Raw genomic sequence first — 71,427 nt, 5'->3', positions numbered from 1 at the left:
GAGCCCTAAGGAGGAACAATAGAGAGATTTACATTTTTATATTGGTTTGACAGATAAGGAAATAACATTAGAAAATTTAAATAATTAAATAAATTGTTTAAGACTAATAAGTAATGGAGCAGAATTACACTGTGATATTACTAAGTGATAAGGAATGGAAGCAGAATTACATTGTGATACTTCCCAACTGCCATACTCAGAGGTCTACTCTTGGGAAAGAGTTACAAAGTTGCCTTGTTCTTTTGTTCTTAATAAAATCCTCCAGTAAAGCTATCAGAACAGATTCCATTATGAATAAGAGTTATGGGGCTGGGAAAGTGGCTCAGTGGTAGAGCACTTGCCTTGTATGTGTGAAGCCCTAGTTTCGATTCCTCAGCATCACATAAGCAGAAAAAAAACGGAAGTGGCACTGTGGCTCAAGTGGTAGAGCGCTAGCCTTGAGCTGAAGAGCTGAGGGACAGCACCCAGGACCAGAGTTCAGGCCCCACGACCAACAAAAAGAAAAAAAATAAAAATAAATTTTAAAAAATTAGAGTTATGTGTGCTCTTTGTTTTGGTCAGTTCAGGCTGCTCTGACAAAATACCATAGACTGGGCAAGCTTAAACAATAAAATTTATTTCTCATTGTTCTAAGGGTCAAGAATTCCAAGATCAAGGGAGAGGGTGTATGAGAGAGAGATAGAGAGAGACAGAGACAAAGACAGAGAGAGGGAGAAGGAGGAGGAGGAGGAGGAGGAGGAGGAGGAGGAGGAGGAGGAGGAGGAGGAGGAGGAGGAGGAGGAGGAGGAGGAGGAGGAGGAAGGGAGGGAGGAGGAGGAGGGGGAGGAAGAGGACAAGGAAAACATCTCTTACCTATCTTTTTACGAGGGCACTAATGCCACTAAGAGGGGGTCTTTACCTTCATAATCTAATTATCTTCCAAAGACCTATCCCCAAATCTCATCACATCCAAGATTAGTCTTTAACTCAGGAATTGGGAGAGCATATACCTTTTCATTACATAGACTGTTCTTTTTCAAAAGATGAATAACACTTTTAACAGAAGAAATCTATCCAATTGTATAATTGTATTTCTCCATTCAAATAAAAAAATCCCATTATTGCAATTATTGTTGTTTCTGAGGGGATAAAAGTACATTAGCAGATGATAGAATTTTACAGTTACTTAGAACTAAAGTACAAAGGAAATAAGTTGGAAAATGAGTGGCAACTCAAAGATGTCTCTATATTTAACTTTCTGTGAATAAGAACACTACACTTCATTGCAGTTCAAGTCCAGCCTGGGAGTGTTGGTGCTCAGATCACTTCTCAAACTTATACAAAGAGAAACATGAAGAAATGCCCTTCTTTTCCAGACATAGATTTGGTTCTCATAACGATGAGGCTAGCTCTTAGCTTTCTCCTAAGCAGGATACACACTGCACATCTCCATTACAGCACACTTACCAGATGTGCTCTCAGATGACAGAGAAGTGGGAGGTGATGCTCGCAATCAAGCTATGAGGCAAAGAAGTTTGAACACCCCTGAAAGCAATGATAAACTCAGGATAGAAGTGAGCACCACAGTTTCTATAGCCTTGAAGGAGAAAAGGTCTTCACAACAGGTCTGAAACCACACTCAGTAGCAGCATCTTTGAAACCTATAGCTTCTGCATGTGGATCGCCCATAGTCTCTGTTGGCCTTTGCAGGATTCTTTGCTTACTGCCTCTTGAACAATCAAATTCCTTTTTGAATTTCTGAAAGTGCAGTGCCACCCATTGCAATGAATTATCTAGGATACTTCTGCTTTTTCTGCTCCAAGTTGATCCTCCTTTGCAAGGCAGGCCCAAACATTTCTACTGGGCTAAATTGCTGTACAAACCAATACCTTCCCCCTGATTTGGAAGCTGGCAGACTTGACCCTTTCACAGGAGGCGAGTGAAGGCTCAGGAAATCCTTCACAGTAAGGAAACCTTTCCTAGAGCAGACAGACCAGAAGCCTTGCAAATAGATGGATCTCCATAATCTAAGACCCTATTTTCAAAATGTACCATTTTTAGTTTTCTCCCAGACGTAATATAAAATTACTAATAGCCCTAACCATGGTCTTAAATGTTAAACGGTAAAGAAAAAAAAATATCTAGATTCCTCATTAAATGCCTCTGGGCTTTTGATGCTTCTTCTTGTTTCCCAATTAGTCAGATAATAAACAGGTTTGGTGGGCAAAACAGTCTGGGAATTCTGCAGGCCTGGGGATCTTGGACAGTGCAGAATAAAAAAAAACAATTCTGCAGTAAAATAATCTATTTAACTTTTCCTTAACTCTCCCTTTTTCCTTTGTAGCACCAGTAATATTCCTTGGAGCTTTCTCCAGGAAATCTTTTTTCTGAGTCCAGTAATGGTCATGAATATAAATACTTAGTCAGGATGCTTGGTTTGATGGATTTCTTTCTTAAGACCAACTATTGTCAGATGATTAGTTCTTGCAAATTGCCCTTCCTGAGAGAAAGTTCACACACATCCTCTCACTACCCTCCATCCATTATCTGGAGCCTAAAACAGAAAATTCGATGTATTATGATGTAAATAGAAAGGTCAGTCTTGTCTATCATGACCAGAGCTTGTGAGAGAAGCAGAAACGTGCCCCTTTCCCAGTGTTCTGAGTCATCTCCCCCGGGGTCTATTATTTCCTAACTTATGGCAAAACAAAGGGACAGGTAACAACACCCATGCCAGCTGCTGAGAAAGTAATTGGCCAATGGCTGAAAGGAAGCCCTGCCCCACCCAAACCTAGACAGTGGCATGGCCACCAACATCCTTAGTCTTTGTTTCCTTGGGCCCTTCATTGTTTTTGGGTGATGCTCCTTCTGTAGGTATCTAATGGTAAGAACCAAAGACTCCAACTCATTTTCCTCATTCACTTCCACCTGCTTTCCCCACTGCAGTCAGAGGGGTCTCGTCAAAATACACTTCTTTTACTTCTTCTTTCTCTGTTCGGTATAAATCCTAGGTAATACAAAAAGGAGGGGAAGGATCATAGTAGATGGGAGGGCTTAACAAACTTCCAAAACAAGACGATCAAGAAAAACAACAAGGAAGTGGTGTGAAGCAAGGCAGAGGATACAGCTGGAAAAGATCCACACAGGGGAGGGCAGGAAGAGGACAGAGAAGATGGACTGGTCCCAGGAAAGCCAGATGAAGTGGCTGTAGAAGGCACACAAAATGAGAGGAGTTCGGGAAGGAGCCAATATAGAAGCCAGGAAGGGGCTTCAGGACTGGGAAACTCCAAGTATCATCAAGGGCAGGAATGGGGACAAGGGTGCAAAAATAGGGGGGATACCTGAAAGTCTATGCAGAAGCTTCAGATTTTCTTATCCTATATTAGAATTTAAATGTTTACCCATGAATAAATAAACAAATAAACATCTTCAAAATATATTATTATGGGTTGAATTGTGTTCTTAAATTCATCTGTTGAAGGCTTAGCCCTATCTCAGTATGGACAGGGCCTAAAATGGATTCTTAAGGTAAAATTAGGTCACGGAATAAGCCTTTGTTCAATATGACTGGTGTCCTTGTGAGAGAAGAAATATGGCCATGTACAGTGGAAAGACCATTCGAAGACTGAAGAACAGCACAGTCATTGACAAGCCAAGGAAAGAGGAGCATGAATGAAAAGCTGGCAGGACACTAATAATCTCGTTTCATAGCCTAGGAAGTTAAGAGATAATGTTTATATCTCAAAGATCATGAGACAATCCTGTTTGTATTACTTAAACCTTCAAGGTGCCAGGGTGAGATGTAGAAGAAGAATTAAAATTAAGTAATTAGGATGGTTATTAACAGTGAGAAATTTTGCACATTTCCTTGGGCCATCATGGAGCCAGAAAGAGACAAAAGAAAGAAGGGAAAGGGAAGGGAAGGGAAGGGAAGGGGAAGGGAAGGGAAGGGAAGGGAAGGGAAGGGAAGGGAAGGGGAGGGAAGGGGAGGGAAGGGGAGGGAAGGGGAGGGAAGGGGAGGGAAGGGGAGGGAAGGGGAGGGGAGGGGAGGGGAGGGGAGGGGAGGGGAGGGGAGGGGAAGGGAAGTGAAGGGAAGGGAAGGGAGGGGAAGGGAAGGGAGGGGAAGGGAGGGGAAGGGAGGGGAAGGCAAAGGAAGAAAGAAAAGGAGAAAGGAAAGGAAAAGGAAGAAGTTAGTTAGATACAAGATGATGTTTTAAGGATAAAATGTTATCTCTGTGGAGATGGAAGGCTTACGAATGAGGTTCTTTTCCTATGCTCCATTCTGTCAAGAGGCTCTTGCATATCTACTGTGTTTTAAACAGAACTTGATCTGAGGACTTGGAGAGACAGTCCAGAACTGCTATATCATTTACATTGTATATCAGTAACTATGACAAAATACAAGCTTTATGGTAGAAGACATGCATGATTTTTAGACAAACATAAAGCACAGATCCTAAACCTTTTCACTTAAACAATTAGTACAAATAATTATACAAAAATTGTATAATTTATAGAGGACACTATGTTTTGTTATATTTGATACCTTGTGAGATAGCTCAATCAAGGTCATTAACATACTTCATTATCTGTCACACACATTTGTTTTCCTGTGATGAGAACATTTAAAATCTACTCTCTTTTTACATGTAAGCTTTAAAATAAGTTTTTTATTTAAAAAAGAGATTCACAATTAACAGCGCTTTCTCAATTATTTAAAATATATTATGAGTTCAGGAAAAATACTCAGGGAAAACAAGAAAATATTAAACATGATGATCTTTAGATTCTGGGAGTCTAAGGAACTTTGTACTCTTCTCCTAACACCCTCGCCCATTTTTATTAGCAGACATTGTAGAATGGGGTTTTTTTGTGATATTTCCATATACGCATAAAATGTACCCTGATCAAATTCACCCCCGCTGTTTCTTCTCCTCACTTCTTAAAACAATTTCAGTAGGTTTCATTGTTCTATTTTCTTACATGAGCATTAAGTGCTTCAACCATATTCATCCCCCTTTCACTCTACAGCCCTCCCTCCCACTGGTATCCACCTCCAAACAGAACTTGTTCATCATTTTTAAGAATCACAATCTGCACAGGGAAGAGAATATAAGCTATTTGTCTTTTTCAGTCTGGCTTATTTTGTTTAACATTATGATCTCTAGTTCCATCCATTTTCCTGCAAGCAACATAATTTTATTCTTCTTTATGGCTGAATTATATTCTATTGGGTATATATACTACAAATCTTTTTCTACCCATTGGTTGGTGGGAACCTAGGCTAATTCCATATTCTGGTATTGTGAATAGAGCTTCTATAAACATGGGCATACAGGTTATCTTGACTGTATATTGACTTAACATTCCTCTGGATAGATGCCCAGGAGTAATACAGCAGGATCATATACAAGTTCTATCTTTAGGTTTGACAAAGAACCATCATACTGATTTCCATCTGTACCCTATATTATTTCATTATATTCTATATTACATTGCTATTGAAAAATGATTTTAAGCAGTAGATAATCCCTATTTTGTGCTATTGTTCTTGGACTATGTTTGTAGCTTTTAAAAGCATTTAAGCTGATTTATCAATGATGGAGTTATTCCTCTATTTGTGAGTGTGGTTTTTATGGGCTTGGATATTTAGTTCACCATCTATAGGAGATCTCTGCAGTGCTATTTCTGCATATGCATAATTTCAAGAACCTCTCTTTCCCTCTATAATTCATTAAAAAAACACATTTTGTGAAGGCCACTTGAGATGAAAACATCAGAAGAATGTTTTGTAAGTTGGAAATGAAATTAAAAACTTCATATGACAAGATCCACTGAAAAGTAAACTGCAGTGTGTACACACAAAGATATTAAAGCCAGTGCTGGGGCATCAGCACCGAGAATTTCTACATTCTTATGCCTTAGGGGGTTTACCACTAGAAGGAAAGTCTAGGAAAAGCTACCACATGGATTGGTGTGTGAATATATTTCTTGATCTAAGATCCTTTTCTCAACTTGTTCATGTGCCTCTACCAGAAAATGACGCCCAAAGATAATTTTTTTTTATATAGCGTAAATAACACAGGCTGGTAATAGAAACTGGGTTCCAATTCTGTAGCAGTAGATTGGCTGAAGGGCTTTAGGAAAGTCACTTGACTTCTCTATTACTCATTAAAGCAATCTAATGTGAGCACTGATTTAATGAGTCAAAATTGTGGAGCACTATAATTTTCCTCCAGGAAAACCCACAGCAGAGATTTGAGAGTGATGAGGCAGCTGTATTAAAATCCTATCTCCCAGAGAGCCCAAAGAAACACCGGAAACAGTGCGAGGGTTAGTCAGAGCTCAAACTTTGCTGTTGCTTTTCTTGAGCTCTCAGACCTCCCTGACAAACTCCTGGCTCCATCTTTTTCTTAGTTCCTCTTTGTAACCATTTACCTGCAACTGCACCTTCCAAGTACATTTTTTGTCTTCAGATTGATATTTGATCTGAAATCTGTGGATAAGAACAGAGAGAAGAAATCATAAAAGAAACTAAGCAGCCAGGTTGCTGGGAGCTCATGCCCATAATTCTAGCTACTTGTCGCTACCGCCTCGGCCGGTAATGACGACGCGACACCGGACTCTTCTCTCCGCAGTTTATTCAGGACCTTTTAGTAATCTTCTGACCCCAACCCCGGGGAGAATTCCCCACAGCCTTAAATACCCGCTGGGTAGCCAACCCTGATACGCCACGTGGGAACCGCCAATAGGTTCAGGTGCACAGAAGCAAGCCAGATTCTTTGCCTTAGCCATATCAGGAGTTGTTTACCACGAGAGCACTCGCCATCGGGAAGGCGGAGGGCGGAAGCCGGCGCCATCTTCCAGGTGCGGCCTCTCGCAGCTCTCTACAGTTCCCCCTTTTTTGTTTAAAGAACACAGATGAGAACAGAGGTCTGATCCCTGTTGTGCAATTGCAAGGACTGCATACAAGCCTTCTCCCAGAGGGTACCTTCTCTAGGGATGACTCAGCCTGTCCATTGATTCGTTTTTCACAAGGACGGGAAAAGGCGAATCGAACCCGTGTGCAATCAAACATGCTCTCCTCGAGGGCAAAACTCATGCCTCTCGACTGCAGTACTTTGGCTTTGCAATCTGTGCTCATTGTTTTAGGGTGGCAAGCCACGCTTAGGGGGACTGACCTGCTCCAATGACTGTAAAGGCTTGGATAATCATGGCTGCACTGCGACGCTGAGAACCTCTAATTTGGCAAATGCACCACAGACATACCAAGGAGGCTAACGCCAGGAGGCCTATCAGGGCTCCCAAACCCGCCCCCTCCTTGAGATGAATCATAGCAGCGGAGATCCATGAAGATAACCCCTCCGCCAATCCGGCATCCACTCGGGTCGAGTTCACCATGATGATGGCAACCCTGAGCTGTTCCATCAGGCTGTCGAACTCCCCAGTTCAATTACCTAAAAGATAACTAGACAACTGTTTAGACAAATTTGCAGCGTTTTTTAAATAGGTTTTTTCCTGGGCCTGAACTCTGGGCCTGGGCGCTGTCCCTTAGCTCTTCAGCCCAAGGCGAGCGCTCTTACCACTTGAGTCACAGCGTCACTTCCGGCTTTTTCTTTTTGCTTATGTGGTGCTGAGGAATTGAACCCAGGGCCTCAGGCATGCAAGGCAAGCACTCTACCACTGAGCCACTTTCCCAGCCCCCATTCTTCTGGGTTAATTGCACCACAGCAGCAGCTAATCCAGCATTAGTTAGTGGTCCGCCCAGCTCTCTGCAAACTTTCATCCATGCTTCTAGTCCCCTATTCTTATATGGGGTTATGGCGGCTCTGCATTCCTTAGTACACTGCTCGTAAACAAGCTGTTTAATTAATGGCATGGCTGCGTCTGGGTCACCAAAAATTCTGCCAGCGGCCTCGACCATGCGGGCAACAAAGTCCGAAAACGGCTCCATAGAGCCCTGCAGGATTTTGGTGAGATTGCCACTCACCTCGCCTTTATTTGGTAAGGCCTTCCATGCCTTTATGCCAATTTTATTGATTTGTTCATAAACTTGGACCGGGTAGCCTATCTGCTGATTGGCGAATCTCCCCTGTCCAAGCAGCATATCTCTGTCCCAAGCTGGGTTTCCCCCAGCCTGATTGGCCGCAGCCTCTTCACTAGCAAATTCAATCAAAAAGGCCTTCCAATCTAAATACTGACCTGGGCTCAAACAAGCTCGTGCGAGCCCACTCCAATCACCGGGTGTCATGCAGTGTCTGTTTAGGGCCTCCACCTGGGCTACAGTAAAGGAGGCTGTGATTCCATATGTCCGCACAGACTCAGCTAAAGATTTTATAACCTTAAAATCTAAGGGTTCATGATACCGCTGTCCCTGTGGATCCTGAAATATTGGACAGGCTAGATGTAACTCGGTTCTGACTGCTTTCCACACGCCTGGGCTGAAAGAACAGCCGGGGCTGCCACTTCCGGGGTCCTCCGCATAGAGCGGAGGGGCCGAAGGTGTGGCGCGGTGCACGGAGGGTGTGCATTCGTCTTTATCTGGGTCCTCTCTCTCCTTCCATTTCCTCCTCTTTCTTATCTTTGTTTTTTCTATTTGTTCTATGATTGATTGTAATTCCTCTGAGTCTGTAGACTCAGAGGTCTCTAGTTCGGCAAAATCAGGGCATGACCCCCCCCTGCTCTCCTCCTTTTCGCTGTCTGCCCTTTCTGATCTTTCTTCCTGCAGCATTTCTAAGGCGGCCTGACCATTCTCTACCGCCTCACTGCAACGCTGGTCCTCGAGACAGCCTCTTATCAGTTTCCATATTGGTCTCACTCCGCTCTTAAGCGTTCCTTGTTCAGAGGCAAAAATCTAGGTCCCTCCCTAGTTTCTCCCAAGAGGCCACCGTGAGGCTTCCAGAGACAGCGAACCATGGGGCAACGGTGTCACATTCATTCAAAAATCTCTCTAAAGTACTCTTTTTTATTTTTAACTTTTTTGAGTGCAGTAGCTCATTGAGAGCCAAAAAAATTGGGTGCGAAGAAGAAGCGCCCATGTTTTAAACATTTAAAGCTGGTAAACAAACTTTTACTTTCACTTTTGGCTACTCTACTGACTAGCCCCGGGTTCTCACTCTCTCTTTATCTACCGAGAAGAGCAAAAATCCCCCCGCTCTTGTGGCGGATTCCCCTTTTACTTGGGAACTTACTCCCCGCTCTTGTGGCGGATTCCCCTTTTACCTGGGGACTTATCCCCGCTCTTGTGGCGGATTCCCCTTTTACCTGGGGACTTATCCCCGCTCTTGTGGCGGATTCCCCTTTTACCTGGGAACTTACCTGTGCACCACCCTGACCACAGAGAGTTCTGAGTCCTCGTTGGGGTTATGGCTGAGTCCCCGTACGGGCCGCCACGTGTCGCTACCGCCTCGACCAGCAAGGAGACGCGACACCGGACTCTTCTCTCCGCAGTTTATTCAGGACCTTTTAGTAATCTTCTGACCCCAACCCCGGGGAGAATTCCCCACAGCCTTAAATACCCGCTGGGTAGCCAACCCTGATACGCCACGTGGGAACCGCCAATAGGTTCAGGTGCACAGAAGCAAGCCAGATTCTTTGCCTTAGCCATATCAGGAGTTGTTTACCACGAGAGCACTCGCCATCGGGAAGGCGGAGGGCGGAAGCCGGCGCCATCTTCCAGGTGCGGCCTCTCGCAGCTCTCTACAGCTACTCAGGAGGCTGAAATCTGAGGATCTTGGTTCAAAGCCAGCCCAATCAGGTTATCTCCAATTAATCACAGTAAAGACCAGAAGTGGCGCTGTGGCTCAAGTGGTAGAATGCTAGCCTTGAGCAAAAGGTGCTCAGGGACAGAGCCCAAGCCAACAGTTCAAGTCCCAGGACCAGAAAAACAAAACCAAAAGAAAAACAACAAAAAAAACTAAGCAAATCACTAAGATACATTTCAACTTAAGAAAAATTTCACAATGACAGAAACCAAAGTTCTGTCTCCTCTCACCCCACCACCTGCCTTTAACACCTGCCCACCAATATAAATTGCAGGCTTCCTTCAGAGGTGCATCCATTTTCCTAATCATAACCTATTATCAGTTCCATTTTCCCAGAACACACTTTGCTTTCTCTTATGTGCTCTCTTATGTGAGAAGTATATTCCATCAACACTGGTGTGGTGGTACATGTCTGTACTTCCAGCACTCAGGAGTCTGAGTCAGGAAGATAGAGAGTTTGAGCTCAGCCTGAGCTACATAGCAAAACCATAACAAATAAACAAGCCAACAACAACACCACATGCAGTCTATAGTACAACACTCTTACAATGAGCTGCAACTTCTCAGGAACTACCAGCAATTCTCTCCCTACAATTTTGCTTGTTTGTTTTGGGGGTTTTGTTGTTGTTGTTGTTTTGCTTTTTGTTTCTAAGAGCAGTTATGGATTAGTATAGACTCCAAATAGGAGTTGAAATATGTGTTGCATCATTTATCACTTAATCTACAAAGGAAGCAGCAGAAGTAACCAGCAACAAAGAAAAGGAAATTTCGGACAAACAATCCTGGTGGTTATCGGCAAGCTGAATTGAATCACAGATACCAGAGTTTGTAACTGCCTCTTCCATTGCAGAATTAACGGTAACTGCCTCCCACTTCTACGAGACTGACAACCCCAAATTTGAGAGTGGTTTATATGTTTAGCATTCCATTCTGTAGTAATGTCAGAGAGCACTTATTTATGATATTCATGTGTAATACATTCAAATTTGGAAGCAGAAAGAATAACCATCTCTCTTGTTCTCTCACTCTGTCTTGCTCTCTGACTGTCTGTCTTCTGTACATTTGGAAGTAGAATAGAGATCATCTTTTGTAGACTTGGTGTTTACCGAGGAACACATGCAACTGATGTGAGGCTCCTGAGATCAGGCAACTGGACCTTCTCCAGCAGAGAATGAGAAGTCAGAATTTAACAGGAAGTTCAAACCTTCTTGTTAGGTTTGCATGGAGGAAAGGTAAAAGAAAGGTTGTTTAACTCATGCACCTTGGACTGGCCCTCTTTCACTTGAATTTATGAATAGAGAAGTCCACAATAAATTTTAGATTCTGGGAGGAGAAACAGGAGCAGTGAGATTCTAGGAGAACGTTCATTGCAAGCCTCAGGGATGTGGTTGAAACGCAAAAATTGCCATGATTTACATTTTAAAAGGTAGGGAATCTTTTTTTTCTGCCACAGGCCCCTTGGACATTTATAACATCATTATAGGCCATACAAAACTACCAGTACAGGCAGATGGACAGCGGAGTATAGCTATTTGTCCCATCATGTAATATGATTTTGCTGGCCTTATATATCGCACCACCTAACAGGGATTTCTCACCCCTGAATTTTAAAAAGGCTGGAGCTATATGTCAAGAGACTTGCTGATTTCATCTCTGCAGGATCCTGCTGCTTTCATCTGCACTTGGGAGAAAAAGAAAAGGGATAAAAGCTTAAAACCCAATGTCCCACACATCTATCTTCGGGTTCTTTTGTCCCTCTCCAGGAAGAAAGACAGCAGGAGTCTTTCTTCTTCTTCTTTTTTTTTAGCCTAGCAAAGAGGTCATTTCAGGTACAGAGAGGATCCTGAGATAACTGGTCAGAGAAGTTAAGAAGGAAAAGACCTGGGGGTCCACATCCATCCCCTTTAACTGGTGGTCACTTGCCCAGCAGGACTGCTTTGGTAGACCTCCTTGTTTCCCATGTCTCCTCCTCTTCTCTCCTCTCCTCTGTCTCTTTTCTAACCCTCCATCTGGCCTTCAGTAGTAAGGTCAGTATATTCACACTTGGGAAATCTCATTCAAGAATTTTTGTCAATGGACAAGTCATAAGAAGCCCTTCCATTTTAGGGCTCGTTGACGTCACCCAGGAGGCGATAAATATCTGTTGATATAATTGGATGTGAGATTCAGTGTTGAAATAGCAAAACTCTGTCCCTCGCTCCTTGGCAGGGCCCTATGATTTATGCAGGAGCAGAGGCAGCACGCAATCGAGCTGTCAAGAGAGCGTCAGCTTATTAGGCAAATGCTGCGTGCTTTCTGAAGAGGGTCGACACTATAAAATCCCACTCCAGGCTCTGGTGTGGAGAAACTCAGACAATTGAGAGAGTGAGGAGAAAGAGACAAAAACAAGGGAGTGGAAACTGAGAGGAGAGGAGGAAGAAAGCCTTCAGAGAAAGCCTTGGAGACCACCCTCTGCAGAGAGGCAGCTGTGCCTGGCTCACCTGCAAAGCGCCTGGGAAGGTAAGGGAGCGGCTAGACGGAAGGCGCACCAGCTCTGCGCAGCCTGGTGTGCTGGTGTGTGCGTGTGTGTGTGTGCGTGCGTGCGTGTGTGTGTGTGTGTGTGTGTGTGTGTGTGTGTGTGTGTGTGTGAGAGAGAGAGAGAGAGAGAGAGAGAGAGAGAGAGAGAGAGAGAGAGAGAGAGAGAGAGGTCGCTGGCTGTGCCTTAAAATTCCAACTATAGCTAGGATGTGGCAAAATCAGACTTTAGACGGCTGCTTATCTTTACCTGAACTGCCCACTTGCCATTCACTGTCGTTATGAAGGACTCCCACTACCCTATATCCATCCCGACCCCCAGGGAAAGGAAGCAAGGAGAGGGATGGGGAGATACAGAGACAGACAGACAGACAGACAGACAGACAGACAGACAGACAGACAGACAGACAAGGAAGGAAGTAGTTCTCAATTTGGAAGAACGCTAAAATGGTCCGGAGGGGACGGATCGATCTGTGGCTCTTCTCTAAGCTCGGGGAGACGTTCTGGAGATGGGTTTTGGGAAGGGGAGTCAGGGCTGCGCTCCGGAGTCCTGCCTGGGAGGGGGTGGCTTCGGCGGGAGCCTGGCAGGCATCCTCTTCCTGCTCCCGAAGCCCTCCACCGGGAGCTTCAGGACCTCGGACAGCGCCCCGCGCGCCTGGGGCCGGCGCCCGCGCGCGCTCGGGCTGTGCGGCGGGACGACGCCCCGCGCACCCCGCCGCTGGGCCGAACTCTGACCAACTCTTCCTTTCTCTCTCCCCGGTCCGCTCCCGCCCGCCTCTGCGCACCCCGACCCGCAGCCAGCGCCCCATCATGCGGCTGCGCCTGCTGCTGTCCGCGGGCGTCCTGCTGGTGGCTCTGCTGCGCTGCCCGCCGTGCGGGGCTCTGCTCAGCCGGGGGTCCGCCCCGGGCGCCCCGCAGCCCCCGCGGGGCCCCCACACCCTGGATTTCTTCCAGCCCGAGCAGCCCCAGCAGCCGCAGCCTCGACCCGTTCTGCTCCGCATGGGAGAAGAATACTTCCTCCGCCTGGGGAACCTCCACAAGAGCCCCGCTCCTCGGATGTCGCCCGACTCGTCGGCCTTCGCCGGCGGCAGTGACAACCGCCCCGGGTCCCATCAGGCGGCGGCCGCCAACTTTTTCCGCGCGTTGCTGCAGCAGCTGCCTCCGCGCCCGCTCGACAGCCGCGCGGGTCCCGCGGAGCGCAGCGCCCCTGGCGGCCACCAGGAGGCGCTGGACCGAGAGAGGCGCTCGGAGGAGCCGCCCATCTCGCTGGATCTCACCTTCCACCTGCTCCGCGAAGTCTTAGAAATGGCCAGGGCCGAGCAGTTAGCGCAGCAAGCTCACAGCAACAGGAAACTGATGGAGATAATAGGGAAATGAAACGGTGCGTTTGCCCGCCCCCTCCCCCACAAAAAAGTTTCTGCATTTAAGAGCAAAAAAACAAAAATTACAAAAAAATATTTAACACACAGTATTCTGTACCATAGTGCTGCTCTGATACCATTTGTTTATTTTTATATAGCTCGAAGCATAGAGAATGTACAGGGAGAGCGCCCATACCCCTCCGTTCGCATGCACGAAGCGCACCACGACGTGCAGTCACAGAAAAACAATGTTATTTGTGTTGTCTGCTTTCAGTCCTCGTGTCCAGATGTCTTACTAGTGACGTTTGAGAGAAAAATATAGACCCGGAAGGAAGCTGATGGAAGTTATTCTAATGTTTTAGTCGCGATCAGAGCCAAAGAGAATACTCTTCTCTTGAGTGGGTGGGTAAGACGAAATGTGTATGCGCTTTGAACCAACTTCTTGTAAACGTTTCAGTAATAAAAACATCTTTCCGATCCTTGGTCGTGTAAAAGAATGTTGAATATTTATATTTTTAATAAAAGCTGCAAAGGTTATTGTGCTTTTATTTGTCCTTTCCAGAGCTCACACGAGGGACATGACCTCAGCACAGGCGGGGAAAATGATTAAATCCCATCAAACTTCCTACATTTTTGTTCTCCTCTGAAAACGCAAACATTTTTCAGTGGCTCACACAGACCAACTTTGCAATTGCCATGGGTTAATCTCTTACTTCAGCTTTCTCCCTTCCCTGTTTCCTTCCCCTGTGCCACAGCTAAGATTGGGTTTTGTAATTGGGGAAGTTTCTTCCAGCTCTACAACTTGGTAATTTCACAACCTGAAAAATCGATCATAATGGAAATAACACCTAAACCCGATTAATCTTGAGATGTGACATAATTAGGGCTAACAGGGGCGTTGGAGAGACAAGTGGAGATTTGAGGCTGACATTCTTGAAAATTAAAGGCCAAATGTTGCCGGTTTTCCATTTCATGAAGCTTTACTTTGGCACTATAAAACAAGCTATTTTTCAAAGACTACTTATAGGAGAAATTTGATAGAAATCAACTAGATATAAAATTTAGGGAACTTTAAAAAAAATAATTGTTAACTTTCCTAACTACACAGATACCATCTGTATTTATGTCTATGCCAACCCTAATCACTTTGAGTCTTAAGTCTATGAGCTACCTTTACTCCACTCTAAAACTCAATAGCACATCTTATTAATTTTATGACACATTTACCTTTAATCACTTAGTTGTAGTTTTAAAAATTTTAATCACATGATTTTGACTTCATAATTAATTTATATGAATGAAGATGCTTCTTTCCGAGAGACCCTTGAAGTACCCTTTTATTAATAGAGTAATAATATGAATAATATGAAACACTGAATACATTATATTTTTTAAAAACAGCATTTATTTAATAGTTCATACAGAATAAAATTACTCTTATGAAGAAGGCCTCACAGTGGAACAAAGAAAGCATGATTTGTGTGTGTATGTATATATAGGTGTATGTTATATGTAAATATGGTAACATATACATATATATGCATATATGTATATGAATACACTCAGCCACTCAGTTCAATGGATACAGGAGAAAGTAGGCAGTCCCTGCTAGAAAGTCTTTTCCAATTAAATACTTATAGAGGAATATCTAAAACTAAGATTAGAAAAAAGGTCACAAGAGCTGTCGTAGGCCTTTGAAAGTGTCATCAAATTCAGAGGACATTTCTGGATATCCACTGAATCTATTGTGGAAAAGAGAAAAACTGCAAAACATTTTCATAGCTTTGGTCAATGACTCATCTTTTGTCCATGTTCTGATAAATGGGCCACTTCTGATGACACTGAATTTGGTATTCACCTGCCTTGATATAGCGGAGAAGGGAGAAGAGGTGAAGAGCTTCTATTACACAAAAAGAAGCCAGTGACTATGAGGGACAAGTGTGCAGTGCCCACTTTTTTCAGCACTTGCCACTTGTAACTGACGAATGCACAACTACCACACCTACACACCTTTACATTTCCCACACAACAAAAGATTTACCTAAGCTCCAGTTTCCCTTTCTTCCCTTTCTGAAACCATTCTTTCCCTCCATGTGTTAAGTACGTTATCTGGAATTAAAGGTATCTTTTTTTTTTCTTTCAGAAATCCTACCCAGAGGTCCCACTCATCATTTGCATCATCTGAATATCCCCTAGGGTCTCGCCAGCCTTGTGCATCTCAGCCAGGTAGACAGAGGGACAGCAGCTGGAATGGGAATCATTCATTCAGGGAGTTCAACCAGGAGAAGGAAAAGACATGGCGAGCAGGCTCCACCTCGGGGCCACTCCCACTCCCTGAAGCTGCAGCCTGTCCCTGGGGAGAAGGGGCCTCAGATCCAATCTGCAACAGAAGAAAATGTGAATCAGAGGAAGCAGTTAGTCCTTAGGGGGCTGGCCCACTTACTTCTCCCCTAAGGAGAAAGAATACCACTACTACTACTAGTAGTAGTAGTAGTAATAGTAGTGGTAGTATCATTAGATGGAACATAATCATGAATAGGACAGGACATGGGAAGCAAGCTCTGGTTATCTTAGCTATGGTCAAAAGCCATGAAAGTAATTCACAGTCATGATCTCCAAAGGGACAATAGTAACCCATGCAGAGAAAGGAAGACCTTGAAAGAAAGAGTCCAGTTTATACTCCTTACATTCAAATGAACCTGTTCATGACTCACTGAGATGAGGTCTCATTAAAACATAGCAATAAGGGTTTAGAAAAATCTGCAGAATTTAAAGAAAAATTTCACCGGGGGTGCAACTAGTGCTTGGCTAGTATGTGTGAGGCATGGAAGGCAGGAACACCATCCATGCACTGTAAAAGGGAAAGGAAAGGAAGGAAGGATTGAAGGAAGGAAGGGAGGGAGGGAGGAATCAGTTTAAATGGCATTACTATATGTAATCAATTATTGTAATAAATATTAATAAGGTCTCTCCACTGCTAAAGTAATAAGTTTCTTATATATATGTATATTTATATACATATATGTATATATATATTCACATGTAACTTAATTACAGGAATGTGTTTCCAAAATACATATCATTAGGAATTTCCTTATTGTGTGACCACCATTGAGTGCTCACACAAACTAATAAGGTTGCAATTTCATTAGGAGTTACATCATATGAAAACCATCATAATGTAGTATCTATTACTGAGGGAAAACACACACACAGATAGATAGATAGATAGATAGATAGATAGATAGATAGATAGATAGATAGATAGATAGATAGATAGATCCCTTTTTTTTTTTTTGGCCCAACTCTTGAGGCTTGAACACAGACCCTGGATGCTGTCCTTGAGCTTTTGTACTCAAGGGACTTGAGCCACAGCTGGAATTCCAGATATTTGGAAGCTAATTGGAGATTCTGGTCTCAAAGAGTTTCCTACCCAAGCTGACTTTGCGTTGTGATCCTCAGATCTCAGCCTTCTTAGTAGCTAAGATTAGCAGTATAAGCCATCAGCACCCAGATTAAATTTGAGTAGATCATGAAAGGCTATTTTTCTCTAGGCTCTGAAATCTAGTCACAATATTTATATAAAACAAATCTAATATCAATATTTCTAAAGAGATGCTTTTTATAAACACCTGCCTTTTATAAATAACGAATTCATCTCATCTCATAAGTGAACTTCATTTGTGTTATTTTGAATTTTTTTAATCATAGCTTAATGAATGAGGATCAATCATAAAGGCCTTTTGAAATGCAACTTTATTTTATTAACTCAAACCTAACATTTAAAGATGCCATGACAAGCATAATTCTTCCCGGGGAAACTATGGGAAATGGATAAACATATTCTCATGCTTCACTAAGAAAACTAAGAAAACTAAGAATGCCCCAGATTTCAAAGCAATGAGACACACGCATGCATCACACAGCCCTGGGTGACTTGTAAAGCTGCCAGATGAAGGGAAGGTACATGGCCCAAGCAGAGCGGAACTTTGGTGACTACATTGCCTTATTTCCACTCAAAGTGGGTTTGAGAGGAAAGTGAATGTTTGCCCTATACCCACCAGATTTGCCCCTGAATTTATATATTTTGGGGTGGTATTGTAAAAATTAATAAAATTATCCCTAGTCCTTTTGGCATTGGGGTTGTCTTTACGCCATCAAACTGATTCCTGATGGGAAGTTAAGAAGGGGTATGGGGCTGGGAAGGTGGCTCAGTGGTAGAGCACTTGCCTTGCATGCATGAGGCCCTGGATTCGATTCCTCAGCACCACATAAGCAAAAAGAAAAAAGCCGGAAGTGGCGCTGTGGCTCAAGTGGTAGAGCGCTAGCCTTGAGCTGAAGAGCTGAGGGACAGCACCCAAGCCCAGAGTTCAGGCCCCATGACCGGACCCAAAAAAAAAAAAAACCAACAAAAAACAACAACAACAACAAAAAGAAGGGGTATGAAATCCTCATAGCCACAGACAAATAAAAACAGAAGCACACAGTTGTCAGTAAAGAAGTAGCTGAAATAAATAACTGAAAATGAACTGCTTTTTAAAAAGAAGAATATCACTAGATTCTGTGGGTAATGAGTTAGCTACTACAACATCCTTGAAATTGAGATGGAATCTGCATTGTCTTGACAGAATGCTGTGCCTGTTTATCCTCATCATTCTCTTCCTTATGCAAGTCACTTTGCCCTTACTAATCCTAAAAGAGAGCAAACCAAAACATCCCAAAGGATCTGTGCCTGTCATTGAGATGTGGACTATTGTTTTCCATCTGTTCCATTTGAGTGAATAGTAAATTCTGCTTGGCATTTACTTAGTATTAATATTCTCTTCTATAAAAATAGAAATGAAATCCTGCCTTATAAGGTTGTTGTAAGGAATGGATAAAGTAATGCACATGAGGTATTTTACAGTGCTTCATTTATATTAGGCCCTTCCTTCCTCCCTCCCTCCTTCCCTCTCTTCCTTCCTGCCCTCCTTCCTTCCTTCCTTCCCTCCTTTTTTCCTCCCTCCTTCCCTATTTATTTATTTAACTTTGTTAACTACACAGACACCATCCATATTTATGTCTATGTCAACGCTAATCATTTTGAATCTTAAGTCTATGAACTAGCGTTACTAAAGCATCTTATTAGTTTTAGGACACATTTGTCTTTGGTCATTTAGTTACAACTTTAAAAAACTTTAACTCCCTCCCTCCCCCTCTCCCTCCCTCTCTCTTTCCTTCCTTTCACTCTTTAGTCACTTCCTCTCTCTTCCTCCTCTCCTCTTCCTTCTCCTTTCTCTTCCTTCCTTTCTTTTTCTTTCCTTCTTTCTTTCTTTCTTTCTTTCTTTCTTTCTTTCTTTCTTTCTTTCTTTCTTTTTCTTTCTCGCTTTCTTTCTTTCTTTCTCGCTCTTCCTTTCTTTCTTTCTTTCTTTTTCTTTCTCGCTCTTCCTTCCTTCCTTCCTTCCTTTCTTTCTTTCTTTCTTTCTTTCTTTCTTTCTTTCTTTCTTTCTTTCTTTCTTTCTTTCTTTCGCTTTTTCATTTTTGCTATTACTATCAAATGTACTTTGAGAAGGGAAAAAAGAATGTCAGATCATGGTGGTAGAATATTGCTTCACTTCACTGCAGATCAAGGTGAGATGAAGTGCTTCTATCCTGAGCCCTGTGTCTGCAGGCTCTGTCCTCAACACATGAGGTCATCTGGAATCTTTGCTCACTGCTGTAATGAGAAGCATGCATCCTGCCAGAGGCCGGGGGACATTAGGCTGTGTCATGAGGATGGTTAAGTAATGGATGGCATTTGCCTGACCTGGCCTGTATGGCTGCAGAGTACTTCGAAAAGAACATGAATGAATATATAAGCATCAAAAACTCAGAAGTGAAGGCATGAAGAAAGAAGAATGAGTGCACATGACTGGTGCGAATGTAAAATAGCCTAGCCACTATGGAATATATAATAGGCAGGTTCATCAAAAAGTGACACTGAGAGAACCACGTGGCCCAAAAGTTCCACTTTGGAGTATATAATCAAAAGAACTGAAAGCAGGAATTTACATGGCTTTGTACTCGTATGTCCCTAGGAGCATTATTCATAATAGCCAGGAAGTAGAAGCAATGTAGTGCTCATCCATAGCTCAGTGGAAAAATAAAATGTGACATACACATACAATGGAATATTGGCCAACATTAAAAAAGGAAATTCTGATCAATTCAATTCTATTCTATTCTATTCTTACTCATTGTACAGATGAAGAAAGTGGGACACAAATTACATGTGGAACTAACCCTGAAGATACACAGGTAGGAGGTAATAGAGCTATCAGTCTCCTCTAGGTAGTATTTCACAAGTTTTATTCCATAAAAGACTATTTCTACACAGTTTCTCACCAAAAAATGGAAGCTAGTGATGAAAGTGAAAACATATCATGTTGGGTGACTGTATAATCCTAGCTACTCAGAAGGCTGAGATCAGAGGATCACAGTTCAAAGCCAGATCGAGCAGGAAAGTCTGTAAGACTCTTCTGTCCAATTAATCATAGAGAAAGCCAGAAGCTAGCCTTGAGCAAAAAGAAGTTCAGGGATAGCAACCAGGCCCAGAGTTCAAGCCCCAGGATGAGAGAGAGAGAGAGAGAGAGAGAGAGAGAGAGAGAGAGAGAGAGAGAGAGAGAGAGAGAGAGAGAGAGAGAGAGAGAGAGAGAGAGAGAGAGAGATTCTGACATGTGCTAGAACATGGGTGAATTTTGAGCATCTCAGGTAAAGTGAAATAAGCCAGACACACAAAGACAAATATTGTATCATTCCACTTAGGTGAATATCTAAAGGAATCAATTTCATAGAAGCAGAAAGTAGAGTAGTAATTGCCAGGGCCCGGAAGTGGGAGTGCGGTTGCAAGGAGAAATAGAAAGGTTTTGTTTAGTGGGTACAGTTTCAATTTTTTTCAAGATGAAAGAATTCTGGTGGTCTGTTCCATGGTGTGAATGTAATAACACTATTGGACTGTATGCTAAGAAATCATTAAGATGGTGAATTTTATATTCTGCCTTCCTTCCTTCCTTCCTTCCTTCCTTCCTTCCTTCCTTCCTTCCTTCCTTTCCTCCTTTCCTCCTTTCCTTCCTTCCTTCCTTCCTTCCTTCCTTCCTTCCTTCCTTCCTTCCTTCCTTCCTTCCTTCCTCCCTCCCTTCCCTTCCCTTCCCTTCCCTTTCCTTTCTCTTTTTAAATCAGGCAACTTCACATTAAACCCTGGAGTAACAAGTTCTTTAGTCCAAGTAGAAATGTGTAAGCCAGAGCTTGCCTGGGGAGCTGAGCTCTCCGTCCCGGGGCTTGGTTGCTAATGAAGTGTCCAGGACCGCCTCGCTCCTCCCAGGCTGCAAAGCTGGTTTCAGCAGCGATCACTGTGCTGGGACATGACACAAGCGCACTTATAGCCTCTGTAGCCTCAGTTAGGAGGGTAATTATTAAAGCAGCCTCCAAATAGAAACGTGAGCTCATGTTTCCTCCAGCTGCCTCCAGGCTTCCCATGGTTTCTGTGGAATGCTAGCATCTGCCCTTCCACAAATGGCTATTCTCAATACTACCCATGACCCTGACTCCTGAAAATGTACCTTCCCTGTGTTCTATTCACAGGCTTATCCAAGTGAGTAATCAATATGATAAAAGGCATTGCTGACGAAGACATTAATAGATGATGATGGCATAATATGCCATTCACCTCACCAAATAACATTTAACATAGAGATGTCCATGTCTTATCATGAGAGATGAATGATGCCAGGGCACTGAGGGATGCTAGGAGAAGTGAAGGAATTTGTGCCTAGTTACAGTGGATGCCAATGAGAAACTGGACCTGACAGAGTATCTGGTTACCACTGCACGTTAATTGTCAGTCTTTCTAGGCTACTTCAAGACTCCTTGCCCATCTCTGACAATATCTATTTGTCTTGAAGGAATATGGATAGGAAGGCTCAGACTAGACTTGAGGCTGCCAACTGGGCAACTGCCCAGTATCCACCCTGCACCTGCTAGGGTGTGTCAGAGAACCAAAGCCAGATGCTTGAAACAGGTGTGAGTAGACATGTTGAGATCATGTTTAGAATATTTATTCAGACAGAAAACCCAAACCATGGCCTGATTCCCTGCTTAGCATTCTGGAACCTCGGGGCCCTGGATAGCTTAAGCATTACAGATTCTTGGCAAGAAAGGAAAGTATGGCCAAGACCGTAGGATAATCACCAATGGGAAGAAGCATAGTCCATGGGGAGGCATAGTCCATGGCTCTTAGCCAAGGGCCTGAGCCTGGGAAACACAGCCAGGCAGCTCTACCAGCGTGAGCATTGCTTTCCCAGAAATACAGACATTTCTGCTTGGGATAGAACAAGCGGCGTAAAACACAGAGCTGAGAAAACACATGTGGTCTTCATGACTGCTAGAGGAAGACAGAAATGGGAATCCCCAAACAAACTCAAAAGGAAAAACACTAGCTGGGTGCCATGGCTCAGGTCTGTAATCCTAGCAAGTCAGGAGACTGAGATTTGAGGATAAGGTTTGGGCAGGAAGTCCAGGAGAGTCTTATCTCAAAAAACAAACAAAAACATTAACAAAAAGAAACTACAAACAATCTAGAAGTGGAGCTGTGACTCAAGTGCTAGCCTTCAGCAATAAAGTTCAGGGACAGTTCCTCAGCTCTGAGTTGAAGCCCCAGGACTGGCACAAAAAAAGAAAGAAAAAGAAAGAAAAACACTCACTAAAAACTATTTCCTGTCACTTGGTCTGATTTAGAGGCATACACAATGAATGGCGGAGGTGATGGATGAAGGAAGTTAATGTGGAGACTCTGTTGCTGCCTCCTTCTTATAGGGAAGCTTAGAAGCCAGATTAGAAGTCAGACTCTTCATACAAGAAAATGGTGAATTCACTCACTCGCATTTTCTGAATCTGGAGGAGGATGGTGGAATCTATTCCGTTTAGATCATTTCAAATGCTGTCTAGGAATTGACAGGGTAAGATGAATATCAGACTATAGCCATCACTAGCATAGCCTCAGCTGTACATCCAATGTATGTTCCATGCATAGAATTCATGAGTGATCTCAGTCTTTCAGAAGAAAATTGGATCCTCAATTCTTCACAGTTAGGGCTTCTTAACCTTGGGTTAAGCTAAACAGACCAAACAGGTTCAAATTAGGATCCCCTGTGCTAAATTCAATTTACTGCTAGGGCAATTCAGACTCAGGAAGTTTGAAGAACTTGCTAGAAGTATCTCTAAGGATAAAGTATCAAGAGTTGTTAATAGTGATCACAATAGATCACAATAGATCAAGGCAAGAGGGGGCAGCTGGTGCTTAGTGAACTTACGAGACAGGGCTGATGTACCACTGGAAGTCAGAGACTTAAGTGTGGAATGCAGCTGAAGGCTTAGATCCCTCTCATTTGCAATGGACATCCACATCTCAGGAAGCAATGCAGGCTTTCTGAGTAACCACCCACTTCTGCTTTGTGGGACTGTGCCAATCTGTCATAAGTGGTGAGTCAGAGCCGAAGAGGCCTTGGTCACATTGATTCTTGTCTCAGCCACATCAATCTCAGTGAAGCAGAGATAAACTCTTAGATGCTGGCTGGCTTCCAAATTACTGCACACTCTCCTCCATGGGGAAGGACCAGGCCCAGAAGGCAACAAGCTCACAGTTAGTCTGTGATCCTGAGCAACCAGGCCTCTTCTAAGATCTTCCTTTCTCTTCACTAAAAATGGGAAGCTTAACAGTCCCCACTGTACAGGGCTGATGTAAAGTTTAAAGGAGAAAATCTCCACATAAGACTCTGTACATGATGAAGCAACATTCATCCATTCATTACACACTCTACCTGCACCTCTGGATTGTGCATTAACACATTGGTGGATGAACTCTTCAGTTCATGGACTGCCATAGAGAAAGGGCACTTTATGGAAATCACTGACACACACAAATGAAGACAGGAGAAAAAAAACACACCACAAAATACATGACACTAATAAGGATCTGAGGTGAAATCAGAATAATAAACAATTATAAAGGATGGGAAACAAAAAAGAAAAAAAATGCAAAACCAACTAGCAATGTTATAACTGTTTCTCAAGACCTCTCCCCAGAGCCTGTTTTCACATAATTGTTGAGTTGTAGGCCTAAGTTACCAGGGGAAATGAATCCATCACATTGCTACACACAATTTATATGTTATTTCCCTTTTTAAATTGGATACATCCATTAGCTTCCTATTAAAGTGACATTTATTTAGAAGGCTATCGGATACTGAGAAAGGTAGTTTACTGCTTTCTTTGTTTTCACTTTTTTTTTCACCTTTTAGTAAAAACCGCCAACTTGGCCATTATTAAAATGGCACTTTCCCAGCAGAGAAAAAAACTCTAAAACAAAATAAAGTAGCAATAAAATGCAAAAGCATTAAACAATGTTAATAAAATGATTCCATTAAAACTAGCATGCTAAAGCAAACCTTATTCCCTCCTATAATTTTTTCTATATAACAATGCCTGTACTTCATTATCACAACTTCTTATAATTTCCAGGATCCTGACAACATTACAGAGTACATGTGGGCCAGTCAGAGCACAGCTTAGTCTTCTCTCTCATCAACTTGAAATTCCAGCACAACCAGGGTGCCTAGCAGAGCAGCAATCTGTATGCTTGAATCTCATTGTGAAGCAAGAAGCATTTAGCCTTAGAAATTTCTGTTTGAAAATAATTTGACAATCTGAATCCCTCAATTAAATTTAGAGAACATAGTTAAATTTTCAATCACTTCAGTTTGTTTTGGAAAATTAAATCAATCATTTCAAAGAACACAGGAACCTATAGTCATATTCATGGGAAATCGTGGGTCTCCTGTTGAGTCTTCCCAAGGGCAGTGTGATACCTTGTGAAATTAATCTCACACATAAAAGTTTCCCAGCCTTCTAGCCTCCAGCATCTCTCACTTCCCCATCTCTGGTACACATTGGCATGGATCATTGTGCTTGAAATCAGAATGTATGCTCTATTCTCAAAGGCTATTTGCATGAAAATGATTTGATCTTTTTGCTCTGAGCAGAGAGGCAGAGCTCCACAGTGACTGTTTCATTTTGGAACTTTGGAACTTTGTTCATTCTTGCTTAGGAAAATAAGAATATTTTCAAGGGGGCTGAATCTGGGTGATGAATGTTTGATAAGACTTCAGAGTACATGCTGAACACTGTTCATAGTGTAGAAAATAAACCCTAGGATTCAAAAAGAAAAAGAAACTTTTCTAGTATCACCTATCACCACTGCTAACCAACCTCTTTGATCAGTTAAGCCATTATTCTGTTTACCATTGCTTTGCCCTGCCTTGCCTTGCCTTGCCTTGCCCTTCCCTTCTCTTCCTTTCCTTTCCTTTCCCCTTTTCCTTTCCTTTCCTTCCCCCTTTTCCTTTCCTTTCCTTCCCCCTTTTCCTTTCCCTTTTCTTTCTCTGCCCTTTCCTTTGCTCCCCTTCCTGTTTCCATCTATTTATACAATACCTTTTACCCTTTTAGATCTTTACAATTTCACAGACAACATTTATAGAGCTTTAGCAAAGAACTAAGATGGTGTGATCTGGTTTTTCTTGGTGACACTTTCTCCTCTCTATAATAAGCCACTGGCCTTCACCTGCCCTTTGCTATTTTAGGGTAAAGCCCTAAGGATCTGTCTCTGAGCTAATGATATACTAGATAGAAAGGAATTGGGGTCTCTGGTAGGAAGAGAAAAGCTATTGACCTCTTCTTGTGGGCACTTGGGTCAGATCTGAGTCAAGAGGACAAGCCCAGTAATATAAGTCACTGGCCTATGACAAGGTATCCTCTGAGTTTCTTTACAAACTTTACATGGGACAAAGAATGAACTAGAACATAGGTGTGTCATGAAAACATACAGAGATATTAGCTCAAAAATCAACTAATGTCAAAATTAAAAATAGGGTCCTACCCAATGGTGACAACTGATCATCTGGTCATAAAGTTCAGCTTAATCACTTAGAAGTATCTCAACCATCCTGGCCCTTGCAATGCTTGACCCTGTGTGTGGCTGGGGGAAAAGGAAAGGCAGACTTGTTGGATTTGGGCCATGATTCCTACCCTACTGCCTGTCACGCCATTTGGAACAATGCCTTAAGGACTGTCAACACCATTCTCCTCTAGTCCTCTCCTCTCTACCCTCATCTTTTTAAAGCTATCTAGAAAGCATGAACCTGTATACATGAATGGAGACTTTTACAATACACCTTTTGAACATTCAGTCACAAGAAGAAAAGAGGTAGATAAGTTTTGTTTTAAGCAACACTTATCTCAGACTTAATCTCCAAGAAAATATAACAATTTTAAATATGAGTGTACCTATAGTTCCAAAATAAGTGAGGCTAAAACTGATAGAACTTAAAAGGAGAAATCAGAAAGTCCAGTTATACTATGAGATCTCAAAATTCCACTCAAGAATAGAACAGATTAACAGAAAATCAGAAGAAAAATAGTAGAACTGATCACCACCATTAATCAACTGTCTTAATTGACATTTAATGAAAACTTCACTCAACAACACAATAACATACTGTGTTTTCAAAAACCTTCCAAGGTAGATCATATTCAATGACATAAAACAAATATTAATAAACTTAAAGAATTGGGAATACATAAAGTATATTTTATATTTGATAAGCACAGTATATAAACTATATTTTCTCTCCATATTAGAATTAAATAGAAGTCATAATAGAATTAAACAGAAGTCAAACAAATGTCTAGATTTTAGCACCATTCATCTAACTAACCCATGTGTCAACAAAAAAAAACCCATAAAGTAAAGGAGAAAATATTTTGAATTAAATGAAAACACACAAGTCAAAACTTCTGGCATTTCAGCTAAACCAGTGATTAGAAGATGTATAGCATTGTTTATATTAAAAAATAAGGAAGATGTCAATCAGTAATTTAAGCTTTCATTCTAGAAAACTAGCACTATAAGAGACAAACCCAAAGAACACACAAGAAAGAAAATAATAAATATCAGAAAATAATGTGACAGAAAAATAAAATGGAGAATACCCACAAAATCAAAGGTTTGCTTTTTTTTTTAAGATTGGTAAAATTAGTAAGGAGTCAAAACAATTTCAAAACCAGAAAAAGCTAGAAAACTATTCCCCTGGCTTTCCATCATATATGAGACTATAATGATCAAGGCAGGAGAGTGTTTACAGAGAGACAAATACCCAAATCAAGGTACAAAGCAGGGCCCAGATATAGACTTAAATGTACATGGTCAATTCACTTACAAAGGAAAGTACAATCTTTTCAACAAAAACCAAAACTTGTTGCTGGAACAAGTGGATACTTTTTACTAAAAAAGAAAAAAATAGAAAGACTAAACTTTGATCCCATGTATATAAAATTTAATGAATAATATTTTAGAGTTTACTTATGAGCTAAAATGATACAAATTCCAGAAGGAAGCATGTTAGTAAATCTTCAAGAGAACAACAAAAAGCACAAACCAAAAGAAAAAGTGATCAATTAGGCTTAATCTAAACACATATACATATAGGTATATATATATATGTATATGCATAAATATATATGTATAGTTGAGAAAATGAAAAGAACAAGCCACCCACTAGAAGAAAATATTCACAAAGCATTTGTCTGAGAAGAGAGTACTCAACATACATATAGGACTTCTAAGAATACAAATAACCCAATAAAAGGTGTAGAAGAAAGTGAACAGGTACTTCACTGTAGAAAATATTATATATATATATATATATATATATATATATATATATATATATATATGAAAGTCCAAAATAAGCAAGATTGACACAATACTGTTCTGGATAGAATGTAGAGTAGCTGGAACTCTCCTACATTCCTGGTGGAAGCATAGAATTGAATTTGATAACATGGGAAGAAACCTGAAAAATTTTAATGAAGTTAACTGTACATTTACTAAATAATCCAGCAGTTCCAATAATAGGTATTTACTCAAGATAATTGAAAACAGGTCAGGCACCGTTGGTTCATGCCTGTAATCCTAGCTACTCAGGAGGCTAAGATCTGAGTATCACAGTTCAAAGCCAGCCCAGGCAAGAAAGTCCATGAGACTCTTATCTCCAATTAACCACCAGAAAACTGGAAGTGGCACTGTGGCTCAAGCAGAGTACTTTCCTTGAGCTGAAAAGCTCAGGGACAGTTCCCAGGCCCAGAGTTCAAGCCCCATGACTGCCCCCCCATAAAAGATAATTGAACAGATATAGTTAGACAAAGACCTAAAGGTAAATATTCATAGCAGCTTTACTGATAGTAGTCAAAGTGGCTAAGAATACAAGTATCCATCAAATGATGAGTGGGTAAATAAACTGCAGTTTATTATTCTGAGTGGAACACCACTCAGAAATAAGAAAAGTTGAAATACTGATACCTGCAGCAGAATGCATAAGTTTCAAAAGCATTTCTCTAAAGGGGAAAAGCCATCTACACAAACCTACATACTTCATGTTTTTTTTTTAATGACCTTCTAGAATTGACACAATTACAAGCTTTGGCAGTTATCTGGGTGTTGCAGAAGGTGTTAACTGTACAAGCATGTAAAGGGAATCTGGGTGGTAATGGAAATATTTGGAATCTCAATGTAGTGGTAGTTAAAATGCTACCAAGGTGTCAAAATGCACTGATCTTCAATGAATACATTTTAGAATATATGCATCTCAATAAAACCATCCTTAAAAATGATACGTTTTTATTTCTTCCTCTATTTGATATTCTGTGACTGCCTTTAATGTGTACACCTTGTCTTTGCTCTACTAGGCAATGAAGGCCTTGGGGTGGACCTCAGGTGCAGTCACCATGCACTTTATGACATCTAACAGAGGTTAGGGTGTCTTCCTAAGAGATCTGGAAATCAGCTTAATAAATAAGGGCTGATGTCCACACTTTAAGACTGGAAATGCATATTGAAAAAGGCAACTGGCTGTTTCACTGAAAAACTAATGTTATTTTTATCACTCAAAGTGACTGGTGTCAGGTGTGAGTCCATCACCTTCTTTAATAAAACATGCTGGAACAAATAATGAAATTCTTAGTAGGAGAGTCTTTTCTGTTCAGTGCTGTATGTATGAATAGATGAATCTATTCATGGGTTGTCTCTTCCTTTCCTGGAGAGAGCATTAACCAGAGTCAGATACAGACTACAACTGAAGTCTTTTTCTCCTAATTTCATTGATCTTCCTACTTCTCCATGCACTGGAAGAGTTTCACCCAACTTATCTATTTTCAGGCTTGAAGAATGAAATGGGAAAGGAAATATGTTTTTATTCCTGAAACAGCAAATAGCGATCATATAATAACGTGTCTATGTTCTCAACACTTACAACTGTGCTGGTAAAATAGCTGAAGTTTGACTGTTTTATAGAAGCACAAATTGGGGAGATTTCAAGCCAAAGTTTCCATCTCCAAAGTCCTCAGTCCTCATTGACACGTGTGTTAGGGGTGGGGTGGGGGACGGTAAGGCAATGGTGGGGGCATGTCTTCTGACCTTGAGGCAGCTGCTATGTGCAGCTCAAGTATCAGCCAGAGCAGCTGCGCAGTTAATCCACCCAAGAGAGACTTTGCTTTAGAAACTGCTAGTCTCTGAATAGCTCTCAATAAATGCTTTGGACAGATTTCTTCCAGAGGTGGACACTAAGCTGCACTGAATAAAGAGGAAGGGAAACTAGGGGGAAGCTTTAATTGCTGCTACAACTACCACTTTGAGCCACAGTTGTTCTTCCAGTTCTCTGGTGGTTTATTGGAGGTAAGAGTTTCATAGACTTTTTGCTCGGGCTCACTTTGAACTGTGATCCTCAGATCTCAGCCTCATGATTAGCTAGGATTACAAGCAGGAGCCACCAGCTCCAGCTATCTGTCAAAATTTACACATATTCCTAATAAAATGCACAATTGTCCATGGGGAGTGTGGGATGAGGAAAATTCCTATGTTAACACTCAGGTGTACTTTGTTAACTATTGTAGGAAGAAGAAAGACAGTGGATGGAAGGAAACTGGATCAGCCAATGGCCAAAACAAAGCATGTCCAAAGAAATGAGGCTTCATAGACATTTGCAAGGGCAGCTGCTTTGTTTTAAATGTGTCTCCAAAATTTCATATGTTGAAAACATTTTTTTGACAGTACTTGGGTTCAAACACAAAGCCTCCTGCTAGAAAAGTATTCTACACTTGAGCCAAGCCTCCAATTTGTCAAAACGTCTTCAACTTCATATACTAAGTATTTGGGGAGTTAGAGCCTATACGAGGTAACTGGGACTAGATGGAGTCATGTAGAATACACAAGTTGGCATGACTATTTATTAGAAGAGATAGAGAAAACTAAGCGAACATGCTTTCTTCCTCTGGCTATATAGTGCTGTCCACCTATCCACGAAGTCCCTCACTAGATTCTAGAACCCTGTTTTTAAATATCACAGCTTCTAGAGCTGTGAGATCAGTAAGTCTCTGTTCTTTATAACTCACCTGCTCTGTAGTAATTAGTTATGACAATAGAAAATGATCTAAAATAGCAGCTAGTCTATCTTCAGTATCTTTATTCTACCTTGTGATTGCCTTCTTTTTGGATTTTTACTAGGGCATCTTGTAACTTTTGCAAGATAAATTTAAAAATCAACATATAAAAATATCAATATTATTTTTTAACCACAGTGTTTGCATGAGCAGGCCACCCAAAAGAGTAGAAACAGGAACAATTCTGCCAGTTCACTTTATGGGATTTCTGCACAGTTTTCTGACAATCGGGTATGACAAGATTCAAAATCCACCATGAAGAAGGATAGCTGGGAACCAATGCTTCCTTCAAAATTCAGATTCACATGGTGCTGAATCCAAACCTTGTTCAAAGATTTTTTTCTTAGATCCAATATACAATAAAATGTATACACCTTAAAAAAAATAGAAGCTCTGCCACTGAAAGAGCCAGAAGATGTCTAGTTTTGTCATGATCAGTTTCTCACACATAGTCTGGTTATGAGCTTGGGTCAAGGACAGGTTTAATCTCTGTGAATATGAGAAAAGCATTTGTGGTAGAACATTTGCCTTTTTCTAAGGCTTGCAGTTCAGCGGATAGGAACTGAAGTGAGTTCACAGATAAGCAAGTGAGACTAAGATGCTTCTGAGTTTCTAGGGCAATACTACTTCTTGCCCTGGAGCCATCTAGTAAAGTGACCACAAACACCAATGAATCAAGAACTCTGTATCATTCCCCAGATGTTCACGCTAATATTAACAGTGCAGCAGGAAATTCCAACAAGCTAACCTCGCACAGGAAAATCATTTGGTAGACTGAGCTCAGAGATGGTAAAGGTAAACGAGGCCTGCGAACATTTTTCCTAGGGTTAGGAATTTGCTGCCCTGGTGACACCTCTACATCAGCCCCTATCACTTTCAGGGGTTAGTGTGATATCAAATAGGTTTGTTTCTTTATGTAAAAGGTCCTTCCTCAAAGGCACAACTACACAAGCAATAGTGAATGTTAATCAACTGCACCCAAATCCCCTCCTCCAGGCTCCCTCCCTCCAGTTTCACCCTCATCTCACCACACAGGCACACAGGATGTCAGCACATATGACATGGACTTGGTGGGTGGCAGCCATGAAGCATGACACTCCCCCTGCAGCCTCAGAGACTATTACAAGGGATACACGTATGGTGACAAAGCCCCCGAACCACATTCTCAGGATGTAAATAGAACTCTTCAGACAATTATTCAGATCCACAATTAGGCCCTGCTTCCAATATGGCATGTTGTTTTCTCTCTCCCCATGTTCAACCCCCTGAGTCCAAAGAAAACTTTCACTACTCTTTACCACAACTAATGTCAGGTGGAACAGGTGGGCAGCTGGGCAGACTATGTAGATGCTCAGAACACTGGAGTGTGCACAGATTCCTGAGTGGCTGTTAAACATTGGAGTTGATTTTACTTGCACAGCTACAGACAGGGCAGGATCCCATGGAGATTCCACACCATTGCCTAGCAAGCAGATAATAAGACAGAAAGGAAGTCATGGTGTGAGCTTCCACAAAAGTCAATGTTAACTCAGGGAAATGTCAAGGAGCCAGAAATAGCTAGTGCCTTTAGCACCTGGTCTACTTTTGAGCTCAGGATAAAGAGAGGCTGTGTTTAGGCCAATAGGGTCATTTATTCAAAAGTCTATGAGGTTTGGATCGTTAAGTATGACTAATTAAATTGGTAACCTTCAAAATACTACTCAGAGTAAGATGTCAGTCCCACAGCCAACCTCATAAGAATCATCAAGCAAAGGCATGAGATGTGCGACTTAAAATAAGAGCCAGGGACTATTGGCTGATGTTCTGGCTGTGAAGTGTGCATTGATCTTTGGCTGTTATTCCTTCAGATCTTCACTGCACTCCTCTTGCGGTGCTTGTGCCCAGAGCATCTTTTTCTCAGGGATTTTCTCTCTATAGGAAAATCCTGTGGATACTGAAGGTTCAGAGAGAACAGAGGAGTGACCTAGTCCATCAGTTCACTTACATGGGTATTGCTTAATATAGTGCTCCTGAGAAAAGTGATCCAGCCACCTCTTGGACATCACTGGGCAAGCAGAGGAAATACTGCTCCTTAATCCATGGTAACCTTGTCTGTTCCCAAGGGAGCCTCTTGCTGCTCCTCTCACCACTGTAAGGTCAGTGAGACCTCATGGCATTGTGCACACCTTGTGTAATTGGTCTTCTTTAACGGCCATCTGGAAGGTTTGCTCCTACTGGATTACTGAATAATTGCCCACAGAGTTACCACAGAGTTCTGAGCCCAGGGTCCCCTCCATGCAGGAACAGATAATGGAGTCAATCCCTTAGGGAAGATGCAGAGGCGAATGTGCTGTAGGGAGCTTGAGGCCTTGAATATTATCCGTGAACATGACTTAAGATGACTGAGCCTCAAGGTTTGGGGAGAAATTCATCCCTGGGCCTACAAAAGAGGAATATTATGGAAGAAGCTACATGAGATATTAGTCAAGGGGGAAAGAAAATAATTCCTACCCATGAAAGCAAAAATCAAGCATTGAATCTGACGCCAGATGTAGTGAAGTATAAGAAAAGCCAAGAGTGCTAGGCAGATTGCTAGCTCCTGTGAGAAAACAAGAAGAAAGCTTCAGGATATTATTGCAAATATATTTGTCAGTATCACTTAGATGGACTTGTTAATTTTGGGTTGGAGGCCTCGTATGTCTCTTCATAGGGTAATCACAGTCCTGTTTTCAGTACTCTTCCTCCTCAACGTCTACTAAGTATAAGGATTCCCATGAATTTTCTAGAAATAATCTAGCTACTCCATTTTTTAAGCCTAAAAACCACCTCAGAAAGCTGCCTTGCACCACAGTTACTTATGCCCATTTTGCATCTGTGAAAACAAATATCTGGTACAAAATGATGTTATTTTTAATTTGTAAAAAAATCATTTCCTATATATTACCTCATAAAATTGAGTCCCATTTAAACAGATACAGTGGGATAGCAAGTCATTTTTGATTTGTTGACAACATGCCATTTGCTGTTTATAAACACTTGACGACCCAGGCGCATAGAACTTTGGCTGCCAAGTTCTTGTCCAGACAACACCCCCCGCCCCACGCACACATCACTTAGGAATGCTCATGAGTCTGCAGTGATCATGAACATTCTTCCTCATGAAGAAACTGTACAAAGATTTCTTCTATGGACCCTTTGAGGCATGCCACCATCTGACTAGGTGTTAGGGAGAAGACGTGGGCTTCAAACCTTCATTTAAAAAAGGGAGAGAAAAGGCATCAAGAGTCTCTTTAAGAAGGGATGGAAACCTCTGCTGTCTTGCCCCCAGAACACAAGCTTAGGAAGCACAGATCTAATCAAGCCAAGACAGTGTAGCCAAACCTGTAAATATGATTATTTTCCAAAGCAGATTTAAAATGAATTAAATCTTTAGGGGTTGCTGGGAAAAACACTGAAGCAGGTGGTTAGCCTTAGGAAGCCCAAGCAGGAAACAAGAAAGGTTGAGAAGGGGGCAAATGATATTGCAAAGAAGAACCAGGGATCCCAGCCACCACTGCAGACAAAGCAGCTTTCAACAGCATGCCTCAGATCCAGGCTTGCTTGTACCCCACCCCCTAGGAAACCAGGTGTGAGATCATCACACATGGGCACAGTAAAGGCAGACTTTTTTTTTTTTCCTTTGATAGAACACTTTAAAAATAAGACAATGAGGAAGGAAGTTGTTTCTATATTTTCCCCCAGAGCCATGGTTTTTCTGTGCCCTTTTAAGAGCCCTTTCTCTTTTGTCATTGGCCTAATCCAGCAGAACCGTAGCAGGCATGGGAAAGCACTGAGACACAAGGGCATCAACACTAACCTGAGAAGTAGCTGCAGGTGAACTAGTTTCCTTACCACTCACTGCTGCCCTCTCATTGGCTGGGGCTTCTGCCACTTCTGCCGACTGCACATTCGAATCCTCAGAACCAGGAAACCCTATTTGCCCCAGACCTTCGCTCCCTGGGTTGCAAGGTGAATTGCTGGTGGCTTTCCGGGTTTGATTTTTATACCAACTAGGGTAAAACAGGGGATCCGTAGTTTCCGCTGCTGCAGGGGCTGGAGTTTCAGACTCTGTGGTCTGCTGTGAGCCAGTGGACACCACCTCCCCCTTAATCAGGACAGACAAAGTGAAAAGTAAAAGAGAAGAAGAAGAAGAAAAGCAGTTGATTTTGGAACAGATGTTAGAACTGTGAGTTTTCTGTGTGCAATGCCTGTTTCAATGATTGGCTTAGTTCACTCCACCTTCTAGAAGTGCTACCAGGCAGAGTGCTGACCACAGAGACTCTCAGGCTGGAATCTGGCTCCTTTCTGGGCTTATCTCTTGTTAGATATTAATTTCAGGAAGATGGAAAGCAGAAATCTCAAGTGAAAGTTGCTTATTATGGGAGAAGGGTCAAATTATTTGATCAGAATTAATTTGGGAATGTATGTATAGATTCTCTAAACTGCTTTTCCAATATAATAGAAGGGGGTGAAATTGATCAAGATACATTGTACTTATAATCTAACTCATGGAATTGTAACCTCTTTGTACAACTACTTAATAATAAGTTTTTCTTTAAAAAATCAATTGTCATCAACCCAGTCCTCATTTAGTTACTACCCTTCTTCTGATTTCAGAGCAACTAGCACACCCAAAAATTCAACATTCCAGGTGACATCAGTCATATTTAGCCTGAATTCCTGTGGAGACAGAGCATAGAATATAATTCTATCTCTGAGTCCTTCCTCTGGAGTTTCGTTTCTACTAATCTCAATGCATTCTGGAAGAAAGTGCAAAGCCAGAGCCCCTCTCTGGTAAGTCTGAATTGTCCCAAACTCAACAGGATAGATCCTGTCTGAAGTGTCACAAGGTCAGCACAGAAGCTTAGAAATTGAACCATGGCCTTCTGGAAATATAATAGTAGCTGGCACAATTTTGTACAATGTGTTTTAAATAAACCTGTTAATACACAATCTTATCAAATGATGTAGAAAACCAGGTTTCATCTGCTTTCCCACTGAGGGCAGGATAGAGTTGAATTGCAACACAAATGTAAATCAGTGTGGTTTCTCTACTTCTTCTATTACCTATAGAAAATTAGAAGTTATGAAAGTACTTTTATTTCTCATCTTACATTATTTCTTATACTATACCTTGTTGTCTGTATTGACTAAGCAATGAAAAACAGATCAAATTATGGTAGCAGCTAATATGTTACACACACACACACACACAACACACAAATTTCCTTAGCTCAGAGAGTTATTGGTGGAAAAATTATAAGTCTTGCCAACCAGTTATCACAACAATGAAGCTGTTGAATCATCTAGAGGACCTTTCACTCTGACACCGTGATGGTCCTGAAATCTTTTGTCTACCACATAAAAATACTGACATATAGCTTTTTTAAGGTAGAGGAAATTGTTTAGAGTGTTCAGGAAGGAGGCACAGCAGCAAGAGGGGCTTGGGAATGGTTACCTGTGTCTCTGAGACAGCTGAGGCAGGAGGCAGGATTGGAGGTGGCTCTGGAGAGGAAACCAAAATTGCGTCTGGAGCAGCCTGGAGCTCTGAGGCCAGTTGAGAGGGCTCTGGGGCTTTTTCTAGACTTTCCTCTTCTCCTGATGATTCTATTTGAACGTTTTCCACCTCTTCCACTTCTACTTCCTCTCCTTCTTCTTCATCATCTTCATTTTCATCTTCTGGTAAGGTAAGGGTTTTCTTTGTTTTGGTGGCAGTATTGGGGCTTGAGCTCAAGGCCTGGAAGCTATCCTTGAGCTGTTTTGCTCAAGGCTAGTGTTCTACCACTTGGACCACAGCTCCACTTCCAGCTTTTTAAGTAGTTAATTGAGATAAGAGTCTCATGGATGTTCCTGCTTGGGCTGCCTTCAATCTGTGATTTTCAGATCTCAGCCTGCTCAGTAGTGAGGATTATAGGCCACCAGGCAGTAGTGAGCCACTGGCTCCTGGCTAAGGTAAAGTATTTTTAAATGTATTGTAGCTACTGCTGCAGCCTTAAACATGGTTAATAGTGCTCTGCTCTCTCTCTGCTCTCTCTTTCTGCTCTTTTCTAGCTCTTCTCTTTTCTAGTTTTTTTACGATGAATAAACCTATCCCTTACCTGAATAAAAAAAAAAAAGGTTAATAGCCAGATCTTAGAACCAAGGCTAAGATTAGAGACAGGGAAGTCTGCTTTCACAGACACTTGAAAATGGCCCTAGTGGGCCATGCTGTGGCCTTGTGCTTCTAATTAAATGTGGAAGGGACATATGTGAAAGACCCACCCCATCTTCCTCATTACAAAGTTCCACCCCCACTGTGAAGCCTCCATCTCGCCCCAGAGCCTGCTCACATTTGTGTCATACTTTATGACTTGGAAGGTTGAGACTGTCACCTGTTTATCTCTGTCAAATTCAATGAAATATAACCCTGTCTTGGAAGACACATGCCTGTTTTAATTTCTTATCCCCTTTCTTCAGTGAATACAACTTTTCCCACAATTAGTATTACAGCTCTTCTTGATCTACTGATCTTAATATTTCCTTAGCCAACATTAAGGACAGACAGTATTAAGAGTGTTTTTAAAAATTCATTTTAAAGATCGGCTTCTAAAATGATATTCATGGTATATTTATTGGTCTGGCTGAGCAGTCCAGTTCAGCTAGTTTCATCCAAGTTTGGGTCAGCAATAAGGTGTTCAATCATTTGATCAGTATAAATTTCTAGGAGAGGGAATTTAGAGTTAGAGGTGAAGATACATTTATAATTCATGAAGCACATCTGGCTACATAGCCCCAGCCTTATTCCAGGTTGTTACTACTCTATGACCTGTTACTACTCTTGTGTGGTCAAATTAATATATGACCATAGCTGGCCTTCAGGTCTTCTATGCTTTATTCTTAAAATTTCATCCTTAAGTTTGTTCTTAAAAACACTATCATTGTGCTAACACTTTGTGTCAGGGTGAACTTATCTTTATCATTATCAATTATTAAGTATTGAGTACTCAGGGTCAAATTCCTGGTAATTATATTAAAGCAGGTATTATGAGAGTTCACACTTGTAAGCCTAGCTACTCAAGGAGCTGAGATCTGAGGATGAAAGTTCAGAGCCAGCGTGAGTAGACAAACTGAGGGACACTTATCTCCAATTAACAAGCAGAAAGCTGAGAGTGAAGGTGTTGCTCAAGTGGTGGAGCAACAACCATGAGTGGAAAAAGCAGAGCAGTGAGATCTTTAGGTCCTGAGTTCAAGCTCTAGTATCGGCATAAAACAACAGTGACAAAATAAACAGGCATTATGACATGAAGGCTATTTACATTCACACTACCAACAAGCTATGTGATCCTGTAATGAAACAGAAGTTCACACTGGATTATAATTCTTGTAAAGGTTCCATTCTGCAGGTGATTCTGAATCCCCCTTTCTACCCATCCAACTCTTCTACAAATGGTCAAAAGAATAACATACCTCTGTAAAAATCAATTTCACGTATTATTTTTTCTTCCCTATTGAGGTTGACTGTGAAGTGATTCATATTCTCATAGCCATGTTCTATCTTCTCCATCTGAAATGCCTTTGATGCTTCTGAGATTCTGAAACATACACAAACTGTCTTTTTTTGTCTCTGTTTTAAGTTTGATAGCCTTGGGTAAAATGAAAAAAAAATCTCCTTTTTCCATAAAATAAAAATGACTTACTTTTGCAACAGGGTTTTTGCATTCTGTGAAAGCAAACAGAAGATAGGCTTATTATATTCTTTTCATCAGAGATGGTAGTGAGTCTTAATTCTTTCCTTTGCTGAGAATCTCATAGCTTGGTTTGTAAACATCATAAATAAACTACTGCTTTGTCAGAACCCTCTTCTAAGCAATGCCAAACAGATGAAACTTTTAACCAGTAAGATAGATTTTTTAAAAAAGAAATACAAAATAATGAAAGGTAAAAACAATAAAATGTAAAATAATGAAAATGTGATAACAATGAATTTCCAGCATCCACTTTTTGGGCTGTTTTCTTGTAACTAAAAAGACTCACCTGCAGAAACACCGCCATTTCTGGCTCATCCATAAACTGGATTCCTGACTCGACCAACTTTGTGACATTCTCCAAATGATCAGAGTACTTTTTAATGAGAGCACGAACATGTTCCAGTTTCTCTTCTTGGGTTCGGGTGATGGCTTGGGTCATCTCATTCTTCCTCTCCTCCAGGATGCCGTACAGGTAATCAAACTTTTCACAGAGCTCCTGCTTTTGCTTTCTGCAGCATTCCTGTTAGTTGGGTTAGCTAATGTTAGAAAGTATTTGTGAGAAAGTCTATTTGGAGAAACAATTATATATGTAGGAATTCTTTTTCCTTTCCCATAAGTATAGAAACCTACTGTAGTGATACTTTGAAAGTTAGCAAAGTAAATCCCAAGTCTGATCACATTGTCTAAGTGGATTGATGACTTTTCAGTCTTTTATTCATGATAAATGGAGAATTTCATAGAAGTTACAAGAATATTTCATTTTGGGTATACTGACTACAGTTTATATTTTTCTTCATGTGTACATGGTGGGGGACAATGCTACTTCCTCATTTGCCTTTAGTCTTTCTTTTCTCCATTCACTTTTCTTCTTGCCTTAGTTTTAGTCTTGCCTGGTAGATTCTGAAGTTTTCCAAGGGCCTCTGCTTTGGGGATTCTATCCTCCAAGTAAGTGCACAGTCTTCAGCCAAATTGGCTTTCTCAGTACAATTCTAGTCATGTGATTTTTTTTTTTCAATCATGGGGCTTGAACTCTGGGCCTGGGCGCTGTCTAGCGCTTCAGCCCAAGGCTAGCGCTCTACCACTTGAGCTATAGTGCCACTTCCCATTTTCTGGTGGTCTGTTGGAGATAAGAGTGTCACAGACTTTCCTGCTTGGGCTGGCTTTGAACTACAATCCTCAGATCTCAGCCTCCTGAGTAGCTAGGATTACAGGCGTGAGCCCCCAGTGCCCAGCTAGTCATGTGATTTTTCATGGTACGGCTCTCTGTTACATAATCAATAACATTTAATCTTCATAAATGGCTTTCAGGACACGCTATGATCTACTCCCAGTTTTCTCCATAAGGTTCTACTATTATCTGTGTCAGACCTTCTCTTCCCTCAACCACTTACTTTCCTTCACATATGTCTACACTGTTTTTCCCTGTCATATTGCACACTTTAATCTTAGTGATGTGGTTGATTTATCACTTTTTCCATATAGATTCCCTGTCTGAATGTCATCTCTAAAGCTTCTGAAATCTCATTTATGGCATAAACTTGTACCTCTGCTTATCCAGTAGTGTCAAAGAGAAAGAGATACTACAGAAATACTGGAAAGAAAGGCTACATTGGACATTTGATTTGTGTTATTTGCTTGGATGGCTGATACATCTCCAGTGATATCTGGCTGCCTTGGAATACATATTTAATCATGATTAATTAATGTTCCCACTGACCTAGTAATGACCTTTGGTTTTCTGAGCTTTGGGGAACTTGGTTATGTTAATCTCCTCAGACTTGACCATTTCTGGATTCAGGATCTTTGCAGCTGAAAGCAGGTTGTGAGTCCCAATAATCCAACCTAGCTCTCTAGCTCAATTATATAGCATCTCTGACCCCTTATGTTACCCCATGTTCTTTCATTTTAGTAAGCACTGATCTCTTTAATGCCATGTGTTTCTTTCCTTGAGTTTCTTTCTTTCTTTATATTGTGAAAATACTGTACAGAGGGGTTACAATTACATGAGCAAGGTAATGAGTACATTTCTTATCAAGCATTGTGGCCTCCTCCTTTGTTTCCCCTTACCATCCCTTCCCATCTCCCCCCCCCACCCCCTCCTTGAGTTTCTTCGTTATCTGAACTATAGTCTACTTGAGGATAGATTCTGGGTCTGCCTAGCACACATCTGTTACACAGGAAATTCCTCCCTCATTCCTCTGCCTCTCTAAGCACATAGTCATAGTCAGTTCTCATCTGTTTCTAACCAAACCCTAATGCATGAAGATCCAATGGCTCATGCTTTTAATCCACACTATTTAGAAGGCAGAGATCTGAGAATTGAAGCTCAAGGTTGGAGGATCAAAAAGTTAGTGAAAACCTAAAGTTATATGCTAAAAGAGGGTAATATGCTGAAAGAGGTGGCTTTTTGAAAGAAAGATGACACTCTTTATATTGAAATGACTGAAAGAGGGCAAGTGAAATATTCGTTTCCAACTAATGCGGAAACTTTCAATGAAAAGGGGAACAAATCAAGCAGCATTTGGCTGTTTTTGTAGAAGCAAGTAGGTAACCTTTAATTCTGATCTGAAGCCATTGTTTACCTGTAGCCTTCACAGAAATTTCAAAAGTGACAGGCTCTGGTTTTAATCACCTTCCTATGTTAATAAATGGAAAACACATGCAATTGCAAAAAGAAGATTTTTGTGGGAGAACTAGATTATCTTGTACTAAAATAATAGCCTGCTGACCAGAGTGCTAACATGCCACCATTTTCATGGCTACATTTTTATTGCTTTTTCTCCCAGTCACACATGACACTATTTTATTATTCATTTGTTTTACTATCTAATTCCTCTACTAGAATAAAAACTGAGAACAGGTGTCATTTACATTTAGCATATCACTATTTCCCAGAGAATGGCATCTAGTACAGGGTTTGAATGATAAAATATGATTTGCAGCTGGAAATATTCTGCCCTATATCAAAAACTTCCATTTTGTTCTGTTTCAAAGACATAAACACTTAAGTGAATAACCCCAAGATTCTGATTCATCCAAGACCCAAAGAAAACACTGAGATGAAGTTATGCAACCTTAGGGAAGCCTCAGGACAGTTTTAAAAAGTGATCTGTACAATGAGATTAGAATGGATGATTGCTAATGTACCTTCCGACTCTGCAGTTTCAAGGCAAAAACTCCAAGTAATTGTGGAGATATTTCCAAAAGATCTCACAGGCTAGCATATGTCTCTATTCTTAGACAGTTTTGGAGTATCATACACAGCTCTAAAACATTCATGTTAGTCTCAGCTTGGGGCACAAGCCATGACAGGAAAAGCCTAAAGCAATTTTGACCAGTGCTTTTACCAAGTACGGGCCACAGATCTGTGACCGAAATAGAAATGAAGATAAACTCTCAGACACACTTTCTGTCACTGAGCAGCTATGCTTCCCCAGGCCCTTTCATATCTCTACCACATTCCTCCTGCATATGTTTAGACATAGTTATACAAAGCTGTGGCTTCATAGGAAATAGGCTATCTCAAAAAGTCCTACCCACACATTCCCCCAACAAAGAAGAATTAAGCAGAAACTGAAGAAAGAGCTATGCTAATGAAATTAATCCCAGTCTTTTATCTGTAAGGGTCTCATTAACAAGAACTTGGAAGTCCCATACGTGTAATCCCATATACAAATGGAGCTTGTCAGCACAAGCTGAAGGTCTGCCCTTTCCCATCAGCCCATGATCTTGTGCAGTGCTCAGCAGACTACTCTCTTCAGCACCTGTGGCTCCTGGGTCTACCAAACTCATGCTCTTTTCTACAACGATGTGTTGTCCTTCAGTATGAAGAATGATTTGTGTTGTAACTCATGGCCTTACTAATGCTTACTGTTGAGGGCCTTGAAATAGGAGCTTTTCTGGGCTAGATCATTCAGAATCTAAGTAAATTCTAGGAGGACTGAGGGTCAGAAGGCCCATGTATGTTCCATGGTTCAGGAAAGCCACAGAGTAAGCTAAGTAGAGGTTTAGATTGCTTTACCCCTCAGTGGGTAGTCAGCATGCTTTCAGGAAATGCAGTCTCCCTCAGTTGCTAGTATTCTTTGAATAATAATCAGATGAGTTAAGTGCCCGTGGTTCATGCCTGTAATCCTAGTTGCTTGAAAGATCTGGAGGTCAAGGTTCTAAATCAGCACAGGCAGAAAAGACTGAGAGTCTGTCTCCAAAAATAGTGAGTAAAAATGGGCTAAAGGGTGGGGCTTAATTGGTAGAGCACCAGAAGAGTGAGCAAGTGCTAAGCTCTGAGTTCAAACTCTGGTACTGGTGGGTGGAAGGTGGGGTTTGTGAATGTCATGGTATCTAGTTCTATTCAACTGCATCTTTTTTGGGGGGGCGGGAAGGGGGTCTGGTCGTGGTGCCTGAACTCTGGGCCTGAGCCACAGTGCCACTTCTGGCTTTTTTCTTTTTGCTTGTGTGGTGCTGAGGAATCGAACCCAGGCCTCATGCATGCAAGGCAAGCACTCTACCACTGAGCCACCTTCTCAGCCACCAACTGCATCTTTTCCTTCTGGAGGAAGCTGCTCAGCCCTGCTATTACAACTAACCAGACCTTGATAGGCTCCTGACACCATTTAAAGCATGAGACACTGGTTCAAATGATGCTTCATTTGCATAGTTAGGATAAGTGTGAGCCTTCTTGCCTGACTTTAAACCTGTGGCAGGTGTCTTTGACCCAGATTTGGTCATCAACAGAATATTATGTAGGTAGTATAATCATCCCTAGTATAAGGCTGAGGATACTGAGGTACAGGAAGCTGAATTCACACACCCCATCTCCCAAAGCAAATTGACAGAGCTGAAATGCAAACTCTGAAATCTGTTCTTTAAGACATATGCCCTAAACACATAGTCTAAAAAGTTCTGGCATGCTTAACGAAAAGGATTCTTGTATATTCCTACTGTACCATGTATCAGAGATGAGGAAAAGCAGGTTGGGATTTTTTTAATCATTCTTTTTTTTAATGCAGTGGATTTGTTCTTTCAAAATCATTGTCACATTTATTTAACTCATTGCTTTGAGATACTGAAAAACATTTTATTTCAAACATGCATCATTAATCTTGTAGTGGTATCCCTTAGTCAGGCATTTGTGCATAAATGAGATTCTTACTAGGTCTGCCTTTTCGAGGTCTATCCAGTGACAGAGGATTAATGCCATTGGTAAGGAGGACAGGAGAGGGGTTACATTTTCTAGGGATGAGGAATGAAAGTGAGGCAAATTTCCATTATTCCCAGAAAAAAATCCAGAGAGATCCCAAGCGAATTGAAGCAGTAACCTCTTCAGAATATCAGCCCTTCCCAGAACATCACCAGAAAGGTAAGGGAAGCTGTAGACCACCTCCAGTCCATTCAGAGCAGCCCAGGAGCCTTTGGCTAACCTGAAACGCAGACCTCAGGGAAAGTCTTGTGCTAGGCAAGGGAGATTAAAAAATACACTCAAGGCTTCTTCACCTATCAACCCACAATGTAGGGGCAAAACACCATTCCCCCTCTGAGACAACTCAGGCTGTCCTTTTGCTATAATCACTTCCCTTTAAACTGTCCTCATTGTCATGCTCAATACATGTCAACTTCACACATCAAGAGGATACCAAAAAGCCCACAGTATGAGTTACCATAAACTCAGCAATGCTCCCTATACAGTCCTTTGCCAGGTCTCCCCAGGCCAGCCCTGCAAGATGGAATATGCTTAGGGACAAAATTAGGTATGTGCAAAGAATGGGAATGACTATCATAGGGAAACTGTCAGGACCTTGGGATGAGAGATAATTATGGAAGGAGAGTGCCCACCCTGTCCCTAAGGAGTCTTTCACCAATCAGAAAAGAGAATTCTTTAATAACAGCTCCCTCATCCCCAGGAACCACTAATGTCTTCCCAGAAAATGTTTCCAGGCAGATGATAAGTGAAGCCAGAAAGAAGAAACAATAATCTGGAACAGGAGACACAGAGGCTCCGTGTCCTGAATCCTACTGAAGTCTCCTACTGTGCAGGGTGCAACCTTGTCATCCAAGCCAAAGATCTGCTTTGTTTCTCCTCGTTTTGTCTTGCCACCTTGCAAGGAGTTGTGCCTCTATAATTTTCCCACTGATAAGGGGCTGGATTTACAGGCAATCATCCAGGGATTTCGGGTGCATGGTATAACTACTTGTGACACTAAACCCTGTCCTCAGGGCCTCTTTAAACAGGCAGGGATCATAAAGTCAGAGACTTTTATGGGGCTTTGAAGTGACCCCTACATCTCCAGATGAGCCATCTAAACTGATTAGAAAGAACTGCTTATCTAGTTCATCACAGTTTACCTTATTGATTTCCTTTCTAAAAATGTGAAATATAAGAATATGTAAGGGAGGCATTGACAATCATTCCCAGCCCTCTATTTGAATGTCTTAACCTTTGATATTTTCTCTTCCTGATTGGTTTTTCTTCCATGAATATATAGGTTGGGTGAGAATATATATTTTCTATAGTGCTGTGTATGAATGTATGCATCCTATGCCATACATATAAGTCTGTATGTGCTATACTTTTTCTTCATTTAAGAAAAAGTCTCAAAACTAAAATAAAAAAATGAGAGCAGTTGAATACCATCATGTATGTAAGCGTGTGTATGTGTGTATGTGTGTGTGAGAGAGAGAGATTAAGGGGGGGGGGGAATTTAACCCAGGGTTTTTGTTTTTTCTTATGTATCCTCCAGTCTCTCCATCCCAGGCAGCAGACAGAAAGACAGACATCTTTGATAAAGGCCCCACTAGACCAGATATGCATAGGTAAATTACCTCACACACCCACAGTAATAGATTTCTATTAATACACCCAAGACTCAGTGTGGCCCACTGGAGTGCTGATTCATAGATAAGGTTTAACTGTATTAAATAATTACTATTGTATTAAATAATTATTTAATAATTTGTATCCTATAATGGTTTTCTGTAAACAAATACTAAGAAAAAAGTTTATATTGTCTGTTTTTGAATTGCTTTAGGTTCTTCTCCAAGATAAAACTTTGCTTCTAAAAATGGATCCTATGTAAGGCAGGCCCAAAGAAACATAGGTCCTATGGTTTTCCTTAGTTGCAATAACTAGTATATGTCTGAGTCAAGCAGAAAAGGTCAGATAAATTGATGTTAGGGAAATGAACCCTAAGATATGTATTCAAATGTTTTTTCTTTCATGTGATTGTTTCTAACATATTTATAAGATATTTCTTTGTTGCTTTGTATGTCCCTCCCCCACGGTATAACCCCTGCTTTCACTGTATTTGATATTGGTATAATTTGTGGAGGGGAAGGGAAAAAATAAATTGTTTAAATAGGGATACAGGTGGACCCATTGCAACAATGAGATGTACAAGTTGTTATGTTGAAAAAGGAACTTTACAACTTTGGTTGGGGGGGGGGAGGATTCAGTGGGGTGTGGGGGGAGGATGGGAAGGGATGGGAAGGGGAAAAAAAGGAGGAGTCTACAATGCTTGATAAGAAATGTACTCACTATCTTGCCCATGTAATTGTAACCCCTCTGTACAATATTTTCACAATAAAAAAATTATATGGCCATATATATTGAAAAAATAAAAATAATAATAAAAATGGATCCTAGGGATTTAATCACAGATATTTTTAGGAAAATGTGTGGAGAATAAAGGAGATTGATTTTCATGATATGTAACTCTGAAATGAGATAATTATAGCTAATGTCTTGAAATCGTCTTCCAGGATATGGCCTTTGGCTTTTAATAGAATTCGCCTTTGGAATGGTAAAATAATAAGAATAGCTAGTATCTATCAACTACTCCTTATTGGCTTGGCACTGTATCATGTTCCTTTAGTTCCTTACAGTAACCCTATAAGGTAAGCACTGTGATAATGCCCATAGAACAGAGGAAAAAACTGAGGTACTGGATGTGCTTGTAGTCATATGAATGTATCTGTAGGAAACAATGCTTAGTTCAAGTAGCAGAACGAGAAATATTGCACAATACCATTGATAAAATTAATAGGCATGCATGCACACATACAATGCAATTTAAATTTTATGAGAAAACAGACCAACAGAACATCAAAGGTCATCTATGAGGAGGCTAGCAGGAGGGGGAAGTGGCAATTGAAATAAACAGAGAAGAGGGGTCTTGCCCAGCAACGAGAGCAATGTCACAGGAATTGAGCAGTCAGTGCTGCCACCCTCTTCCCTCAGTCAGACAGATCCTTCTCCTGTAGTTCCCATAAAGCTGTTGTGAGGGCTCAGGTATGCAGCTCACACCTGTACCTAACTTCCTGGAGCAGTAACGAGCACTTCTTCAGACTAGATGTTCACAAAGAAAGTTCATTAGAATAGCAACAATAATCCTTCCTGCTTCCAGGAACTTATTTTTCTGTTGCTAACCTTTCAAAAGGAGTTGTCCAGAAAGAATAACACCTATAAGTATAACTGGAATAATTTGGTAAAAATCTGTCCCATCTATTCATGTGGTAAGTTCTTTGTACATGTCAGAAAGTGACTGTCTCACAGTTGTATCAGGAAGAAGGAATTCTATAAGGAAAGAATGAAATGTGGAGATGCTTGGTTTAGACTCTCTGGGAGTCTCCTGACTTACCTCAATAGTTTTACAGGTGTCCTCCAGCTGGCTGATAATGCCCTGGACTCGATCATTGCTTCCCACAAGGACAGCGATGCCATCACTGAGCTCTGACTAATGAAGAGAAAAGAGGACTTGAGATCGTCGGGCTTGTCTAATCACCACTAACTGTGGATTTGTCATTGCACAATCCTTGTGGGAACCTTAATTTAGAGCCTTGTGAGCCTGTGAGGACCCTGTGGGACTCCTAGCAAACTTTGGCATTAAATGCATTTCTGTGGGAAGAGCTTCCACAGCTTTCATCACATTCTTACTGGAGACTGTGACTGTTAGAAATGCAAAGAACCCTTACTGAACACTGAGACCAGTATATGTGAGCTCAAAAATTTTAAACATTGTTAAGTGGATAGAGTCTAATATGTGCCTTTAGGATCCCAAAATGAATTATTTCTCTAGTGTAGTGCAGGACCAGCTTTACTTATATATACACACAAACATATATGTGTATATAGTAAACATTCATTTTTTCCCACAAAGCCTTTTTATGGGACTACTGTGCTAATATGATGTGTCTGCAACAAGCACTCACTAGACTAAGTCACTGCAAACCTATGCTACTGGTTTTAGGAGAGAAATTTCAACTCAGAAATTCCTCTGTTCTTTTGGTCCATCAAGTGTCATAGTTACCCTCTCCCAAGGCTGGCTATGGGAGTGATGGGGGGCACAGAATGGGGACTTGGGAATCTGCATTCCTGCTTCAACTCTGCTCTTCTCTATGATATTTGTAATCAACTTGAACTTTTTCTCATATTTAAAGGGAGAGGTATGGACCAATACAGTGATAGTAAATCTTTTGATAGCTGCAGAGCCCTATTATATCAAAATGAAGCTGCTCTAGTTAAACTGGAAGAGTGAAGGCAGTGATTCCCACTTTGTGTCATTCTAGCCATGCTATGGGTTTCCAGGTTTCTGAGGGAAGCAGTATGAAATGGGTACCATCCAGCTTTAACATGCTAAGGCTTGGGAGTCAGGGGGATGAGGAGAAGGAAAGAATAAATAAAAACTAAATTGAAAATAAATAAATGTAGATATCTTGCAAGGAGTGATTATTATTATTACTACTACTATTATTAATGGTGTTACTAAGGAGGTTGATTTGATTTTGCCTCTGGTCTTCACAGTAAACTACTGATTAAATGTGGAATTGATTATTTTACCTGGATTAGAGGATCTGCTTAGATTGATTATTAGAATTGATTATTCTACATGGAATAGAAGATTTGCCAATATTCTCAGTGCTAGGAGCTGCTCATCTGTTGGCCCACCAATCATATTTTTCTCTGCACAAGAGTGTAAGTTTTGACATCAGGTTAGCAGATTGGTGATGAGTAGATGAGAAGGCTGTATGTTGTCAGAGTGGGTAGACTGTGGCTGTGGTTCTGGGATAAGAGATGTGTGTCATACCTTTTAGCAACTGGCCTAAGCAATATGAAAGTAGAGTCTTAAAGATGCTCCATAAATACTTGTCATTATTATAAGTCAGCCCTGCAAGGAGTGGGTGAGAAATGGTCTTGAAGAGGCCCATAGGGAACCTTTTTGGGTGAATGGCCCAAGTATTCAGTGATTGAAATTTTTTTTTAAAAAGTATTCAGTGACTTGGGCCTGCACTTAACACAGCTTGTTTTCAGAAACTTTCAAAGGGCACCGAAATTGGTGATTCTGCTGGGTGCTAGACCTGTAATACCAGCAATTTAGGAGGCAGAGATCTGGGGATTGTGGTTCAAAGCCAGCCCTTGTATCTCCAAATAACTCTTATCTCCAATTAACAAAAAGCTGAAGTAGAGCTATGGCTAGAGTGTTAGTCTTGAGTAAAAAAGGTTCAGGGACAGTGCCCAGGCCCAGAGTTCAAGTGCCAGGACTGGCAAAAATAAAATAAGAAGATAATTCTGTCCTAAACTTTTTCACGAACCTTGGCATCCTCACCTTTCCTAGACTTCCCTTTCTTCCTGCAGGGAATCTGATGTGGTCTCATGCATGCATACCAACTGCAGTGTCCCTTCTGACCCACTTTCCAGTGTCCTGTAGCCCTGCAGGACTCAAGCTCTTCCTTTCCACAGTAGAACGAGGATACACCAGCACTTAGAAGAGCTGAAAGAAGTGGCTAGAGTGGCTCCTACCTTCTGCCTCTGGAACACGTGAGTAAGTGGAGCCACCTGGCAGTCCTTATGGGCACCAAACACCTTGCAGAGGGAACAGGTGGGCACTTCACAATTGAGACAGTAGATGTTGATGCGTTCCTCTTCATGATCCTCGCACATGGGCTGATCGGACTTCTTTTCTGGCCTAGGAGGAGGTAGGCAGATAAAGGCCCATTCATTTCTACTGGGGCAGCACAGAGACAGGTAATTTGCTTTGCTAACCCCAGCTTGTCCCTTAACTTCACAATCCTTTGCAACAAGACTTCCAGGGTCCCTTTCATATGTTCACCTTCTAAGCTTAACTTCCATACAAGTTTAGTGGTGGGTGCTGACAAATCTCTAACATGTTGGTTGGTGTGGGGCTAAGGCAGAGACTGGAGTCCATTTAGTGACGGATGTCACAGGTGATTCTAGAGTAGCTAATTTTCCTTCAGCATTTCCTGAGGGCAGCTGAGACCATGTGTTGGTCAGATATAAGCAGCAATGACCAGAGACGTAAGAGTACAGGTGTTTTCTGGCTATGCAGATATTGAACACATGGAAGCCACCACAAGGCTCCATTTAATTTCTGTTTGCTAGTCAATGTCTTCCTTTCCATGTTATAATATCCACTGCGAGCTACTTCCTATATCCCTTAGTAGGTTTTTCTTGTTTTGGTGGCAACACAAGCCTAGAGGCAACACCCACTTATAAATAAGTACACAAAGAAAACATCTGGACAACTTTTGACAACAGATTTGGAACAAACATTGCTTACATTTTTTAATTATGATATGAAAGTGGCTGAGTTCACAGCTGAGGTTTGGGGCAGGCTGTACTACAGGAATCTACAGCCTGCTCTCTCCAGTCTCTGACACTGTTGCAAGTCACTTACTGAGGGATAGCACCTTGTCTTGGTGAAGCAATGCCTGCAGGTAGTGCCTTTATAGTTAAAATGATCTTAAAGCTTAATTCCAGCCCAGCTTCTCCATCTGGTATTTATGTGGTAGCCTTGGGTAAGTTATTTCACCTCTTTGGCCTTAACTTTTGCTAGACTCTAGAACTTGTTCTAAGTGTCTCCTATTTGGAAGAATAAACCAATATTTCACTATTTTTTTTCTGGCTGAAATCCCATTAATGTGAGAATAAGGAAATGAAAAGGTATAGAGCAATGACAAAAAGTGAGCAAGATGACAGCAAAATAAAGATATCTACAAAATGTTGTAAATTGGGAACATCTGGATGAAAAAAGTTGCTTACTTGATTTGTATCTTAGTCTTGCTAAGCATCCACAGTGGGGGGATCCTAACTTGAGCTGTGGAGCTGTGCAAAGATTCTATAGTCTGTGTCTTCAGGCAATCTCCTACAAGGTATCCTGAAGCTAGAAGTGTGAGCAAAAAAAAAGAAAAGTAGTGGACTTCGTGCACACATGAGAGATTGAGGATGTGCTCCAAACAACAATAGAGCAAGCCAGTAAAGAAGAAAACCTGGGATCCAGGAAGCCAGGTGTTTGGCCCAAGGAACAATGAAGGAAATTCCCAAGTAGAAGGTAGAATCCAGCCATGTGAGGACTCAGTCTTCTACAGTGGGGTGGAAAGCGAATAGACTATGTCTATGATTGGTATAAACAAGAAATAGAAGCATAATGATAATACACAGATGCCATTCTTGATAACCCACATCTAGAGGAATGAAAAGTGGTTGAGTTTGAGAACTAGCATTTGAGGGCATGAGAAAGTAGGGAGGAAACTAAATTTTCATTATAGGCTTTGTAGTACTGTTTGAATTTCACAAAATCCTTATGCTACTTACAATCACAAAAACATTACAGATCTTTAATAGGATGATACTGCTAATAATCACCACCTCAAAGGATTGTTGGAAAATTAAAGAATTATACATGATTCACATGTAAAGCATTCTGAATAATATCTAGCACAGGGCATATAATAGTTTTACTTACTATTGTTTGAAGTTAATGATTATTATGTTCATTATCAATATTAACATTAGCCTAATTAATGACTTTCTAACTCCATAAACTGTAGCTAGTTCAGGATTACAGGATTCTAGATTTGTCTCTAGGTCTTCTATATGAGGTTAGAGATAAGAGATAAGCAGTACCTCATAGTCCATTATTGATATTTCCTCCCCTTTCTGTTGACATCTTCAATCACCAGAGAGGGACTTATGGCACTTTATACAGCCAAGGTTATTCCAGGGTCATCTAATGTATCCTGAAGCCTCAGAGTTCTGGTTGCTAAGGCTGCCAGACTCTTTGGAGCAACTGGTTGTGCTCAGACATGTGACCAAACCCTCTGAGCAACCTGTGGTTTTGCTACCAAGTTAAAATGTCCCAAAAAGGCAAGTCTCAAGTTGATGAAACAGCACATGAAAAGCTTGATAATCATAAACACTGCCATTCTATGTACCTTATTGTTGAGAATTTGGTATATAACTTTTATGCAATTTGCTTACATTTTTGACACACTCTACTAAACTGACTTCTTAGTTGAGGTAAGGATGTCTTGTAGTTTTACTAATACTACAAGTTTCAACATCTCCTCTTCCCTAGATTTTAATTCAAATATTATTATTTTTCATGTCTCAAGTTCCCACTATGGTGAGCAATGAGACAGAAAATTATTGCAATAAATAGAACACTCACTGCTGAAAGAGCTGAAACTGTGCAATGACTATTCTGTGCCAGGCAATCTATTAGGTACTGAAACAATTGTCATGTAAATTCTTTCCAATAATTAGTTGGTTATTAATTGGCTAATTAAATTTTTAAGAGACAATGTGGGTATTTGCATTTTAAAATAAAAAGAGCTGATCTGTGCAGGGACAAATACTTACCTTCTTAAGAGATTTTTTGGAAGCCAAGAAACCAGTGGCTATGATCTCTGCAATATGCCATCAGCAATTCTTCCTCAATCCCATCTATATCCTGGAACTATGTAATTTAGCTTTGAACCTTAAGCAGAAACTAATACCCATAATAAGTAGAATAATTGCATGTTAGATTCACAGAACAGCTTTCCTTCTGAGAGTGCAAGGCTCTAAGCACTCTGCAGATGTTCCATAAACACATGACCCCTAATAAGAATCACAATGAGTCCATTTCTAGACAGTCTCCATATTCCTACCAGCACTGTACACTGGACTGATGTGTATACAGTGGTAAAAGTACCCTCACGCCATGCTTTCTAGGAATATATCCTTATAGTGTTGCCTCTAGGAAAGGAACTCTGCAGATAGTGTGGCACAGTGAATATGAAGTCTCAATTTTTCAATGAATGACTGCATATTTCATATAAACCAGTCAACAAATGAATGCAAGAATATTCAGTAAATATAATTTAGGGACCAGAGAAACAACCTGAACTATATCTCTTCCCCCCACATTTCTCTAAATTTCAATAGCCAATAGGATAATAAACTGTCACAGGATTTTTAATGTATTTTTAATCTAGACAATTTTACGGCAGCACTGTCTGAACTCGGAACTGGTCTATAAAGTTTTATACTAGAATTTTACTCCTATGTAGGATCTGGAGCTACAAAGGGCCTGTGATCTGCAAATCTGTCAAAAAAGACAAGGCCATAGTGAGAAGGCTTTTTCAACATCACCATCTTGGTTGATGTTGATGAGTTACTTTATTCTTAAGTAAAAGGAAAGTACAAGTACCAGCTCCTTTCTTTCCTCCCATAAGCAATTCTAGGGTCCCACTGGAAGGACTGACTTAGAAAAACCTTTTTCTATGACACAATTGATCTGTGATTGGTAAGCAAGCGTTAGTAACCCATTAAAACAAACAAACACAAGCATAAAATGATGTGGTATGAAAAGAGCCTTTACCTGGTGGACTCCTGCTTGTAGATGTCAATGATGTTTTCTACCAGTAGGTTCCTCTGAAGCCCATACACCCCATGTCTATCCAAAACCACTTCATGTCTACAGGAGGGGCAGCGAAATCGTCCCCCCGATGCCACGGTGGTGCCTCCTCTTGTGGGTAAGTAGGGGTTTGAGGCCTGTTCTTGCCAAGCAAGGAAAGAGGAATTGAGTCATGCCACTGGGAGCTTTCTCTGAAACTTGTTTTTATACTCTGTGTCTATAAACGACATGAACTACTACTTCAAGCTTGCCATGAGATCATCCCTCAGGACTTTATTGCAAGTAGATCCTGAAACACGGGCCTAGCCATGATCCATGGCCATCTGCAACACACCATTGTTAACACAAAGGACTTTTCCATTTGGTATTTTCATAACTATAAGTTTCAGTCAAAACTTTAACATGTTCATATCTTTAGCTGTAATTTTATTTTCAGTTTTGAAATATATTCAGTGGTGAGATTATTAAAGTAACAAACACCATCTTCAGAATTAAAACACACTTGAGAGGGAGGATAGGGTTGACAACTAAACTCAAAGAAAATCTTTCAAATTAGTTGAAAGGAAATGCAGCCTCATAAAGTTTTCTAAAGGAATCTGACTTCAACCTAAACTCTGGGTTTAGAAATGGAGAGAATCTTTCCACACCCTCCCTTCCAAATTCCAAACAAACTTACCTGGAAAATGTCACTGGCACACTTCCTGCACAGGTTATGCTGACAGGGGAGAATGACCACAGGTTTTGTGAACATCTCTAGGCAGATGGGGCAGATGAGTTGCTTTTCCAAGTTATCCATAGTCTGCTGCTCTTTGGAAAAAGACTTGTAATTCAGAGAAGTGCTCATCTCCTGGCCGTCCCTGAATGTGCCACAGGGGAAAGGAGTTCAGAATGGCTTCTGTAAGTGTTTCCTGGAAATAATTCCCAGGATTGTATGATCAAGTGTCCTTTACATTTCTCTCGGTGGAGGACATTGTTTCAGGCCCTGGTTCCCAGTGGGTGATGGAGCTGTTTTTAGCAGCCCAAGGTCATGTGACCATGGGCTGACTTGTCCATATAAGCCAGTGACAGGAGGATGGATTCTGACAGGTGACGAAGAACAGCAGTCAACATTCTTGCCCTCTGGAGTAAAGAGAGTGGGTGGGAAGGAGGATTACAAACCCCATTTAGATGGGGGCTTGCAGAGGGAAGGAGGTGGAAGCTGACAGTTGTCAACAACAAATGCAAACGTGTTTGCCTGGTGCCTGAGCCAGGCCCTCTGTGAGCAGTCAATAAGAACCTGGTGACAGGCTTCTACAGGAGGAGGGAGAATGCAGCCCAAGAGTCTAAGTATAATGAACTCCATTTCTGGCTTGAGAGTTTAGGAAGCGAATCACCAAAAGTAACATGATAGTGCATTCCTAGGTGGAAGCAAACAAAACACCATCAAGTTAATCATCTTGCCTCTATACAAGCACTATCTAAAAAGACTTATTTAATATTAAATATTTCATCATTATGAAAGTTGTGATCTGGGGGAAAAATCCAATTTAAAAGCTGAATTCAAATCCTTTCATCATAAAAGTGTATCCAAGCCAGACGCCTGTAATTCTAGCTACTCAGGAGGCTGAAATCTGAAGACCAAGGTTCAAAGCCAGCCTGGGCAGGAAAGTCTATGAGACCCTTATCTCCAATTAATTAGTTTAAAAAAAAAAAACAAACAAAAGCTGGAAGTAGAACTGTATATCAAGTGGTAGAGTGCTAGCCTTGAGCACAAAAACTCAGGGATAGCACTCAGGCTCCAGTTCTAGCCCCAGGGCTGGCACAATAAATAAATAAATAAATAAATAAATAAATAAATAAATAAATAAATAAATGTATTTATATACTCAAAATTTAAAGAAATTTACTAGTAAATAATGAATTTTTTCTAAGTTGTGTTTTAAAATCTTAGTACAGTTTTTCCTCTTCCACATTGCTTCTTCTCTAGCTTCTCTCTCTAACTTTTCCATCTAATACTTTCCACCACACATAAAGACAAAAAAATAAAAAACAAAAAAAGGATAATCTTTAAAAAAATTAGTTTGCAGCCATAATCTATAATGAGGTGGTCACTGATACAAAGATAAAAGACCAACATTTTCACTTGGCCATGCATTAGGTTACAACTATCAATGTTTTTGACAAATAATGCCCATGTTTGATCGATCCCCTTCTGAAATACCCATGCAGTTGACTCTTCTTCTAAGGCGATTTAAAAAATGATAGCTTCTCTAATCATTTCTGACATTGTTGGTCTATTCTTGAGTAAAAACATAGGATTCTATATTTGTCATGGTTTTGTAAAACATATTTACTCTATTTAAAATTTCTGAATCAAACAAGAAGAAAGAGGAAGAGGAGGGGAGGAGGAGGAGGAGGGGAGGAGGAGGAGGAAGAAGAGGAGAGGGAGGGGAGGAGGAGGAGGAAGAGGAGGAGGGGGGAGGAAGAAAAGAAGGAGGAGGAGGAGGAGGAGGAGGAGGAGGAGGAGGAGGAGGAGGAGGAGAGAATCCATGCTTGTTTTTAAGGTGATGAATTTGCATTCTGTTTCTCCATGATTTCAAAACCTTGACCAAGAATCCATTCTGCTAACTATGCCTAGTGTTTACTCACATTGCCAATAAAGGGTAAGTCAGTGTGACTGGGCATGTGTGTTCACAGTGCTGTGTGCACAGACCACTTATCGACAATCTAGTAAGCTCTATTACTAAATAATAAGTTATATGTATTCATAAACATTTCAGGGATCTTTGGAGGATTCTCTTAATGTGTCCAATATTTATTTAGCATCTATGGTGAGGAAGGGAATTGGTGAAATTTTCTCACTGAATTCATATAGTCACCTACCCTGGGCAGTTAATTTCTGTTTATCATGGAAGCCTGAGTACACTATAGGTGGTATTTTCTATGAAGGTTTCTACTATAAAAATAAAAGACTTTACAATCTTTACAATCTTGTATCTGTTAGGGGTCCCAGAGGAACATAAACTATAAAAACAGATACATAATTATAAGTGGAATTTATTTGATTGGTTTACATGATCAAAGTCAGGGTAGTCCCTAATGGTTGTCTACTAGTTTTTCTATTTTTATTTTAAAATATTTTATTTTATTTTATTTTATTTTATTTGTGAACATACTGTACAGAGGGGTTACAATTACATGGGCAGGATAATGCGTACATTTCTTACCAAGCATTGCAGCCTCCTCCTTTTGTTTACCCTTCACGTCCCTTCCCAGCCTCCCCCCTCCCCCCCATATTTTTATTTTAAAATATTTTTTATTAAGATACAAACAAGCACACAGTAGTCTAGATTTCTTTATACTATGAATGTGCATAATGCATTTCATGTGACATTATGATGGCTGAGACATCATTAGATAATATAATCTTATGGGAATACCATTGAATATGCACTCAGCTCTATCAGTGACTAAAATGTTGTGTAGCAAAATTGTAGACTATAGCAGAGCCTATTCTGATAGGAAGAATTCCTTCCTTCAAAAAGTATTTATTAGCCAGGCACCAGTGACTCATGCGTATAATCTTAGCTTCTCAGGAGGCTGAGATACGAGGATTGTGGTTCAATGCCAGCCCAGGCAGGAAAGTGAGACTCTTATCTCTCTTATCGCCAATTAATCATAGAAAAAAAAAAAAGCTGGAAGTGGCTCTGTGGCTCAAGTGGTAGAGTGCTAGCCCTGAGCAAAAGAGACCAGGGACAGTGCCCAGGCCCAGAGTTCAAGCCCCAGGACTCACTTTCCGTCCCGCCCCCCAAAAAAAGACTTTTATCAGGAGCCAGGGACTGTTGGCTTGTAATATAAGCTACTCAGAATGCTGAGATCTGAGGTTCACAGTTTTCAGCCAGCCTGCAAAGGAAAGGTTGTGAGACTCTTATCTCCAATTAACCACCAAAAAGCTAGAAGTAGAGCTGTGGTTCAAGTGGTAGAATGCTATCCTTGAGCTAAAAAAACTCAAAGACAGAGCCCTCAGTTCAACTCCTAGGACTGGCACCAAAAGAAAAAGCATTTAACATTTGTCCCCATTAAAAGGTAAACAAGATACAAGTCATTATCCCAAGGAGCTCAGTCTAAATAGAGATAACAGCCATAATACAAACCAAAATAGTAAAGGAGGATTTCAGAGTGGGAGATATGAGGAAGGCTTCATGGATGAGGGTTTTTTTTTTGTTTCTTTTTTAACCCATCTACTTAGGAACTAAGAGGGATGGATATGCAGTTTGGTAGGCTTTCCAGGGAAGGTAGAGAAATAGACATGGAGGTGCAGGCATGAGGGAGTCTCAGAGGATGTGGTGGTTTAGCTTGGTGTTCAGGGCACATTGCAGATGCATTAGCAGGCCATGAATACTGGACTCAAGTTTTTAACACGTAATAAATTAGACACCAGGAAGTTGTTTAAAGGTTCTCACAATGATGCTTCCATGAAAGCGTGTGTTGGTTGGGTTAATCTTGCAGTGGTTGGGGAGGGGGGGGATGACTGAGGTGACCTGGCTAATGGCCAGATTGGAGGCTGTTTCCCATAGTCAAGTGAGAGCTCACCAAGCCCTGGCATGGGTTATGGCACTGGGGAAGGAGAGGAAGAAATAAGACTCTGGGGTTGGTATGGAATCCACAGAGATGACTCAGCTGTGAGCCACCGGCGATGACACAGGGAGGGTTAGAGAATGAGTCAGGAGCTGCTCTTCTCTGGCTTCCTATCTACCTCACTGTGTGCTTTGGGGAAATGGCTTCACCAGGCTGGACTTCAGTGATGCTGGAGTGCATCACTAACTTAGTATTTGTAGATTGAAAAAGAAATGAGTCTCTGAAACTTTTGGCACTGTCATTCCCACATTGCATTATTTGCTGTAGATTTTCAGCCTTTTCTCTTTTTCCTCCCTTCTCATTTGCTTTCTGTCTTCCAACTTTTTCTTAGCACTGTGTGTGGTGGCTACAAAGGGATATAATAAGCCATGTCATGAATAATACATAGATCCCCCTCCTCATCCTTTGCTTTCTAACTATTCCTCCTTCTTAAATACCAACAAGCAATCTATGGAATGGGTGTAAGCACTGTGAGCAGAACACAGGGAGACTAGTGCTCTGCTTTAGGAAGGTACCAGAAAATGTAGGTCTACTTCATCAGAGTCTAGGACACAGGGACCACTCTAGAATTTACTCAGAAATTAAGTCATCTTCAGGGCTCTGCAATTTGAAGTGCACAGGACCTCTACAAAGTCACAAAAACCAGCACAATGACCTGGAAGTCACTACTCCCTCCTCTTTCCTTTCACAACTGTCAACATACCTTAAGACAGGGCTTGAAATTGGTGGAGTAGTTACACAGAGAGCTGATGGTGTTTGAAGCCCTCTTTGTTCTTCATTCCTGAATCCTCCAATCTGGGATAAGGGTCTGTTTAGAGACAGTGAGAAACGGAAGCAAAAACACCACTATTCTCTCCTCTTCAAACAGCTCTTGGTCTACCATATAAATCTGGGAAAATATTGTGAGTCCCTAAGAAGATGTATAGGCATCTAGGTACATTTGATATTAAGATATATCAATAAGATGGGTACTGGTGGTTCATGTCTGTTAATCCTAGCCTCCCAGGAAGCTGAAATCTGAGAATTATGGTTCAAAGCCAGCCCAAAGAGGAAGAAAGTCCATGAGACTCTTATAACCAATTAACTGCCCAAAAGCTAGAAGTAAAGTTGTGGCTGAGTGCCAGCCTTGAGTGAAAAATCTCTGAGACAATGCCAGATCCTGAGTTCAAGCCTAGTACTGATGTAAATAAATAAATAAAATGATAATTTATTATATAGTAATATACATGTATGTTAATAGATATTTTTATATATTAAGACATATGTGTGTATGTAAATAAAAAGAGAAAGAGTCTGACCTTTTAAAAACTCTAGCTATCAGACTAAATGGAAGAAGGTTTCATGAATATTAGGAGGGTCAGGTTATATGAAAGACATGGAGCCTTACAGAGCCATTCTGACACTAAACTACCAGCAGGTAGGCCAAACTGCACAAGTGACCAGCACAGCCTTCCACAGCACAGCCTTCCACAGGATTGCCCTTGCTTTAGACTTTATCAGCAAACTTGGCTCCTAGCTCCCCTATACTTCTGACCAACTGGCTGCAAATTTGGGCATTCATTCCCATTATTTCCTCAGTTTAATAATTTTCTAAAGTGACACAGGACTCAAGAATGCATTCTAGTTATGATCTTATGAGATTAAATAAAACAAAAAGAGAGATACAAATTAAGACCAGACAAAAGTAGAAGCACACACGAAACCAAGTCTGGGTTCCCAAGTGTGAACCTCCTTGTTCTCTCCCAGGAGAGTCAAAATACACCAACTTCCCTGCACTGGGAATGTCACTTCTGCTCCTATGTTTGGAATTTTTAATCTGTGTTTATTGATTAAATCATTGACCATGTGACTGAGCTCAATCTTCAGCCTTCCTGGCCTCCACAGAGGCTGGTTAATGTGACATGGTTCAAAGCTCCAACGTTGTAATCATATGGTTTGCTCTCTTTGTCCTGGTCAGCCACATCCTGAGTCATCTTATTAACATGAATTATCAGGGCTCACAATGAATAACAAAGACATATCCATCATTGAGGAAATTCTAAGCACCCTTGTAGGAACTTGGAGCAAAGGCCAGCAATTTTTTTTATTATTATCCAATCAAACCTCAATGTGTTCTTCATCTTGAGAAGGGAAAGAAGGGAATTCTGAAATTATTTTTATTTCTATATAGGCACAACAAATATAATAAACATGTACTAAGTACTAATCGCCTAGTAAAATAGCTCTAATAGGTATTATTATCACCATGGAGACAGCTGGGCCTCAGCAAAGTGGTTGTCCACAGTCATATGGTTGCTAAATTGTGATGCAGACTCAGAGACAATCTTTTGACTAAGAGCCTGTGATTTCTACCCCAAAGCTAGGCCACACCTACACAACGAGACTGACGCTCTACAACAGAATTTTTGGTGATGATAAAAACGTTCTCTGTTGGACACTAATAGCTACTGAGTAATTGCAATGGATAGTACAACTATGGGATTGACTTTTATGCTTTGGTTAATATGAATTTATATTTAAAGTGAGTAGTGAGCCTGCCTAGCAAGTACAAGATCCTGAGTTCAAACCCCAGAAAACCCCGCCCCCAAAATACTTAAATGGAAACATATGGCTAATGGCCAGTATACTAGATGGCCAGTCCTAGAGCCTAAGATATGGAAAAAAATCTTGAAGAAAATAAAAATGGAGTTGAAGGATTCTCTTAACAGAAGCTTGAGGACTCCTGGTGGATTCTGTACTCTCTAACTAGGATGACATCAAGCCGCATTAGCATCAGATAATTAGAAAAGCAATACCAATTCTTTGCCCTGACTTTCAAAATAGGTCAGAGTATTGTGGATACAGAAGGTATTAGAAAAGGCCCAAGGAGACATTGACCAAAATGAACTAAGCAACTCAATGGCAGCGATGGGAGGGAGGGAACAAGTGGGAAAGAGGGAACAGCTGATGCTATGCAAAACAAAAGGAATGTACATATCACCCAATGTGGAAGAAATAACTCTATTGCAAAGCTCACAGAACTCATAAATGTTATAGACCATGATAGACAATTTGCCCCATGAAAGTTAGAATGTGTTTGTGACTTTAACTAAGCTTCACTATCCCACAAGACTGTGGAATTGGGGAAATTATGTAACCACTTAATCACAATAAAAATTTTGAAAAAAATCCTTAAAAATCCAAAGCCAAATGAATAAATGGACTAAACTAAAAAAAAAGAAGAAGAAAGAAAAGAAAAGAAAAGAAAAGGCCCAAGGAATCAGAGGATCCCACTATCTCCTTTGCATCTCTTTACTCATGTTCTCTTTTCATTTACTCATGTCCAGGCTTTGAAAATACTAGAGGTTTAGTTTAACAAATAGGCACATAATCAAGCAAAACAGGACTTATGCTTAGATACAGGGTGCAATTTATAGCAAAGCAGTGAGGTAAACAGAATACAGATCTGATATGAGAGAAAACAGCAGGGCATGGAAGTCTTGCTCAACCCAGCAGAAGTAAGAAAGCTGGTGGTGGATTAAATCATTAAAAAAAGGGAAAGAATCCCAGATCATGAGAATGTAGAGGCACAGTATTGGAAACTACTAACGGAGGCTTAGAAAGGCTAGAACACTAACATATCAGTGACATCTTCTGGGGCAACTCCAGTTAAAGGTCCTGAAGTTATTTTAATTTCATGCAAAGCAAAGAGCAACACTCAATCTTATGTAAACTTAAACTAAGACAACAAGGTTACTAGTTCTCTGCAATACTCATTTACCTCTCCACCTACCCACTCACTTATCTATCTATCTCTCCACTCATCCATTCACCCACCCACCTGTCCATCCATCCAACCATCTATTCTCCACCTATCTATCCATCTGTCTCCATCAGTAAGAGTATTGTGTTGATCTGTGGAGAAGGTGAACTTCACTTGAAGTTTGAATGAGTTGACATTCCTAGCACTTTGCTTTGATTATCAGTGCTGCCAGATATTAAATCTGATAATAGAAGACACTTGTTGGGGACATAATGTCATTTCCTTTGGTATCCTAGATCTCAGAGTTTATTTCAGGAAAAAAACAACACTATTTAATCATTATTTGTGTTAAGAATTTACTTCCATGTTAACAACCTTAAAAGTTACTAAAACAGGGCTGGAAAGGTGGCTCAGTGGTAGAATGCTTGCCTCGCATACATAAGGCCCTGGGTTCAATTTCTTAGCACCACATAAACAGAAAAACCTAAAAGTGACTCTGTGGCTCAAGTGAGAGCACTTGCCTTGAACTAAAGAGCTGAGGGACAGCCCCCAGGTCCACAGCTCAAGCCCCATGACTGACCAAAAAATAAGTTACTGAGACAAACCACCAACTCTCTAGTAAGAAGATTCATGACATCTCCTTATGTCAAAGATCTGATTCATGACAGCTACAAAAATACTTAACAAGGTAGATCAATCTTTTCAATTTAACTGTTTGGCAAGAGGCAGCTTGAATATATGGTTTAACTTTCTTAATGAAAATAAAACCTTATTGAAAATTGAAATGAGTGAACTAACTTGAAAAGCATTTAGCAGAAGCTAACACTGGCATTGCTTTCATTAGTTTGCAAACTTCTGATTGAAAATTTTTTTAAAAAATCTTAGTTATTGCTCCCTCAGAGCTTATTTATAAATTTTACTTCATCATAAAGATCACAGAGGAAATATTTGAAAACTAACATATTGTATTTTTCTCTGAACATATCTTGGCATAATTCATTTGTAAAAAGTAAAATGACAGCCAGATGCTGGTGGCTCACGCCTGTAATCCTAGCTTCTCAGGAGGTTGAGATCTGAGGATTGCGGTTAAAAGCCAGCCTGAACAGAAAAGTCCATGAGCCTCTTTCTCTCTCTCTCTCTCTCTCTCTCTCTCTCTCTCTCTCTCTCTCTCTCTCTCTCTCTCTCTCTCTCTCTCTCTCTCTCTCTGGCTCTCTCTCTCTCTGTGTCTCTCTCTCTCCTGTCCAGAGGGATTACAGTTACATGAGTAAGGTAATGAGTACTTTTCTATGGAGCATTGTTACCTCCTCCTTTGTTTTTTCCCTCCCCTCCCTCATTGTTACAATAGGTCAACCTGTATCCTTGTTTCAGCATTTTATTATTTCCTTTCCCCTCCCCAAATTAGAAAAATGTATGTACAACATGCAGGGCACCGGAATCAAATACAGTGAAATCAGAGGTTATACCATGGGGGATACAAAAGAAACAAAGAAATCACAGAGTATATTAAAAACAACAGCGTCAAAGATAAAACCTCTTCTGTCCCTATCTTGGGATTCATTTTGCTGAGCATCATCTTATATGGTCATATGTACATAGCTTTTGACCTTTTCTGTTTGTAGTGGCTTGTGGCTTAAGTGGTAGAGCGCTTGCCTTGAGCTAAAGAGCTGAGGGACAGCATAGCGCCCAGGCCCAGAGTTCAGCCCCATGACAGACTAAATAGATACATACATACATACATGCATGTATACATAAATAAAATGGCAAACCCCCAATGTAGTAATTACATTAATCCAGGATTATTCCACTGGTGTATGTCTGAAGTCCTTACTTCAGCTCTAGGCCCATATACCCGTAAAGTCCCCTATACCTCAAATGCTTCAGATTGGCTTCCCTGAATTCACTCTTGCAAGCCATTTTGACATGTCCCTCCTTACATTTTAAATCTCAAGGGAGAAGTTGAAAAAAGAGAATGATGTTGGGGGTGGTTATGGGGGTGGCTATGATATATGCATGTATGAAAATAAAACAATGAAACACATTAAAATTGTATAAAATAAAATAAACACCCCAGTACTACTAAAAATAAAATAAGAGAATCCCACAAATTGTCATATTATCCTTAGGCAACATTAATCACTGTGAACACTAAGTAGGGTCTGATACGGTCTGTCCCCTGCTTCTCTCTCCAACCTGCATTCTTCAAAGAAATAACATGTGAATGAAAAATATGAACGATATAGATGTTTTCAATTCTCTAATTGCTACATTAAAAAATCCAAAAAGAACTGCGTGCCAGTGGCTCATGCCTGTATGTAATCCTAGCTACTCAGAAGGCTGATATCTGAGGATTGTGGTTTGAAGCCAAGCCCAGGCAGAAAAAGTCTATGACTCTTATCTCCACTAAATTACCAAAAAAAGGCCAGGAGTAGAGCTATGCATTAAGTGGTAGAATGCTAGTCTTGTATAAAAGAAGCTCAAGGACAGTGCCCAGGCCCTGAGTTCAAGCTGCAGAAACAACCCCCCTCCACCCCCCCCAAAAGAAGTCCAAAAGGAATTAAATGAAAATTGTATTTAATTCCTAAATATCTAAAATATTACTGTCCAACATGTATTAGTATTTTTAAAAATGAGATACTTTGAATCTGGAGATCCTTTAGTTGGTTTTGCTTGCCTTATTGCATCTATTCTTGCTGAAAACCCAGAATGGCTGCCCTTGCTAGATCTAAACAGGAAACCATTGGTCTTGTACCATTATATTATCAGCTTTATGTTTTCATTGATGCCTTTTCCAGGTTGATGAAATTCTCCTCTTCCAATTTTTTTTTCTTTTCAAAATTTTACCAAGGATTTATTTTTAGTATCCCAAGTTTAAAACAGGGAGAAAGAGAAAGACACAATTGCTGCTCACCATACAGGAAATGGGAGTTAAAGTCTCTCCCATTTTCAAGTTTGATGAGTTTTTAAAATTAGGAATGGATAGTGAATTTAGTCAAATATTCCATTAGTCTGTTTAATATAGTAAATTCAATTGCTTTTTTTCTCTATTTTTTACGTCACTCCTTATATTTTAACTCTCAAGAGAGAAGTTGAAAAAAGAGAATGATATAGCCCAAACTGTTCTTGACTTCATCCTGGGAATCACCCAATTATGTTGATTTTTTAGAGATGAACCAGTCTTATGTTCCTGGAATAAATCCTATTTGGTAATATTTTTCCTTTTCATATATTGTTAGATTTAATTGGGTATATATTTTCTTGATAAATTTTACATATCTGTTCATGTGTGATATTGATTTATGATTTTTTTGTGTTTTTTTCTTTTTTCTTACTGGCATTGCTTGGTTTTGGTATCAGAGTAACAGTGACCTCATAGAATGTTGGGAAGAACTTTATAGTTCTGGAAGAAATTGTTTGTAGTTGCTTTTATTTTTTCCTCAGATGTTCAATAGAATTCACCACTGATGCCAACTGTGCCTGGTGTTTTCTTCATGAAAAACATACATAAAAATACAAAGTATTGAATAATTATGAACTTAATTGTTTAATTCATCTAGATTTCCAATTTAAAACAGTATTGATTTCAGAAAATACTTTAACATTTCGAGGAAGAAAAAGTTCACTAGTCACTATTATCAACATTCTAATTTATTTCTAGTAAGCTTTATTACAAATAATTTATAATTGTTTATATAATTAATCATTTATATTGCTCAATGCTTACTTTACTTTCTTGGCATTCAATTACTAACATTTCCCATGCCTATACAAGTTCTTAGTAAATATGACTGCAATGGTTATACATATTCTATGTTTATACCATAATATATTTAAGCCATTGGTACACACACACACTATGTGCGTGTCTCTATAGACCAATGGCTATCTATCTATATTTTAGTATATATCCATAATTTTTAGTATTATTATTTTCCTTCCATAAAATACTCAATCTTCTCTTTCCTGCATTGTTATCAACAAACATAAACTTCAGAGTAATTCTTCTAGGTCTTCACTATAAGTATGGTACATTTGCAGGTTTCCAGCTGCTGAAATGTACCCAAATCTCAGCAATTTGCCAGGAAAGTGAAGTTTCATGCCTATGCTCTCCCTTCCCTTCCTTTCCCTTTCTGTCCCTTTTTCTTCTTCTTTTCCTTCCTGTCCTTCCTCACTGATAAAAGTTAATGCTTATAGGATGTTTACTATAAGCCAGGCACCATACAGGAGCATTATAAGATCCATTAAAACTACCATTATTATGCTCTCTGTTCCAAAAATAAAAAACAAAAAACAAAAAAACTGAGCCAATTAAGATGTCAGACAACTTCTAAAATCATGCCTCAGGGAGTAGCAATGCCCAGAAAGGCCACCAGTTGTCATTACTCATATAATTAAACCATTATGTAATACTGCCTCCTGATTTCGATTTATACCTTTGAACTTTTTCTGTTTGTTTTTTTTTGGTCGTTGGCCGGCCGTGGGGCCTGAACTCTGGGCCTGGGCGCTGTCCCTCAGCTCTTCAGCTCAAGGCGAGCGCTCTACCACTTGAGCTACAGCGCCACTTCCACCTTTTAACTTTTTGTTATTTCCATTTCCACCTGAAATGCTGACCTTGAGATGTTATTTGAGTTCTGGTCCATGTCATCTGTCCCAAATGCATGTCCTCTACTGAAGATCTTGTGCAGTCTTTTCCTTGGACCTTGGACTTACTACCTGTTTCTTACTCTTTTCATCACTTAAAGTTAAAATGACTTTTTCTTACTTTGCAAATGTATATTTAAGAACATGATTCAGGATACAGTTAATTACAAAACTTCTGTGCAATTGTAATGTCTTAAGATAGTGTGTGTGTGTGTGTGTGTGTGTGTGTGTGTGTGTGTGTGGTTAAGAATGGCGGGAGGGCTTCAACAGCTTTTTTTATAACGCTATTCTAGAAAATTACGATCCTAATCCAAAAATTAGAATTTTTTCTTCTTCTAGTAATATGACCCAGAAAGATCTTTGCATGTGTTCTGTTTAATCTGAAATCAGTGGGCATAGTATTTTTGCCTTTACCCCCCTTTTTTTTAATTGCACAGTATTAGAAAGAACTTTTCTCCAGTTAGTCCTTCTGCACAGCTGGTCTCTGGAACCATCTTCCAGATGCAAAACACCCTGCACTGGGACCCCTCTGCACGGTTACCCTGGCCTGGGCCTCTGCACGGAGCCCGCGCAGGAGGGCACCGTGCTGCGGGTAAGCAGGGCTGGCGCAGGACCATGCGGGCCCTCCGCTCGGCCGGCGTTTCAGGTAGCTTGGGCGTACAGATTGTTCTTTGTTTCGACTTTCCAACAGTGGGATCCCCCTAACTACGGGCTGCTCTGCCTTAGACCACCCTGGAAGTTGCAGGTATCAGAAACGAATCACAAAGGAGTCCTTGCGGGAACAGATCGGACACCAAACCATCTGTTGCCATGTCATTAAGAAGAACGGATACTTTCTTCCCTAATTTCTAAAAAGTAAACCGAATGTAATTTTCTGTAACTAAAAACATCAAGTCTTTGCACCCACCACCCACCCTGTGTGAAGCTGTCTTTTGTGATCGTTTTGAATCCGAGCCCTAAGTTCCCTCGACTTACTTGTGGAGCTAATTTTCCACACCGAACCGAAAGGAAAACTCCCAGGGCGGGGAAGGAAGAAGGAAAACTGGAGGATGCGGGCATCGATCCCGCTACCTCTCGCATGCTAAGCGAGCGCTCTACCATTTGAGCTAATCCCCCACCGCTGGGCACGGCTGGTTACCGGAGCCTCTAGAGCAGGGTCAGAGCGCTGCAAACCAAGACGGCGCCGCCGCAAGCGCTCTCCGTGCCTCCGCCTGCCCCGAAGCAGCAAAAAGACTGCCCTCTCCTTCGAGCCGGAATCGAACCAGCGACCTAAGGATGGCTCCCGGCGCCGCGCCTACAGTCCTCCGCTCTACCAGCTGAGCTATCGAAGGGAGCGGACGGCGGGCGGCCACGCAGTCTCCATGGCTCTGCCGCACGGCGGCGGCGGCGCTCGGGAGGCCGCTTCCCACCGCCCGTGCGCCTGCTCCGCGGGGGCCCAGGCCCGGCCCGGCCGGCCGAGAGCCTCGGGGGCGCGGAGCGGCTCGCGGAGGACCCGGCCGGGCACATCCCGCGGCGCGGGGACGGGGAGAGAGTCGCAAAAGGAAACACAGGGCTGCAGCCGAGGGAGGCCCGGCCCGAAGGGGAGCCGGGGGGCCGGGGGCTGGGGGGAAACAACCCACAACAAGAAAAGAACGCGTCTCCTTCGAGCCGGAATCGAACCAGCGACCTAAGGATGTCTCTCACGAGGAAGTCAGCTACAGTCCTCCGCTCTACCAGCTGAGCTATCGAAGGGACGGGAACCGGTGCTGCGTCCCAGGAGACTTAACCCAAAGAAACCCGAAACCTGGCTGTGGCCTGGGACACACTGGGCATGCGCAACATGTTCCGCCAGTGGGCGACGAAATGCGCGAATGCGTCATCGCGCCTGCGCAGAGAGAGACAACCCCGGCTGGGTTCGCGGGCCCGAGCTGTCTCAGAACGCCCAGAAGCGCTCCGGGCGTCCGCCGCGGGTGCGAGGGAGACGGTGCGACTCCCCGCCTCCCTCCGCTGCCCGTCGCGCCGTTCCTTCACCGGCTGGCGTCGTCCCCGCGCGTGAGTGCGCGTGCGTCGTCCTCACACTGCCATCCCAAACACTCTGCCGACGTGCTTATGTGACGGGCCAGTGGCGCAATGGATAACGCGTCTGACTACGGATCAGAAGATTGTAGGTTCGACTCCTGCCTGGCTCGCACTTTTGTCATCTCAGTCCTTGAAATCAAGGATCGTTACTACTTCCAAAGTCCACAGTAATTTCGATTTATGTAGTTTAGAACCGCGCGTGGATCCTTCACTGCCATTTCAACAGTCAGAGTGCCCCCCACCTTGGGTTTGGGGGCGCTGTGGGGCCACCTAAGCAGACCAGGCCCTCCAGAACCTAAGTCACTGGAGTAAGTCTCCACCGCCTCCCTCATCTTGACAAGGCAGGGAGAGAGAAAAATCCTATGTTTAATTTGCACAAAGATAAATCCTGTCTTCTTGGCCTTGTTTTGAAAAATCCGAGTCAAGGTTTGCAAACTGCCAGCAACTTGTTGCAGTTTTGCTGTGATCTTGCTTCCCATAGTTACCCTGCATTAAAAACAAACAAAGACTAAAAATACAAGCAAAAAAACAAAACAACAAAAAAAAAAAAACCCACCTTTTCATCAAGAGGACAGAATGTTAGCTTGGACGAAGTGAGATTCTCCGTTAAAGCTGTCATTCCTACGTGTAGTCCCCCACGGTCAAAGCTTTAAGAAAGTATACGTTAGTGAAGAAAAAAATTAAGAAGTTGGGGGGTGGGCTGTGACTAATGGGAGTGCAGCTCTCTTTTGGCTGCTTAGACATGGTCAAGAAAAATTAAACTGTAAGGGGGAGGGTCAAAAAGACTTTGAATAAAATGGTGAGTTTTGTTTCCCAGTGAACGTATATATGCCAGTTTTGCCTTTAACGAGCTAATAGATCTTTAAAGTTACATATCTCGGAGTTTAACGTTACTTGGTAGAAATTTGAGAAGAGGTTGTTGTGGTATTCCACTTAAACTCATGGATGTTTTATTTATCTTTTCTGTGTTTTACAAGGGTGGCAAGCAGTTTATTGTCTGCAGAGGTTATGGTCAGCCGCCACTGTCATTGCAGAAGTCATCACTCCTTGTGATACACTTTTCTCCTACAGCCAGCCTGACAAACAGGTTCCAAGGAGTACATAACTTCCAGCCCTTTGATTGTGACAGAATTTTACACAGGGCTAGTATCAACAAGAGAGACATTTATTGTAATGATACGGGTGCCCCTAAGAAACCCAAAATGAAAGCTTAAAAGCTTTTGAGAATCCTTCAACTCCTGTGTGTACTTTTCTAACCCATTAGTGGAAGCACCTTGCTGCCCCTCCTCTACAAGTCCCTGAGCTTCATCCCTGTGAGGCAGACTGACTACCTTCTTCCTCAGGCCTCACTGCAAAATTCTCATGTAGAATTTCTCATTTAGATTTTCAGCTTACTCAGCTGAAAGTACATGGGTGGTGGAGCATACACAATTGTGTTTCCTTCTTCCAAGACAGAAATTGAAATGATAGATGTGCAGAAAGGGGAGGAAGAAGATGTTGCAACATGGAAAACTATAGTAGGTCCAATTAGCAAAACAGAGACTTTAAACAATTTTTTAAAATCTTTATTGTAAAGGTTATATACAGAGGGGTTACAGTTACATAAATCAGGTAATAAGTGCATTTCTTTTTGAACAGAGTCACCTCTTCCCTTGTTTTCTCCCAGTGTTTTCCCTCCCAACCCTTCACCCACAAGTTGTATAATTTCAAGACAGTGTCTAGTGAATATCAGTGCTGAATTAGTTCACCCTTTGTCCCACCATTTCTGTGTTAACTAATTTTTGAGAGGAAGAACATGAATGAAATTGTATAGTGACATAGCCCAGAATAGAGAAAATCATTCTGCAAGTTGATAGAGAAAGAACCATGCTTTCCACAGCGCACCCCATGAGTCTCTAGCACAGAGATCAACTATCTACAACATTGCCCAGCTGCAGTCTTTGGGGAACTGGTAGGGAGGACCTAGCCATAGGGATACAGTGGGGAGAAGACAGACAAAGTGTAGCCTAAGAACATACGTGAAAGAAAAGGAAGGCACCCTCCTCTCAGAATGAGTCTGTCTTGAATTGTTAGTTTGGGGAATCTTGAGCGGGATAGATGTTCTCCACCCATGCACCATAAATGGAAAAGCCTGCCTGCTCCCAGGACCCAGCCAATTTACTGCAATCCTTCATCCAGAAATGTGAAAAAAAAATTACCTATGTTTGAGAGGAAGTGATAGCTTTAAAAAATGAAGTTCAAGGTTACTACATTAAGAAAATGGCCCAGGAAGAAACAGAGGTAATATGTAGAACAGAATATATGCACACACACACACACACACACACACACACACACACACACACACACCATATATGGTGTGTGTGTGTGTATATATATATATATATATATATATATATATATATATATATATATATATATATATATATATTCAGGGACATCCAAGAGGGTAGTGATTGAAATACTGTAAAACAGAACACAATATTAGAAAAGAGTAACTAAAAAACAATAGAATTCTTGAAAACCAAAAATATGATTGCTAAAGTAAAAAATAACCTATCAGTCATAGCTAAAGATCAAACATGAAGATATATAAGAAAATGGAACATAGAAGACACAAGTCTATGAAGAGCAAAAACAAAAAAAATGTAAAAGGAGTATGAGCCGGACTCTGGTGGCTCATGGCGAATCCTAGCTACTCAGGAGGCTGAGATGTGATGATCGCAGTTGGAAGCCAACCTGAGCAGAAAAGTCCATGAGACTCTTACCTCCAATAAACTACTCTGAAAAATCTAGAAGTGACTCTGTGGCCCAAGTGGTAGGGTGCTAACCTTGAGTAAAAGAAGCTCAAGGACAGCACCCAAGCCCTGAGTTCAAGCCCCATGATCAGCAGAAAAAAAGAAAGAAAGAAAGAAAAAAGAGCATGGAAGATAAATCCAGAAGAGACAAGAGTTGTCTTAAAACAGGTTGCAGAAAGACAAAGTGAGACAATGCAAGGGGAAGGAATGAAAGATAGGCATTAATCCCTGGTGAGAAAGAGCCATCCAAGCAGGTTGAGTGTACACAACCAGGCCAGGATAGTCTAGGGAAATTTTGAAGCTTTAAGGATAATGGTGAAAACCTAATAGCTTTCATAGATTGGAGTACAACAAAACAAAAAGCAAGCAGACTAGTTACCAGGGAATAGGAATTATATTGTGGTCAGATTGATTATTAACATGGGATTTTAGAAGAAGTAGGAGCAAGATTTTCAAAGTTCTGTGAGGAGGTAATGTTGAACCTAGAATTGCATATCCAATCCAGCAATAATACATATGAGAACAAACAGTTTGCACTTGCAGTTGTCTTTATTCTATTATTTCTTCTGAAGCAAAAAATAAATATTATTTGAGGATGTCATATGGTTGAGTTTTCCAGGAAGTCAAAGCTGAGACAGAATTAGAGTATAAAATTCTACTAGAGAGCAACATCTACAAACAGAAAAGGGAAGCGCTCAGGACTGGGTAGGGGTGGCCGTCAGATACTGATGCTGGCCTGACAGGTTCTGCCAGTCCCCTTGGCAGTTTCCAGAGCAAAGCCTTCCTGGGAGAGCACGCGCCTGAGTTCTGAAACAAGGACTTTTAGGCCCCATGACCCCTTGACTCCTGGAGTTCCACATGTCAAGTCTAGCCATTTGTCCCTCTACACTAAATAAAGAGATATGGTCAGGTCAGAGAAAGGAGATTTTTTTGGCCACTGGGCAACCATGGGAAGCCAGCATTT

The 71,427-nt window shown here is 41.1% G+C and overlaps 2 protein-coding genes and 4 non-coding genes across 8 annotated transcripts; 2 read left to right on the top strand and 4 right to left on the bottom strand.

Moving 5' to 3' along the window:
* The first annotated feature begins 12,010 nt into the window (after positions 1-12,010).
* On the top strand, positions 12,011-14,101 carry Crh (corticotropin releasing hormone). The gene is made up of 2 exons (XM_069991785.1): positions 12,011-12,242; positions 13,055-14,101. Exon 2 carries the CDS (start codon positions 13,068-13,070, stop codon positions 13,632-13,634), a length of 567 nt encoding a protein of 188 aa, XP_069847886.1. The 5' UTR covers positions 12,011-12,242; positions 13,055-13,067; the 3' UTR covers positions 13,635-14,101.
* A 924-nt stretch (positions 14,102-15,025) lies between these two features.
* On the bottom strand, positions 15,026-53,699 carry Trim55 (tripartite motif containing 55). Of its 3 annotated transcripts, none has more exons than XM_069990822.1 (10): positions 53,287-53,699; positions 52,575-52,747; positions 48,713-48,878; positions 46,554-46,649; positions 38,210-38,443; positions 37,873-37,895; positions 37,643-37,767; positions 35,655-35,875; positions 34,014-34,301; positions 15,026-15,998 (listed from the first exon to the last, which is right to left on the bottom strand). In XM_069990822.1, the coding sequence occupies exons 1-10, from the start codon at positions 53,452-53,454 to the stop codon at positions 15,876-15,878; spliced, it is 1,617 nt and encodes a 538-aa protein (XP_069846923.1). In that variant the 5' UTR covers positions 53,455-53,699; the 3' UTR covers positions 15,026-15,875. The 3 variants fall into 3 exon arrangements, with proteins under 3 accessions (XP_069846923.1, XP_069846925.1, XP_069846924.1); XM_069990823.1 differs by having other exon boundaries at positions 15,906-15,998; positions 34,049-34,301; positions 53,287-53,680; XM_069990824.1 differs by lacking the exon at positions 34,014-34,301 and having other exon boundaries at positions 53,287-53,670.
* Positions 53,700-66,650: 12,951 nt separating this feature from the next.
* Trnaa-agc (transfer RNA alanine (anticodon AGC)) lies at positions 66,651-66,723 on the bottom strand. Its single transcript has one exon. It is a non-coding gene; the product is annotated as a tRNA-Ala (tRNA).
* Positions 66,724-66,848: 125 nt separating this feature from the next.
* On the bottom strand, positions 66,849-66,938 carry Trnay-gua (transfer RNA tyrosine (anticodon GUA)). Its single transcript is given in 2 exon segments — positions 66,849-66,884; positions 66,902-66,938. It is a non-coding gene; the product is annotated as a tRNA-Tyr (tRNA).
* Positions 66,939-67,245: 307 nt separating this feature from the next.
* Positions 67,246-67,338, bottom strand: Trnay-gua (transfer RNA tyrosine (anticodon GUA)). The gene is made up of 2 exons: positions 67,302-67,338; positions 67,246-67,281 (listed from the first exon to the last, which is right to left on the bottom strand). It is a non-coding gene; the product is annotated as a tRNA-Tyr (tRNA).
* Positions 67,339-67,702: 364 nt separating this feature from the next.
* Positions 67,703-67,775, top strand: Trnar-acg (transfer RNA arginine (anticodon ACG)). The gene has a single exon. It is a non-coding gene; the product is annotated as a tRNA-Arg (tRNA).
* The last annotated feature ends 3,652 nt before the right edge of the window (positions 67,776-71,427 follow it).

This window comes from Dipodomys merriami, unplaced genomic scaffold (genome assembly GCF_024711535.1).
Source record: "Dipodomys merriami isolate MVZ:Mamm:240054 unplaced genomic scaffold, mDipMer1.0.p SCAF_4, whole genome shotgun sequence".
In the NCBI taxonomy this organism is placed as follows: domain Eukaryota; kingdom Metazoa; phylum Chordata; class Mammalia; order Rodentia; family Heteromyidae; genus Dipodomys; species Dipodomys merriami.
Note: the sequence above shows the minus strand (reverse complement) of the source record. Positions and strands in the feature narration are given on the sequence as shown.

What these genes read in the sequence shown, in the direction of transcription:
- Crh (XM_069991785.1), top strand. Translation starts at nt 13,068, where the DNA reads ATGCGGCTGCGCCTGCTGCTGTCCGCGGGCGTCCTGCTGGTGGCTCTG.
- Trim55 (XM_069990822.1), bottom strand. Translation starts at nt 53,454, where the DNA reads ATGAGCACTTCTCTGAATTACAAGTCTTTTTCCAAAGAGCAGCAGACT. An exon ending in TGAAATTGATTTTTACAGAG is followed by an intron (nt 35,876 to 37,642) that starts GTATGTTATTCT and finishes TTACCTTACCAG; the next exon opens with AAGATGAAAATGAAGATGAT. An exon ending in CACCTGCAGCTACTTCTCAG is followed by an intron (nt 15,999 to 34,013) that starts GTTAGTGTTGAT and finishes CTTCTGTTGCAG; the next exon opens with ATTGGATCTGAGGCCCCTTC.